This window comes from Cyprinodon tularosa, unplaced genomic scaffold (genome assembly GCF_016077235.1).
Source record: "Cyprinodon tularosa strain WSP-4 unplaced genomic scaffold, ASM1607723v1 ctg194, whole genome shotgun sequence".
NCBI classification, from domain to species: Eukaryota; Metazoa; Chordata; class Actinopteri; order Cyprinodontiformes; family Cyprinodontidae; genus Cyprinodon; species Cyprinodon tularosa.
Genome location: NW_024038699.1, coordinates 83,447 through 144,950, shown reverse-complemented (window position 1 = coordinate 144,950; position 61,504 = coordinate 83,447). Strand labels below are relative to the sequence as shown.

Sequence of the window (61,504 nt, the reverse complement as noted above, 5' to 3'; positions counted from 1 at the left end):
TGGGGCTCATTTTGGACGACTTTTAAGTCAGAAGTGATCGGCATTGTAGGCCATAAAATAAGATTTATTTGTTAGAATTTTTATCCTCATGGTTTTAAGTGTTATATTTAATTTTTGCAGAACTTGGACAATCAGTTTTCTTTTTTCTTTTATGGATATTTCATCCTTCTGCTTCATTCTATCTCTATTCTCCCACTCTGCAGAATCTGTTAGTTCAATCTCTAACGTAATGCTCTCTCTGCTTTTTCTCATAGTAGCTTTGCCTCGTATGTTCCTGTTTGGCTGTGACTCCATCCTGGAGAGAAATGTCAGCTGTGCTGCTGCCATCAGCCCCTTTGTTTATAGATGTTGGAGATAGGCCTGTTTTTCAGTGTAGTCCTGTTTCTCTGACCGTGACTAACTGGATGTGCTCTCTTAATGACATGTGAGCTGGCTCGGAGCTCGTCTGCCTGACTGTGTGTTTCCTGGGCTGCCTTTTACAGTTGCTTTTTGTATGTCTGCTTCTGTCTCCTTGAACCCCAGCCGTCCTCGGCAGATGGCCGCTCACACTGAGCCTGGTTCTGCTGGAGGTTTCTTCCTGTTATAAGGCAGTTTTTCCTCTCTTCTGTCGCTACAAGCATGCTTAGTTTGAGGGATTGCATTTAAGTCAACGAGTCAATGCAATCCACTGGTTTTCCTTAGATAAAAATCTTTGAATCAATCTGACTGGATGATCTAGTGAACTGTAAAGTTCATTGAGATCACGTGTTGTGAATTGGCGCTATAGAAATAAACTGAATTGAATTCTCTATAAAGCATTATCATAATTAACACAAATAAACCTGATAATGAACTATATACAGTAGTGTTGTGGTCCCTAGAGAAGTGGGTATTCTATGCTTTAAATCTACATTAGAAAATCCAACCAATTTCATTCCCGCCGCTTCATGCTATGTGAGCTGCTGTAGAGTAAACGGAGCCACACGTCTGCTCTTCTTCAACCCCCTCCCAGAGCGCCGCAGTAATTCCAGCTAATGCGGATAAAGCTCAGGACTCGTTGCGCACGGTGCGCGCGGTGCGCACTGCCTGCGTCGCGCAGACCTTCTTGGATTTGGACGCAGCCCGCGTCCCTCCGTCTGCAGAGACCGCACGGGCTGTCAGATTATCTGGTCAGAGTCGGCGGTAATCTGCGGATAGGACATGTACTTTGATATTTTTTGGATAGTATAAAAGTTGTTCCCCGCTTCCTCTCCAAGCCATGGTTTATTCCAGATTTCTAATCATCAGGTGAGATAGATTTGATTTTCTGGATGAATCAGGGGAAGGGAGCAGATGATGAGAGTCAGGAGTGTGTTTAAGGTAAGAACCTTTGAAGAATACAAGTTCTGATATAAAGTAAAGCTTTATTTCTTTACTCTGAATCCACCCAAGTGCTCAACTCTACATACTATAGGTTCTCATTAGAGCATAAGGGGACAAACTTAATCAGCTTTACTATCAAATAATAACAGTTGAAATGTATTTAGCTATAACTACATTACATATCAAAGCTCAGATTTGTCTGTTAAAGTATTTTTTATGTCATATATCAGAATCCAAGATCTTGCATTGAATTTTCAGATGTTGAATACAGAAAACTTAACAGATAAAATAAATCTGTGACATTTTGGATTTTATATCATGTTCTTTAGCAAACTTTCATCTTGGCTGACCTGTTCCATATCATCCAGAGTCAGATCAGCATCTTAAAAGAAACTCAGACCTCTGGTTATCATCGGGATATCTTAAGTTGTTACCTCTTTTGTGTTTAATCAGCTTACTGTCCATAAAATGTTCAGCAGGAAGTGTTTATCTCTTTGCCCCATATGATCTGTCTCCTATCAGGGCCTGTCCTGATATAGGATTCTTTGTTTCCCTTTTCCTAGCCGCCCCGTTAGGTATGTGCTCCCAAAGACTGTTATATATTTAGAATATATTTCCATACTCTCCTCTGTGTGTGTTTGTTTTATCACATCTTCTGCTTAAGAGCAGGACAGACTAGATGTAGGTGATGTTTGTCTGTTCTCATTTTTACAATTTTATAATTAAAGTAACTCTATGACTGTCATCACCAATCTCCTTTGTTAACTGAATTTACCCGGGTGCATTATTTAATTCTTTAACTTACAAGACAGCAGTTTTCGAACATGATTGTTTAATTCAGCAAAGGCTGAATGTTTACAAAGTCCAAAATTGTTCATGAACACAAATTATTGATGACGATTATTGAAGAGATTATAGCTGTCATAATCTGAGGCTTTTTAACCCCACCCTCTGGGAGGAGGCCAACTCCACCTTGGGCGACTTCCACCTTTCAAATAACTAATGTTAGTTTTCCATCTACTTAAAAAAAAAAGCCTGTCAAATCATTAATCCACTCATTACCTATTTCCAGAGAGCATTAACCTAAGCCAAATAAGAAAAAATATAGTTTTTTGTTTTCAAATTAGTACTTTAACATTTAAAGTTGCCTTTAGTAGAGAAATAAGTCAAATCAAACTGTTTCGCTTAGTTTATTCTTTGTCTTTTCTGTTGAGTAAATGAGCTCAGAATCCTCCAAATCCTTTCATCCTGTTTCCGTTCTGTGATGCTTTCATTATAGAGGTCAGTTCCTGAGGTCCTCCCTGTAACCTTACATAACACATCTGCCACCTGGTATTCTCCCCTTTCTTCTACAAAATACAGAAACTCAGCATAATAAATCTGTCATTATTAACAAAGGGATCTATAAATGTCCCCAAATTAGTTTACATGCAAACATATTAGCTTTAAATAACAATTAAGTATTACTTCATGCTAAAATACAAATAGTCACCTAAAGGGTTAGAATGTCTTTTAAAGCTAAATTATTTGCACCATTTAAAAAATTCTTAGTCAAACAACTTATGAAATGCTTTTGCCTTTGTCGCCTACTTTTACTGCAAACATTTCTGCAAGTGTTTACTGTTGTGTCAGGGCTCTCAGGCTGGAAATTGAGGTTCTCAAGTAGCTAAAAGCATCGACTGAAAATCTAATTAGACAGAGGTTAATCCTTCTCTTGCAGGCAGCCTTTACCTTCGCGTCACAACCAACACTAGATTAACAACCGAGCAAACTGGCCACCGCCATCCACATTTGGAGATTCAGTTTGCTGTAGAATGATTTTTGACATTTTTTCTTTCATATTTGCTATTTGTTTTTAACTATGGTGGTCAGCATTTTGGCTTTAAGTCTTAGTTTTCTGTTTGTTTAAGGTTTAAGACCTAGTATTCATAAGCGCTTTGGAAACTTGTAGTCACAGGATGCTTTTCCACCTTTTCTCAGTTAATCAAATTTCAACTCAAATGCTCCAAGTACTCACAGAGATGAACAGATGATTAAGTATGGCTGAAGGAAATGACACATACATCTCTAAATCAATTAGCAATTAAAATATCAGAACTGTGTATTTCTATTCAGCTACCTACTCTCTAATTTTATTCTAGTATCCCTGAATTCAAGGCAGTTCCCAGGTAGTAGAATCAAAGTTATTCACAACAACAAGGTCTCACTTCCTCAATTAAAGTAAGAGTTCATGATTTAGCAGTGAAAAAGAGGCAAAGCGAATAGTTAACAATGGCAATGGAAAAGCTCCAAAATTAAAACCCCCGAAAGAAAAAATAAATCTCCATCCAAGCTTTACTTAAAGAAACACAAAATATTTTTGGAAACATTTTTCATTCATCAAACAGCCTTTATGGAAATCTGACATCTACAGTCAAACATTGTGGTATTGGTTTAACGGTCTGATGCCGTTCTGCTACTTCAGGAAGTGCATTATTTCCAGTCACCAGTGAAACCATTAATTTTGATGTCTTTGAGAAAATCTTGAAGCAGAATGTCCATCTATCTCTTTTTGACCCTAATATCAAGAACTGGATATTGCAGCTGAATATGGATAAACCTAACCCACACATCACCAGGAAGTCTGGTCTGTATGGATCAATAATGGATAGTACTGCACAGTGGAGAGACATCAGAGCTAGTTATAAACAGAGATAAAACTGTATTCAGGGCTATTTGGACGGCTCATAGGAACTGTTTGGATGTGGGATATAGTTAGTAATGCATAATACATAATACTTCAAACAGAGGACTTTAAAATGCTATTATCTTGGCAGATCATCAGCGTGCGGCGATCTGCCCCAGCTATAGCCCTATTTGACTGGATTATATTGAGTCTTCTGTCTCTGGCGTAGAAAGATGTAATGTTTAAAAGTCACACCGGACATGATAAAGTTCTGAATAAACTCAATCTGTGAAGTTGTTAGCATCCCTGCTCCATCACTTGTGGCTGGTTCACAGCATCCAAACAAAGGTAATAGGAAAGACTTGATATTAAAATCTGATTCCTGAAAAAAATTGCATAGTGTGAAAATGGCCAATGTGGCTCAAACGTGAAGTGAAGAAGTCAGATACAGGCTAAATCTCTCCGTCCCCACGTTAAACAGCCAGGAATTGATTAATTGAACCTCAATATATTCAGATTTTTACCGGCAGCAGATTCTCTGCTTTGATTTTCCCCAGCTGTGCTGCATACTGCTGATATTATTCACTTGGTTTACATATATATATATATATATATATATATATATATATATATATATATATATATATATATATATATATATATATATATATATATATATATATATATATATATATATATATATATATATATATATATATATATATATTTATTTAAAGACACCTTCGTCTCCATCTTTGCTTTTTTCAGAGTAACTTGGCTTCTTCAATAGGCTCTCCTTGCCTGGTGTTTTAGTTTAGCTAGAAGAAAATGTCTTGGTAGGTTTACAGTTGGATTTTCAGATGTATTGAATGGTACTTGGTGTGATATTCAAATATGTATTGTTTAAAAAACCAAGGCTTCTTTAAATCTTTCTTTATTTCTTATCCTGAAATTTTATATTAATATAGAATTATACTCAGGTGACTTTCTTTTAGATGACCTATAGATAAAAAAAATAATTCAGCACTTTCACTTTTTCTGACTGCAGGAGGCTTTCAGTAGATCAAGGAGGTTATTTCCAAACAAACAGCGAATCAAAACATTTAGAGGGATCTGAGGACAGACATGGACTCCAACGGATCGTCTCTCATTCGCAGCCAGTCGCTGGCGAGCGGTTTGGAGAAAACGTTGCCGTCGTGGAACAAGCCTGCTCTCTCTCAGAGCAGCAGCACTCTGTCATCTCGTCACTCCAGACAGGTCAGTTAAAGGTCGGACTAATCCACATGCTGTTGATCAAAAAAAGGCGATTTCTCCTTTTATTAAATAAGATGAAATATCCTCTTAGAGATCTTAATATATATATAACAAAAAATCCTGCTTTTTCCTTTTGCTCTCAACAGATTATCAAAGACTGGGAAGTAATAGATGATCTTCAAGTAGAAATGCAAGCAGGAAGTGAGAGTCCTCAGGATAGGTCCGCTCCAGGAATATGTGAGGGGTATCTTCTCAAGAGGAGAAAGTGGCCTCTGAAAGGCTGGCACAAGGTGAGGGAGGCTAAATAACCAGCCTCATTAAACAGCCACAATATTTTCCTGGATGCTCACTTTGAGTTTTTCTTATTTTACAGCGATACTTCATTTTGGAAGCAGGAATCTTACGCTACTCCAAAAGCCAACAAGATGTAAGTATGTTATTGTTATTTTATTTCTGATTTTCCACACAAAGTGTTTTAAGGTTGTCAACTGGAAAGAAAATTCCTTTTGTTCAGCTTTAAAAAAATCTTTTTGATTATATGTGATTAAGTTTTGAGACCCTTTTGGACAAAAAAAGTCTGTTCCCTGTAGTCTTCAATTAAAACTTAAAGAACTTAAAGGTTGCTGCTAACATCAAAAGGCCAAATATCACAGCTTCATTGAATTTGTAACTAGTGCCTCTGTAGTAGGGATGCAGCCCATTAAAATAATACTTTCTATAGAAAAATACAGAAATAAAATTAGATGACATCACGGCCTTTCTGCAACCTGAACTGAGTTTGACCTTAGTTTCAGTCCCAGTGAACAGCTGTTGTGGAAGCTGTCAGAAGAATAAATTTGATGCCACTCAGAATTAAATCAGTTTCAATGTTTATCACTGTTAAAGCACTGTTAAAAGAAGGAGGTTCTCTCCGGATAATTGTTATGGAAATACTGCATTGCTGCTCTTGGATTAGGAAATCTGTTTTTTTAATAAGGAGGGAAACAAAGTTCCTTAAGTCCATGAGAAATAACACAAAGTCCTGCAGAGCTTCAGTGTGAGCAGACAATCAAAGAAAATATTCTGGTTCTTGTGACATTCATGCTGGGAGACTTTGTTCATTCTTAATATCCTCCTGAAAAGCAGACATGCTCATATTTAGGCAGGAGGGGAACTGTGTGATGATTTCCACCTTAGATGAGAGTCTAAGGTAAAAGAGGAACAGTTCTTTCTCACATTTTGTTGAAGTCCTCTGAAGCAAAACATGTTAAATTTCAGTAAAACATAATTATTTTGAAATATTAGTGTAATTTTCATTAGAATGACTTTATGTGTAATAGTTTTTAAGATTACATCACGCTTACATCTTTCTAAATAGGCTCACACATTTGACAGGAATGTGATGTGGAGGTTTCTGTATGGACGACCTTTAAGATATGAAAGATAATTATTATTTTGCAGATCCAAGAAGTCCTGAGAGAAGCAGTGCTAACCAAGCTACTAAGATCATTTTATTTAAACTTTTACTCTAATAAATTCATCTTTATCAGACTCAAAACTCGGACTGGGAACTTTTGGTTCATAAGATTTTTTTTCTGGCATCTGATGAATACTTCAAATACTTTCCAAGGTCTTTCCTATGAGATTGCTCTGCTTCAACTTTTTCTCTTTATATTTTACAAAAATAAATTTTTTTTTTTAAAAGATTCTTATCAAGTTAAGGATATTTTTGCAGTAATCTGATAGAAAAAAAGACATGTTTCCTCATTTTGGGAGCAAAAGGGGGACAAACAAACTTTTAGACCAGTGGTCTTAATGTTGTGCCTAATTGCATTTCTCTGACTGTGATCTATATTGGGTTAAGCTTAATATTTAAACAGCAAATACAAAAAGGACAAACTCTTAATTAAAGTTAATTAAAATGTTTTATTATATTTTTGATTTGCTTTTCATGTAGGTCTATCTAACATTTCTTTTCAGAAATATATCTGGCTTTTTTCAAATATTTCTTTCATAACTTTTAGGCTGGAAAATGTGAAAGTTAAGATTTTATGCCACATGATTTGGAATGATCTAAACATTCTTGTTTTGAAAAGGTCTCCAAGGGTCGAGTCCAAGGTTCTTTAGATGTTAGTCATGCTGTCATGTCCATAAACAAAAAATCTAATCGGATCGACTTGGATGCTGGTGACATCCTCTATCATATTAAGGTAAATATAGTTTTTGAATATTGCTGTTTGCTTTTAAACAAATAACTGGTTTGTCTGATTTAAAAGACCAAATATTCCTTTCAATCCCAAAGGCAAAGAGCCACGATCTCTTCTACATTTGGGTGACAAAGCTGCAAGCGCACCGCCTGTTCAAAAAGAAGGAGCCAACTCACACTCACAGCGGCTTCCTGCAAGCACTGTGCAACACAACTCCGACTAGACAAGCCCACAGAAATGGAGATATGGTGACTGTATGGTTGCTAAAGTCAAACTTAACACCGTCTTTGCCGGAAATTTAAAAAAGAGTCCTAAATTAGCTTCTTTCGCTTTTTGTATCTGTCTTTATAGTGTCAGAGTTTTGCAGGGGCAGATAATTGTGCAGGAGGATCCGGGGTCTTACCATCAGCTAACACTGCCGTAAACACCAAGGTGTCTGCCTGGCTGAAGCAAAGCCACAATCCAGATATGTGTGTTCAAGGTATTCGACTCAAAGCCACCTGCAAAAAAAACAAAAAAACAATTGCAAACACCAGAGTTCAGCAAGACTGTCTAAACCAAGATCCACAGCTGAAAAAAAAAAAAAATGGTCAGAAACCAGTAAAAATATATATTGTTTTCAGGTTTTTTTACTCCTTTTTATTTCTTTATGGTGAGAGTAAAGAGTCTTGATTTAATTCTAATTTTTATCTTGTAGAATTAAGTGACATCTTCCAACTTTCACATAGATTCAGTTAATCTCTTTATGGATTGTAAAGGCATCCTTTCCAAAATGAGGGAAAATACGGGTCACAAGTAAAAAAAAGCATATAAAATAATTATATGTTAAAAGCAAGCCTGGTATTTCAAGGTTTATTGATCTATTTATTAGCTTCTCATCGATAAATTTTAAATGATATTCGAAAATTCAATGATTAATACTGTAATTCAAATGAGTGAATAATGCACTATTTGTTATTAAAGTTGATTAAAGAATAATTAATTAGACTGATTCTATTATTTGCTAACCACATTTATTTCATTAATCCCTTTTTTCACTTGTTTCAATTCAATTAAAATAAATAATTAAACTAAAATAAATTTTTTTATGTTTATAGATAAGTTAGTTCTTCACTATTTATTTATTTCTATAGTCCAAATATTTTAAATCAAAATTCGAAACTTAAACATTTTTTTTCTGCACTGCATAGTATAGTAGGTCATCACAAATACAGACAATATGAATGTTAACTATTAAAATAATACTTTACAATTTTCTCATTTAAATCTTTATTCTAAAAATTGTATTTATTAGTAGATTTATTAAATGTGTATATTTTGTATTTCAACAAATATACTAAGATAAATATGAACAAAAAACAACAACAAATCAATGGTGAAATTATTACATTTTCTTCTAAAAAAACCCCCCACATTTACAAATTAAGTAATGATTGTGTATCATAAATGATTTTTCATGTACTTTTTTAAAAATAGTTCAAACAGCTGCCTGGATTATAACTTATTTAACACATTAGTTGTTTAAAAATTAAAATCTTCCTGTATTTAATAAGTTACTCTGCATTTTACACACGTTGATAATAGTTTGATATTATTAATTTTTTTATTGCTCTCATATTCAATACTTTTGACCTAATATGGAAATTATTTTGATAACTTAAAAGACCTAAAATCATGTGTTTGACATGAAGATGAAGGAAATACGGTGTAATATAAATGTTGATGCAGCTTGTGCCAGTCAAAGTGTCAAAGTTCAAGTACAGACAATGGGATGACATTAAGATTTGAAATAACAGGATTAGTTCTTTTAGGTTAATTTAATGTAAATGAAACCTGACTAACTTGATGCTTTCGTACAGAGTTGAACCAATGCGATATGGACCTGTCAGAGCTCAGCCGTTTGATTCAGAGGCTTCAGGCAATGGAGGTGAGCCAAACTTTCACCAATGGAGACCTGCAACGCATCATCAGCATACAGGTATTCATAGACTGACTGCCCTTTAAAAAAAATAAAAATAAATTAACAGTTGTTATATAAAAAATATATAACGTGTAAATAACAATTTAATAACCTGACCTTTAAACAGAACCTGTCTCTTGAGAAGCCAAAGAAGACAAAGTCAGGAAAAATGTGGGGCCACTCCCGCACACTATCCAGAGTAGAGGCCCTGGGAATGGTAAGAATGGTCTGTAAACCATTGTATATATATGCAATGATTTCATATATATATACTGTTGAATGCTTTGACTTTCATTGAATCCACTCAAATCATTATTTTTATTTTATTTTTTTAATCCACAGCCTATTCGTGGGATTTCCAAGTCGGTGAGTTGCCAATAAAGCAAAGCATCAAATAATATGAAGTTCTCTAAAAAAATGCGACGCACAAGGAACGCTTTAATACTGACATCAATCAATCAATCAATCAATCAATCAATCAATCAATCAATCAATCAATCAATCAATCAATCAATCAATCAATCAATCAATCAATCAATCAATCAATCAATCAATCAATCAATCAATCAATCAATCAATCAATCAATCAATTTCTTTATTGTCAACTACAATTTTCATTGTAATCTGGATTTCAGTTTCAGTTCAAACCATTCATCACATATGGGGATTACAGGGGAACAATTTGACTGAGGCCATGCGCACCAAAGAATACTGCCGTTAGGTGCATTGATTCAGCTGCCAGGGTCACCTCGGTATGCGGTTTCCTTAGGGAGCTCAATTTAATCTCTGTGGAAAGATAGGAGCCACATTGGGGAGGGAGAGGAAAAAAAAAAGCATATTTCACACTTAATCTTTGACAGGATAAAGTCTGAGATATCAAAAAACCTCAGCACAAGAAAAGTACATATAACATGAGACAAACATTTCAGCAGAGGGTTACCTAGGATGCTGAGAGTCACACATGAGTCTATCTGTGTGTGTGTGTATAAGGCAAGGCAAGGCAAATTTATTTGTATAGCACAATTCAGTACAACGACAATGCAAAGTGCTTTACATGATTAAAATACAGGAAGATAAAACAGAATCAAAGCAAGTAGGAAAATAAAATAAAATAAAATAAAAAATGCAGAAACAAAAAAGAATATTACAGTTGGACTAAAGAAAATATGTTTTAGTTTAACTAACTGTTTAACTAGAACAGTCGTAGGCAATCCTAAACAAATGTGTTTTTAGTATAAGTTTTTAGTATAAGTGAGTGCGTTAAATTTTTCAGTGATTATAATAATAATAATTACTGTTCAGATATATGACTTCTGATCCGTAATTTTTTTTTTAATATCTAACAAAAACTTAAAATAAAAACAGAGATTCAGTTAATCTTTAAGTATGTGTCTCCATCTTTGCATTTTCACGTCTTTCTCTGCGGCTTTTAGCAACATCTAGCCTTTGCCATAAAAGTTAGTATTACTTTTAGTTTAAATGTATCTTTTGCATTATATATATATGGGAAGAATGTAGGACAATGCATCAAACAGTGACAGTAGACACAAACTGACAGATGACAAGGGAACTGTTAAATCAACCATTAATAAAACCATCTTCTCTTTTCTTCTGTTCACCTCACAGCTGTCCTCCAGTCACCTGAGCAGCTCATCCCACCTCGGCGTGTCAGTGCCCTCCATCCCAGACTACGTCTACTCCCAGCTGTCCCCTCCCACGATTGTATCACCAGAGGGCAAGAAGATCCAGCAGGACATCCGCGCCATGTCAGCACGGGGTCAGGCATTAACACATCACAAAATAAAAAAAAGCTATCTTCAGTTTTTAATGGTATTAACAAGCTAGAATTTAGAGGTAGATCTGTTTAAAGCTCAATGTGTTTCTCTAATCTTTGATTTATTCTCCTTTGCACCTTTCACCACCAGTGCTTTCTTCTCTAAAGTTGGTGCATGAAACTCTGTCCCTGGAGAGGCAAAAGTTGCTAGAAGCTTGGGAAGCCAACAACCTCCATCAGTCTAACACATTAGCTGTGGTATAAATTCATTGCCTACTGTTATTTTCACACTTCAGTTGTTTCTGAGAGCCATTCTTAGTGTTTCTTCTCCTTTATCTCCATCTTTCATCAGCCTGCGCCAACAAATCGGCCTCCTTCGGTAACAGATTCAGTTGCAGAATATTTTGATGCCAGCGACGACGTCCTCGGTGGTAGTTCCTCTGAAGTGTCTTATGAATCCGGACTTAGTGATGGAAGCACCAGTAATTCAGAACCAGAGGAGGGACATGGTCAGTAATGCATCTTACTAAGGTTTCATTCATAATTAACTTTAACCTTTAAACCACAAAACAGTGGTGATTTAGTAAATCAGAGGCAAACAGACTTTTCGCGCAGTTTTTCTGAAAACATTTTGACTCTTTTTCAGTCTTTGTCAATTCTGCCGTCTTCTGAGATTGATCTCCATTATAAAAAATATTTAATGCAATAAGCCCCGCCTAATAAAATCTTATTGGCTAGAAATTCTGCTTCCATTTATTTTGTTGTTTCTAATTTTTTGCACAAGTAACAAAAATTTTAATCAATTTTATGTAAAAGATTGGACAGAATGATTTTACAAGGATAATGTATAGTAGAAAGATGGATGAAGGAATAAAAATGTGGAAAATCATCTTATCTGCTCAGGATGTCTTAGGTCTGGGCACCGGTGTCAGTGGTTTTAAAGAACAAATCAAAACCCAAAAAATAACACATCATCATCAGTAGGCAATGCGGGTGAAGTGTCTTGCTGAAGGACACAGTGACACTGAAAGCCAAAACAGGGACTTGAACCATCCGACGACACTGTCGCCTCCCAAAAAGGACCAGTTCAAACTTTTACTCTAATACAGAAATGCTTTTCTGCTTGTATCAGTTAAAAATAAGCTGTATTATAGTTGAAAAGGGACAGCAAAATAAGTAAGATTTAGAAATACCCATAATTACATATTTATAGCATTTATAGCATATCTTATATTAAACTATAAAAGAAATATAGTATGCGCAGGTAAACACTTTAATTAATAGCAGGCCCACTTTTACCCTCTGACAAGTTCAATATGACTTTGCAAGAGTTTATGAAATTTAGCTGCATCAAGTAGCCAATTTTATTGAGAGGTAACTTACATAAAGTTTTGTTTCCATTGTTTGCATTGATAGATTGGTCATTTTTGTAAAAAAAAAAAAAATCAATGGCAATGGCAATCCCTGGATTAAACAAAAATAATAATAAAACCACAAGTGTTTATTAAGTGCCATAAATGCCTGTCTAGTTTTGTAAATTAATTTAAATAGCAAAATTCTACATTTCGAGAAACTTAATTAAGTAACTGAACTGAATTTCTGAAAATCCTCCATTAATGCACTTAACCCCTATAAAACGATGCTAAAAGCTAATTTGTTATTATACTAAACAACCTAACATTCTGATGGAATTCTGCTAATTATAGGTTAGGTCCATTAAGCATCTGCATTAGATCTGTTTGTCAAAATAAAGGATATTATTTCAATCATCTACATCTCTATTTAAAATTGGAGGTGAAAAATTTATTTTTGTGCAGTTTTGTCCTTTAGCAATCCATATTCAATAATAAACATTAAAAATTCTGCATCTATGGATTGTTTAATTAAAGCAATTAAAATGAAAACAATGTTTTGTATGATTGTTTTTTTTTTGTTTTTTTTTTTTTTTTTTTGAAATTGCAAGTATTCAAGGTGACAAGAATTGCTGCAGAATATGATTTCATCATCTCCAAATTATTTCTGTGCTCAATCACAACTATTATTAATAATAATTTCTCTTACTTGCAGCATTGACAACCCGAAAGTACCGTGCAAGCATTTCCAGGACTCCAAACAACGTAATTCCCAAGAGTTCTGGACGTCGAACAACCCTACCAGCTTATTGTCCTGACAACAGCCACGTCGGCCTCATGGCTATTCTCTACAACAACATAGGCAAGACTTGCATATCGATTTATTGAAGGAAAATAAATCCAGAAATCATATCTTATAGTCTTGAACCTTTTTTTCCGCAGGCAAAGACTTGGCTCGTGTGTCCATGCCGGCCGCTCTCAATGAGCCGATTAACCTGCTGCAGAGACTGTGTGAAGAGCTGGAGTACAGCGAGCTGCTTGACACGGCTAGCAACACACCAGACCCATACCAGAGGATGGTAAGACTGCTAATATGAAGGATATTTGTATGCAAGAACAAGTAAACCGGTGGCTGCTGCATTTGGAATGCAGATAACTTGTTTCTAATGAGAGTCCAGGATAATTCAAAGCATTCTTATTCAAACAAATTTTTCTTTGGATCTTTTTTAAATATATATTTATAACAAACAATATTTTCTCAAGATAATGGCAGAAAACTCAGTGATTTAAGAAAGAAATTATGCTAAAAGGACAGTGAGGCATAACTTGTAGAAGTAACGCTTTTGTTTATTTTAGATCCTTTTAGCCTAAACATCTGACAACATTAAGGTCCTTTTCTAGGTTTAGAACAAATAAAATAATCTTTGTCTGAAGAACTGCAGCCTCGGATTCCATTTTATTGATATTATCATGAGAATAAACTGTGGGTGCAAGAACAGAAGCTTGAGGTATTTTCTAACCATGATGACATCATGAAGTTACTCCAAGAAAATAAATTAAAAATGTCTTCAGCTTAAAGTTGCATCCAGCTTATTATACCTCAAGATAATGACGTAATGTAACTTCTATCATGTCAATATTAGCTCAGGAGCCTATATAGAGAAAATAACTGTCACGATTTGGTTTTAAGGTTTTTGTTAGGACCCAAAAGCAGAAGCTGAGAGGCAGGGGTGAGATCTTGGAAGGTTTAATGAAAAATCAGGCAGCAAAAACAGGAATCCAAAAATCCAACTTAAAAATGTAAATCAAAACAGAAATCCAAAAAAACCAACATAAGAATTGAACACTAACCAGGACCATGGAAAAATCAGGGGGGAAAGTCATGAGGAGCCAGGGTAGGATGAAATAAGATGAGGGACCAGCAAAGAGGGACTGCAGGGGGAGTGTATTTATGGCTGACTGAACAAAGGTAGAGCTAATGAGCTGATAGGGAGCAGGTGTGACTAGAGCTGATGAGGAAGCCAAGAGAAAAGAACACAAGGGGGCAACAGAGGACAGACAGAAAAACCTAAGCAACTTAAACGAATCCAGACAGACCAATAAAGCTAGAAAACAAGGAAAAACCTGGCTAAACTTGAAACTGAAAACTTAAAGAAAAACAACAGAACCAAGATGGTTACAATAACATGATTAAAATGTTAAGAAAAAAAATGCTTGATATAAACTAATCAATTTAATTCTTACTATAATTGAAAATGAGATTAAAAAAAAGCTGTTATCACAAATGAAACAAACACGGGAAAGGTTATCTTGAATAAATCTGATGATAAAACTATTTTGACAGGAAAAATCCAAGTGTTTGCCCAAGATAAAAGGATTTAAAAAAACATATGTTAATCAGACAAATGAACTTTATTTTTAAAACAAAACGTGATACAATTAAAAGATGCTAACACATCTCCCAGCTGATCAAATGTATTTCGTGATTCAAGTGATAAAACAGCATTTATGGCCCAGTTTTGAAGCTTTTAATGATTTAAGTAAAGTTTAAATTAATCGTTTTAATTTTCATATCTGTCTCTTGTGTTTCTGGTCATCTAGGTTTACATTGCTGCCTTTGCTATTTCCGGTTATTCCACTGCAACGTTCAGAAATCGCTATAAGCCCTTCAACCCAGTTCTGGGGGAAACCTTTGAGTGTATCAGAGAGGATCGAGGTTTCCGTTTCATCAGTGAGCAGGTACCTGATTTTATTATCTTCTATATCCATGTAATCCCTATAACTGGCTTATGCCGTAGATTGTAGGACTATCTTTAAGAGGCTAAGAATACCACCAATATTGTAGAAGCTGAAGCGATATCTAGAGAATATAATTCATTTAGCTCTATTCACTGCAGGAATCAGCTGTAAGCTATATGCTAATCACTCCAGGAGCTGAACTTTAGTTTAAGAGGCAACATTAAAGTATGGCGTCATCTGCATAAAGGCGGACACTAGCCATAGACATATTGTCCTAAAAAAAATAGAAAGTGCCCTATGATTTAGCTTTAAAGTTTTCCTTTTTAAATATTTCCAAAGCTTACATGCATCTTTTTATTTATTTATTGGTGGAATCATATCTGTGTTATTTGCACTTAAAGTTAAACTTTCGTCTTTCTTTTTACCAAGAAGCATAATTTCACACAAAATTACAACACTAAAAATAATACTGCAGAGATAAAAAAAAAGGATATTTACTGATGGGTGTTCTTCATGTTGCAAAAGGTCTGCCATCATCCACCCATCTCAGCCTGCCACGCCGAGTCAGAAAACTTCACATTTTGGCAAGGTCATACAGCTACGTGCACATAAATATCTATATCTTTATATATACCTTCAGTATATTACGTACATGAAGTTTCACAATATCATTAGCATTTAGTAATATCTCTTTACAGACCAGCGATGGAAAAATAAATTCTGGGGGAAATCATTGGAGATTGTGCCAACAGGAATGGTCAATGTAACTTTGCCAAGGTAAACTATCATCTTATATGTTGTAAGTTCACAGCTGCTTTGTCAGAAAACATTAAAATGAGAATATTGATTATTGAATACCCACCACAACAGAAAATTCATTCAGACGCACTTTGTGTTTTGTAATGAGTTGTTTGGTTTGGACTCCTGACTTCAAGTCTTTAAACATCTTTAAAAATTTTCCAACATGGAGAAGATGAGCTTATTTAAACATTAAAGCTGAGGATGTAATTTGTTTTTATGTTATCTGAGGTATCATTAGTTTAAAGTTGTGGTCCAACTGTTTTATTTCTTTTTACTATCTGCTTTTATCTTTATTTGCTTTCATTCTGGTTTTATTGTTCTTCTGTCTTATTGCTTAATTAATGTAAGGCACTTTAATTTATCCTTGAATTGAATTGTGCTATACAAATAAACTGGCTTTACCTTACAGAAACAGAAAATAGTTCCCTCCTTCAATGTTGAGCCTATGCAAAAGCCCTTTTGGAGTTCAAGTTTTACCGATCAGGCCTCAAATACAGCCTTTGTATGAAATTGCTTTATGCTTCAGGCTACCAGATACGGTGGGGTGTGCAAATATTAAAAATGTTTGAATAAGTACTTCTTCAAGTCCCTGGATTTGCATTATTTCCTGAAAGTGATGCATACTGTATGTGTGAATCAGCATTTCTTGTTTAGACCAGTGTAACACCTATGCATCAGCATTAAGCGCTAAATATAACCTCAGAAGTGATGCAGCCCAGGTAAAGAAGTGCGGAGTAAGTGAGAATTAGGTGTGCTAAAGGTGTTAGGAGATGAATCGTTCTTGGAAGAGATGAGTGTTAAACAGATATTAGGAGCTAGAGCAGGACCTCATCGCTCTGAATTCAGTCCTGTAAATCAGTGGTTCCCAAAGTAGAGGTCATGACCTCTACTGAAGATCATATAATCTCCTGAAACAAAGTTACTTAAACACTAATTGTTGAAAGCATATTTTCTTCACAGTTCTGACAAAGAAAAAAAAAAGTTAAACTAGCTTTAGATAATTTCTCTTTCAGAGCTGTTTTTTTATTTAACAGGATATGATGGATATGAACATGGATATGAAAAATAGAAATGTTTACATTCTTTGATTCACAATTTCTGCCAAAAATACATTTCGTTTGGAACCTAAACTCTGAAAGTAGCATAACATATTACTTGGTGGTTAAAATTGGTATTGCAAAATGAAACAGGATAGATAAATCTAGTCTAGAAAAGTTATCAAAAAGACCACTTTGAAATATCAATGGAGAAGTCCTGCTGCTCTGAAGCAAACTATGAAGTGTTACAGAAATAAAAAAAAATTGTATTAATTCTTTTATTTTTTTTAATGACTTTTTGCTTACAACAAACAAAAAACAGAAAAGATATATATAATTTGCATATCGCTATAAAACTGTAATATTTTACCGTGTTTAGTGGTGATATTAAATCAATATCATTCTAGCATCACCTTTCTATACATGTTTGACATAATAGTATACACAACCTCATTTATGCTTTTATCTTTATTCGCATTGATTACTGCAACAGTATCTTCACAGGTCTGCCAAAAAAATCCATCAGGCAGCAAAATGCTGTTCTGACTAAGACTAGAAACATAGAGCACATCAGTCGGGTTTTAAAGTCCTTAAACTGGCAACCTGTAGGTCAGAGAACAGACTTTAAAATACTTGTATTAGCTTTTAAACCACTGAATTGCTCAGCAGCAACTTTCAGACCTTCCAGAACATCCAGGCCTTCTGGTTCCAATCTACTTTGTATCTCCAGAGCCAAACATGATGAAGCAGTTTTCAGATTTTTGTACCTTTTAATCTGGAACAAACTCCCAGAAAACTGCAAAAAAATTTTCCTGCACATTTCATTTGATGCTTTTATGGTGCAAAGCACTTTGAATTGCCTCGCTGCTGAAAATGTGCTATAGAACAATTACAATGTGAGCTGAAAAGCCATGTTACTGCGTTTTTTTTCGTGATATTGAAAAAGGTCTGAATGTGAGCCTTGCAAATATAACATGCTGCAGAAATGTTTGTGTTTTACACCCTTCATCTGCACTACACCTAAACAAAGTGTATAGATGGGAGTCTATCTTTCAGCTTAATTTCTTAATGTTTAGACCCACAGACGACCATTCTTAAATATACCAACATAGGTGGTGAGATAAGCAGGGGTGGAACAGTAGTTCCAGAATAAGGACCAAATTACTGAAATGAGAATCTACAACCATGGATTATTTGCTGCATTGATTGATCCCTCAGATTTGTTTCAACTATGCTGTACTATGGATGTTTTTATAGGTATGGTGATCACTATGAGTGGAACAAAGTGGTGACGTGCATCCACAATGTCCTTAGCCAGCAGAGGTATCTGGAGCATTATGGGGAGGTGACCATCCAAAACCTGACCAACAACACCTGCACCTGCAAGATCACCTTTGTCAAGGTGAATGAAGCAGCTTTACCTTTACTAATGAAATGTTAATTTTAAGTCATAAAAATAAAACCTGTGCTTTGTTTGTCTGATTGTTTAGTCACGTTACTGGGGTTCAGACTCAAACAAGAACGAAGTTCAGGGAACAGTGACTGACCAAAGTGGTAATGTGATTCACCGGTTTGGAGGTCTTTGGCATGAAGGAATCTTCTGTGATACTCTACCAACACCAAAATGCATCTGGAAGCCTCGTAAGTCCAATTTAACTCAGCAATAATAAAACGCAGTGCAATAAGGTGCTTGTATCACATGTTGATGTTAATCTGGACAAAGTGAGTTTGCTTTCTATGTTAACGGTCTAAGAGGAATTGAACAGATTAGAAGTTTCTAATTGCAAACTCCACTAATCAGCATAAATCCAAGTGTCACGTTTGTGCTTGTCCATCTGAAAAGCTTCTGTCTTGCACAGATCCTCAGCCAAAGGATTACCTGCTGTATTACGGCTTTTCTTCTTTTGCCATGGAGCTGAATGAACTGACGCCAAACCTGAAGCCTCTCCTTCCTTCTACTGACACCCGCCTGCGCCCAGACCAAAGGTCAGAAATAATTTCACATGCTTTATTTAGAGAAAGAAAAGAGAAAGTAAAAAAAAAAAAAAATCTGAAAATTATGTAAAGAGGCCCGTTTCACAAAGCAGGTTTAACAAACTGAGAGTGAAATAATAAATTCTAAATTGATCTAGCCTTAGGTTGGAAACTCAGTTTTCAGTTTCACAACAGCTGCTGTGAGTTAGTTTAATTAACTCTGAGTAGGTTCACTCAAAGTTGAACATGTGCGTAACAAGTATGAAAAGCCATTATCAGTGGAGCTCCAATTCGACACATATGGCTGCTTACATATGGAGCCATACTCACTGAAAAGACTTTATATTCAATCATGTTAGAATTTAAATAACAGTACATTTTATAGTTTTTTAACGAAAAAAAAAATAAAATAAAATAATTATACCTGCTTTTCAATTTCTTAGAACCACGGGACCCTTTCTCCACCTGGATCCCCGCTCTTGATGATGCAAAGTTATATTTAAGACCGTTATTCATAAAACTAAGAAAATGAAGAATGAGGAAGTTATCAAGTATCGAGTTATAGAAAAATTTTCCTTTAATAGGGTAGTGCAGTAAAGCTTCTGTCCTTAACATTTTTTCCTGTTTACTTTTGCTTTTATACTTTAAGTAGTTTTAAAAATGGTACTTCTACACTTTTACTTGTGCAGAAAGGTTAACTTCTAGAATAGTGTTTTTATACAGTAGGATTTATACTTCTACTTGAGTAATAAACATATCAGTGTAATGACAATAAAAGCTGGAAAAAGAAAATACATAACATTTCACTAACATTTTCAAAGCAAAGGTTTATGGTGCCAGGTTATAACCGTAGGCCATTTCAACATGTCATTACAGTATATATATATATATATATATATATATATATATATATATATATATATATATATATATATATATATATATATATATATATATATATATATATTCAGGACACGATGTATATATATATATATATATATATATATATATATATATATCTATATAATAAATCATGTTATAGACATCAAACACATGCAAATGTACCGCCAACCAACTAAGGAGGCCCCCATCGTGTCCTGGATTGTTGATTACCTGACGGGCAGACCACAGTATGTACGCCTACAGAACTGTGTCTGACAGTGTGGTCAGCAACACTGGGGCCCCTCAGGGGACTGTCCTCTCCCCCTTCCTCTTCACCCTTTTCACCTCGGACTTCAACTATTGCTCTGAGTCCTGCCACCTTCAGAAATTTTCTGATGACTCAGCAATTGTTGGCTGCATTGAAAAGGGTGAGGAAAGTGAATACAGGACCCTGGTGGGCAACTTTGTCACTTGGAGTGAGCTGAACCACCTACAGCTCAATGTGACAAAGACTAAGGAGCTAATAGTGAATCTGAGGAGGACAAAAACAACTTTGACCACTGTTTCCATCCAGGGGGTTCCTGTTGACACTGTGGAAGAGAATAGGTACCTGGGAGTGTACTTTAACAATAAGTTTGACTGGACTAGAAACACCGAGGCGGTCTACAAAAGGGCCAAACTGACTATTCTTCCTGAGGAGACTGAAGTCCTTTAACGCCCCTGTGGGACGATGCTGAGGATGTTTTATGAGTCAGTTGTTGCTAGCACGCTCTTCTTTGCTGTCACATGCTGGGGCAGTGGGCTGAGGGTCACTGATAACAATAGACTGAACAAACTGATCAGGAGGGCCTGGCGATGTTGTGCGGGAGCAACTGGACACTCTGACGAGCGTGGCAGAGAGGAGGATGCTGTCCAGGTTTCAGTCCATCTTAGACAATGACTCACATCCTCTCCATGACACACTGGTCCAGCAGACGAGCTCCTTCAGCAGAAGACTCCTCCTACCCAGATGCACCACAGGAAATCCTTCCTACCTATGGTCATCAATCTCTATAACGCCTCCCTCAAGTGATTCAGACATCTCCCCTCTGTAATTGACATTTATGCACTATTTTAGCACGCCACCTATCACTTTACTTGGATTTAGTTTTACATATGCATATATACATACATATATATAGATATACAGAAGAGCTATATGTGTATATATTTTTAAGTTCTTTATTTTTATTTTTATCTTTGTTATCTTGTGTAGTTGGATGTGTGTATATATATATATATATATATATATATATATATATATATACACTATATTGCCAAAAGTATTTGCTCACCCATCCAAATTATTGGAATCAGGTGTTCCAATCACTTCCATGGCCACAGGTGTATAAATTCAAGCACCTAGGCATGCAGACTGTTTTTACAAACATTTGTGAAAGAATGGGTCGCTCTCAGGAGCTCAGTGAATTCCAGCGTGGAACTGTGATAGGATGCCACCTGTGCAACAAATCCAGTCGTGAAATTTCCTCGCTCCTAAATATTCCACAGTCAACTGTCAGCTGTATTATAAGAAAATGGAAGTGTTTGGGAACGACAGCAACTCAGCCACGAAGTGGTAGGCCACGTAAACTGACGGAGCGGGGTCAGCGGATGCTGACGCGCATAGTGCGAAGAGGTCGCCAACTTTCTGCAGAGTCAATCACTACAGACCTCCAAACTTCATGTGGCCTTCAGATTAGCTCAAGAACAGTGCGCAGAGAGCTTCATGGAATGGGTTTCCATGGTCGAGCAGCTGCATCCAAGCCATACATCACCAAGTGCAATGCAAAGCGTCGGATGCGGTGGTGTAAAGCACGCCGCCACTGGACTCTAGAGCAGTGGAGACGCGTTCTCTGGAGTGACGAATCGCGCTTCTCCATCTGGCAATCTGATGGACGGGTCTGGGTTTGGCGGTTGCCAGGAGAACGGTACTTGTCTGACTGCATTGTGCCAAGTGTAAAGTTTGGTGGAGGGGGGATTATGGTGTGAGGTTGTTTTTCAGGAGCTGGGCTTGGCCCCTTAGTTCCAAGGAAAGGAACTCTGAATGCTTCAGCATACCAAGACATTTTGGACAATTCCATGCTCCCAACTTTGTGGGAACAGTTTGGAGCTGGCCCCTTCCTCTTCCAACATGACTGTGCACCAGTGCACAAAGCAAGGTCCATAAAGACATGGATGACAGAGTCTGGTGTGGATGAACTTGACTGGCCTGCACAGAGTCCTGACCTCAACCCGATAGAACACCTTTGGGATGAATTAGAGCGGAGACTGAGAGCCAGGCCTTCTCGTCCAACATCAGTGTGCGACCTCACAAATGCGCTTCTGGAAGAATGGTCAAAAATTCCCATAAACACACTCCTAAACCTTGTGGACAGCCTTCCCAGAAGAGTTGAAGCTGTTCTAGCTGCAAAGGGTGGACCGACGTCATATTGAACCCTATGGATTAGGAACGGGATGTCACTTAAGCTCATATGTGAGTCAAGGCAGGTGAGCAAATACTTTTGGCAATATAGTGTATATATATATATATATATATATATATATATATATATACTGTAACTGGAGCGTGTAACAAAAGTAATTTCCCTCTGGGATTATTAAAGTATTTCTGATTCTGATTCTGGGGAACCCTGCCCCCTAAAAAACAATAAAATGGCACAAGGCACATCACTAATGGGTGCAAATTTGCCTAGATGTCACATTTTAAGAATGTTAAACTCACCTCTAGAGCTGCAGTTAAAATAGCAATACCCTATGATTGTAAAGAGCATGCAGATGTGGGTATTGACTTCCCTTTCCAAAGGATGTGGTTAATCACAGCTGATTCAGGGGTTTAAGAAGTGGGAGGAGCACTTTTTCCATACAGGACCTTTTTTGTTTAGATACCTTTTTTATGATGAATAAAGCAATTCATCGTTTGAAATGGGTGCTGCTGTATTTTGTGAAATATAAAAGCATCCAATAATAAAATGTGCAGTTTAATGGTTTTATGGTAATTTTCTCTCATTGGTTTTGCAGACTATTGGAGGAGGGGAAAGTTGCTGAGGCAGATAAGAAGAAAGACGATGTTGAGGAAATTCAAAGAGAGCGAAGAAAACAGCTCATGAAGAGGGGTGAAGAGCACGTTCCACGTTTTTTCAGGTGAGTTTAGGCCAAATATGCACAAAATTTGTTTGGTTAAACCTCTGGAAAATATCTAGAATGAACTCCGGGGTTTTTATTTTTATGAAAACAAGTGATAAAAAAACTTACAGTTAAAACTATTTTAATCATTACTCATATACAAAAAGCAACAGGTTTTATTCTTAAATAATAATATTAAGAGTTATGTTCTATTTACCTTGGAATTGGGAATTTGGAGAGACGTAATCTCCTGAGGCATAGTGGTCCAGGTTTACCTGTGTTGGTTTTCATATTCTTCTTACACATCACAGCCCCTGTTAAAAACATCAATGACAACAACTCTGTGCTATGTGGAAACTGTTTAGTTTCCACCCTCCTACTCTGAAGCCAGGCGTAGGTACATAACTTAATTTTGATCAAGACTGTCTGGCTTTACTTTATCTAATTTAGTTTCCAAATAACTGTTACGTTTATTTATGTGGGTTTTAGGCAGTGGCGGCCGGCCCATAGGGGGCGCTGGGGCACCGCCCTCCCTGATAAGAAGAGAGAAACGTAAAATATATTTTTAGAAATTAACTCATAAATGTCAGTTTTACTCTCTAGACTGTGTACCTATAAGCAAAACAAATTATATAAACTACATTTCCCTATCTACTGTCATTAATTTGTGGATTTCCACAGACAGACTCCTACCGTCTCTGTTCTGGGGGCGTTGATCAGACTGACCCACATTTGCAGAGAATCTGTCAATCATGTACTATTGCTAGGTGAATTTAATGGCCAATCAGCGTCTCGGAACTTTATGGTATTGGGGCGCTGAAAATACTGCGCTTTAACAGGCTTCTGAACCCAAGCGCAGGTGCAGACAGTTAGAGGGAAGATGGCGAATGTAACGACCGAGATGCAGCTTCCACCAAATTCGGTGAGATCCTTATTTATCTACCCGTTTGCCAGAAGAATATCCCTGTTGTAGGATATGAACATTTCATGTCATGGTTATTGTGACTGTGACGAATCCACCTCGTCGCTTAAAACAACCTCTCTAACTTTGCGCACCACACACACACATTCCTGTTATACTGTGTTTGTGAGGACCAATACACTCGCGCTGAGACCAGTAGCTCCATGAACTTAAAACACACAAGCTGTTCCTGGTTACCTGCTGGCATATTGAGGGTGCACACTTAATATTTCAGTGGGGTTAGCCGTGTGTGTGTGTGTGTGTGTGTGTGTTGGTGTGTGTGTGTGTGTGTGTGTGTGTGGGGGGGGGGGGGGGGGTGTACGTGTTTATGCTATGGGGACTTGTCATCTTCAGTCTGGCTGCGTCTTTGCTGGGTTCAAACCCCGTTTGGTGTAATTGAATAAGTCAATGAATCTGTGTAAAAGAATTAAGTTGTAAAAATTATTTGTTTTGTTTTACATCAATTGTTTGTGGAGGTAATATATGGACAAAACTGATTAATGAGAAGAAATCACAAATAAGAGAGCCTGATGTGAGGGGCTTAAACTATTTAATGAGGGCTGTGGGAAGAAAAGCGGCAATTTTTGTTTTCTGTTTCTTTGTTACATTGCTGGTAACTGGAGGGAGGCTGAGGCCCAGAGTATCTTGTATGTTTAGTTTCTTTTGCACCCTGTTTTGAGTTTTTGAGCTCAATAAATCACCAACACCGGTAACCCGACTGAGACTGGATTCTTGGAGGCCAAAGAACCCCGTCACAGTGACCCAAATCATCACTGTTACTGTTATTATATAGTAAATTAAATCATTACTGTTAAATTGTATGTATTGTCCAATTGTTTATTTGAATTCTTATTCCGGATTAGTTGGAGACATACACTAGGCTATATCAGCCCCACCAAAAATATTTTTCACCAGCCGCCACTGGTTTTAGGCACCTCAAGATTAAACCATGTGAAACCTGCTTCATGTTATCAAAGATAATAAAATTGATATAAACAGATTTAAATAACCTGCATACACTTATTAAAATCTGTCCATTCTCTGTCATGCTGCAAGAGGTGCTGGTACCAGCCGTCAATGGGCAAGAGGGTACACACTGGACAGGTCACCAGTTTATTGCAGGGCAACAGAGAGATAAACAGGACAAACAACCATACGCGCTTACAACTAAGGAGAATTTAAAGAAGCCAATTAACCTAATAGTCATGTTTTTTGACTGTGGGAGGAAGCCCGAGTACCCGGAGAGAACCCATGCATGCACAGGGAGAACATGCAAACTCCATGCAGAAAGAACCTGGAATGGAAATTTAACCTGGAACCTTCTTGCTGCAAGGCAGCAGTGCTACCTACTGCACACCGAGCAGCCTCTCATTAAAATCAATATTAAAATTAAAAACATGATGCATATCAGTTTAAATTCACTTTCAAAGCATAAATGAATACATGCTTGGGCTGTGAATTTAGCTTTAGTCTTAGATATTTTAGACGATGTACTAAGAACATAGTTTGTTTCAGTTTTCACTGTCTGATCTGCATTTATTACATAATACATTTTAATGTGTTTAATCTTGGCCTTTAAAAACAATCAAAACAGCTTAAAACAGCTTCAAACACTTAGGGTGTTTGAATAAATAAAGATTTTGCTCTTTTCAATGCCTAAATTGACTGAATTCAGTTTTCTTCAATCTCACTACACATAAAATCTACCTACTACTAGTAAGGGAACTGTACTGTAGACAAATTCTCAATTAAAACCTTTTGACCGCCTTAGCCCCCAAAGAGATCCTACCTAGATAACAGAAGAGCATATTAGAGGTGTAAAGTGGTTAAACCATGGTTAAAAAATACAAATATCTTTTTGCAGTTGTTACCACAAACAACTGTCTGCAAGCAAATGATTAATCCCCTCCTTTTTCTATCTCCAGGAGAGCCAAAGACTCCAGTGGAAGGGATGTGTGGCTGTCCAATGGCACTTACTGGGAGCTCAGGGAGGATCCAGGTTTTTCTAATCTTGAAAACATAACTCTGTGGTGATGGAAGGCGACCTCAGCAACATGCACAAGACGACGTGCTAAGGAGAAAGCCTGGAAATCCCCAGTTTTTGATAGTTTGAACAGCATAAATGACTCGCTGTGATGAAGCGGAGACAGTGCTGCTTCAGTTCTCATATGACTGGTTTAACAGGGAATCTTCATCAACACAAAACAATATATTACTTTCACTTTTGTGAATTCATTTTTATCATAATCTGTAGAATGCTTCATCTGTATGGATGCATAATTCTATGATTTTTGAAAGATTTCTTTAAGATTAGTCAATGCATAAATCTTGTTAATATTGTATCCAAATCTTATCCGATTTACTAACTGAAATCCTCTTGATTTTGGTCTAATGGCTGGACTGCTCTTTTTTTTTCTTTCTACAAGTATTTTTAAATCGCTTAGATCACCCTGAAAAACTGGAATTGTGACAGTTCCCAATTTGCCAGAGGAGCGTCCTTCATGTTCTTCAGATACTGATTAATGTTTAACAGGTAACAAACCACAATGGTGATGTGTTTTCTCTGGTCTGTTAGGCCTGTGCTCCTTCTGCCAGTGACTAAAAAGAAACATATTCATACTCATCATCTTCCACTTCATTCAGGGCCGGGTCATGGGGCAGAAGTCTCAGAAGAGACTTCCAGACTTCCCTCATCCCAGACACCTCCTCCAGCTCCTTTAGGAGAAGCCTGAGGGGCTCCTAGGTCAGCCAAGAGATAGAGTTCCTCGTCCCCTTAGCTTTGGGGCCTGCCTGGAACACCTCCTGTGGGAGGTGTCATGGGGACATCAGACAAAGATGTCAAGCCACCTCAACTGGCTCCTCTTGATGTGAAGGAGAAATGGATATACTCTGAGCCCCCACCAAATGACCCTATCAGGCTGTCTCTAAAGGAGTGCCCAGAAGCCCTGCAGAGAAAGCTCATTTCAGCCATTTGTATCCTGAATCTTGGGACGGATTTAGGTATATCACAGAAGTTCTTTTAAAGGAATAGTACACCCAAAACATGATTAGCCTTCATTTTCTACTCACCCCCATGCTGAACAACACTCTGGAGTACTTTTTTGATATCTCAAATGCATCTGGAGATCTGGGAGGCTTCTTGCTGTCTGCTGAAATTCAAATAATGGAGGTCTATGGTGCCCGAGACAGAAAGGTCCATAAAAGTCCACAAAAACGTGTCAATATTCCTCCATACTGCTCGTCCAATGTATTCCAAGTGTCCTGAGTGGGTAGCATCCAGAATTTACTCGAAACAAAGTCATTTAGAATGTTTTTAGAGCATAAACAGTAGTGTATAGGATTTCCTGAAAGCGCGCGCCTGCGCGTTCACGACGCTACGGAAGCCGGCAGACCAAACCAGATGAAAGTGCGCATTCAGCGTCTGCTCTGCCGATAATGCAAGCGTAGAAGAAGAAATGTGCTGTTTACCTGTGCAAAGAAAGAAACAACGAAAGAAAAATGTCTGAGGACTTCAGTGTTGAGGAAGAGCATGAGTTCTTTGCCGAGCTGAATTCGCACTTTTATCTGGTTTGGTCTGCCGCGGTTTCCGTAGCGTCGTGAACTCGCAGGCGCGCGCTTTCAGGAAATCCTATACACTACTGTTTATGCTCTAAAAACATTCTAAATGACTTAGTTTCGAGTAAATTCTGGATGCTACCCACTCAGGACACTTGGAATACATTGGACGAGCAGTATGGAGGAATATTGACATGTTTTTTTTTTACTTTTATGGACCTTTCTGTCTCGGACACCATAGACCTCCATTATTTGAATGTCAGCAGACAGCAAGAAGCTTCCCAGATCTCCAGATGCATTTGAGATATCAAAAAAGTACTCCAGAGTGTTGTTCAGCATGGGGGTGAGTAGAAAATGAAGGCTAATCATGTTTTGGGTGTACTATTCCTTTAAGACAAGGTGGACTTACTTCTTGCTGGCGTCCAAGAAGAGCCAGGGGTCTGAGCCACTGCTCCTGGCTGCTGTGAAAGAGAGCAAAAATGCTCACTCTGTTCACCCTGGAGACTGTGTTGTCCGTATTTGTTAGTGGGCCTCAATCCTTCCTGCAACCTTTTCTACAGTCTCAAGTACTTCTTGGTGGTTTTGAGCAATATGCATTGCTTGTTACCATAAGAAGAAGAAGGGAATAATCATCCTTGATGATGAGCTTGACTCATTAATGGAGCCACCCTAATCACCCACCAATTATATGGGGTTAAGGCTCCTGCAAGCATCCTGGGCCTCCTCAGTATCAATAAGTTTCTTTTTAAGTATTACATTCTCCTCTAAAATGGTACTACAATTGTTTGAGCACTCACCCTGCTTACCGTTCTGAGCAGTTTGGCCAAAACTGTGGTTAGCTTCACCCTCATCCTCCAGGCTTAGGGGACGAGGCAAACAGTGGCTTTGTTTTCCAGAAGTTATGCAGCAGGGAAATCTTTTTTGCACAAGACATCAGTGCTTTTCTTTATTTTCTATCAAAACAGCAAACAAAACACACTTTGAGACGTGAAAGCTTTATTTTCATGAATAAAAAACAAATATACACATATGCCATGTTAAATAAATAAGTTTGTTTTTTTTCCTCCTTGACAAATCTCCACTGTTATTTAAATGCTGGTTGTAATCTGTCAACTTTTCATGAGTAAAGGGACAATAACTTCTTCCTAAACAGCACAAACCAATCACACACAAAGATGAACATTTGTTGTTTTTACCTGTGCAGCTTCCCTTCCTCATTCTCTATCTTTTTTGTCGTTTTTGTTTAAATTATACATCAAAATCTCCAGAAATGCAGATCTATTTTTTTAGGAGGGAAATGTGCCACAGGAGAAAACAATGGGAACATTAAAGAGACAAGCAGGTTAACACTGGAGATTTTGGTTCACTGGGTAAAATTTAACAAGGTCCTTCCTGAGGTATCTCACAGCATTTTTCATGCAGCTGTTTAATGTGGGATTTGAAATGTCATCTGTATACCACAGAGACTATAGGAAAACAAAAAATAAAGTGATATATCTGCAGGCCAGCGATCCTTTGACACTTTTCTCCCTTTAATTCTGCAAAAGCACCCTTACCTTCAACTCGTTTAAAACTTTTAATTGCTCTTAAAACATGAAAAAATACATCAATATTACCCAAGAGTCATTCAACAAGCATGAATATATCAAATAAAAAAAAACAACACCTTTTAGAAATGTAAAACAGGAAAAAAATACATTTTTATTTTAAATCTGCTCTGTTTTCAGCACCTTTTTACTGTTAAATAGATTATCATGCCTTTGTGTCTGTATGGATTCCTTTAAAATTCAGAACAACAAAGCCTGGATTTCAGAATCAAACTTTCCTTTCAGGAGTTGGATGCATTGCTTTTCTTTGAGTACAATAAAACCAAATACCAACTGTTGATTCCATAAACTGGAAGCTGTAACTGCATGAAAAAATGGCTCTAGTAAAAGCAGCTGTAATCATATGCATGTAATACTTTTTAGATTTTTATTAACAAAAATAATAAAAACAGTATATCATGTTGCCTACCCTGTATAAAATCCTATTGAAAAGCTTCACAGTCTGTGCTTGCAAAGTTAAAAATAGTAACAGTAACTTTTTGTCCCTATAAGTGACTTCAGTTTTATTAGGATAACTCTTAACGGTGTTTCTCATAAATTATGTTTGTATCTTGTCTGTTCCATGCGATGTTAAAAGAAAATGGCTTTATTTGTAACAAGTTGCGGTGTCATAGCATTCACATAATTAGAAACAGCTACAGCAACAAATAAATAATGCAAAAGCTAATGCTAGTTAGCTTAGACTAATTCCACACCAAGAGGGAGTTGTAGCTTTTTTTTTAGTAAAAGCAACTTTAATTGTGCTATTTTGATCAAACTGGACACTAAAACAGTTGCTTAATAACTAAATGGGTTAAACTTGTTTAGATAATGTTTATTTACTTATGTAGGGTATGTAGGCTGTATTGAAGTAACCTCCTTTGCTCTTATCGACATTGTATTAGAAATGGGTTCGAATATTTATTGTGAAACTTATATTAAGGGAAAACGTAAACATGGTATTGTAACATTAAAATTTAACTAACATACAGGTATGTTATACATCTGTAAATAATTTGAGCGTGCTCAGTAAACCCTGACGTTTCCTGATAGGTGGCACTAGCTGCCTTCCTGTCGCCTCCGGTGTTGTCTGAGGCGGTTAGCACACCTGGTGAGGAGTGAGGAGCAGATCTCTGATTAGCCCCGACTTTAGCCTCACTCTTTATTTCTGTCACCACGCTGCGAGCCGGGTCTCTGTCAACCAGCGTCACCACATGATGGGTCCTGAGACCAGGGGGGAAATATAGAGTGTCGGTCTGGTCACTTTGTGCTTCCTGTTTATTGTGGTCTGAGGCTGACAGAGCCTCGTCAGTTTAATACAGTTGTACGGGGGTGTCCTCCACAGCCCGCTATCTACTGATCTGCAGAAGTTTTACCTTCTCTCTGTGCTTTTAAAGATTGTCTGCTTCCCTTGATGGTACTGCTTTGTAGTTACAGGGCATCATATTGACTGGGGTTTTATTTGTTTGATGGCAGGAGCTTTTTCATACCTACTAGCTGTTAAGGTCAGAATATTTGGATTGTGCACGAGAAACCCTGTGTGTGTTCTTCTTTTTGGATGCGTTTTTAAAGAACTAAAATACATCTGAATTACTTTTTAGCCAACAACTTTGATCTTTTACTCTGATGCAGCAAAAGAAGCATAAAGGAACACAGCGGACAGGTCTGGGATAAATAAATTAAGAAGTTTAAGTCATTAAGTTTAAAGCAATACCTTAATTTTTGGTGTCTTAAAGAGCAATTCTTACTCTGTCATCTAAAAAACAGTGAGGAACAAGTGTAAGCCTACCAAGACAGGCTGTGCAAGAGGAGCATTAATCAGAAAAGTAGCAAGGAAGAAATTGATTGCTGTGAATGACTTGCAGTAGAGCTATCAGTTGAACAATCAGCAAACCTGGCGTCAATGTGGTAAGAAGAACAGCACAATTGAAGATCCACTGATCTAAAGAAGATCTGCTGGTCTAGAGAAGGTCCACTGGTTGGACACAATCATATAAAATTTCACTTTGCATGAAATTTCACTTCATGCAAAACAGTCGGTGAAGCTGCAAACTTGGCATCCTGAACACACCACCACCTCTGTGAAAAACTATTGTGGCGGCATCATGCTGCAAAAGACTTTAGACGCGTGGCAGGGGTTCACCTTTTCAGTGAAGAATGGCTAAGAATTAAATCTAATGAAGAGATTTTAGACAAGACTTGAAAATTAAGATGCTTTTGCACAGAATAATGGGCAAGGATTTCACTCCCTTGATGCACATCCTGAACACAGACATAATTTCAGTTGGCTCTAAAGTAAAAAAAAATGCATGCATCTTTTGCATCTACTTATGCATATTTAGTTACAACTAAATATGCTCAAGAAGATGCAAAAGATGCATGAATTCTTTTTTTCACTCTGCAAGTTTTTGAGGAAAAAAGCATGCCACACCATTCAGATTTTTCGTAAAATTAAAAACAATTATTGTAAAATAGTTTTTAAACTAAAATACAACTCACTATTTTGTGCTGCTCTTAACAGAATCCCTTAGTGGCCCCAAAAGGACAATTAGAAAACTTTGCTGAAGAAATTTGCAAGGTGCTGATCCTGCCTTTGTTTCAAACTCAGGTGTGTGAATAAACATTGTGCATGAATGGTCACTGACATACGTTAGATAACTTCCAGATGTCTGCTTATCTTATTCTGCCTTTACCAACCACATTAAGGACACAGAAACTGGTCTGATCTGTGCACCGACTGCTTGCAATGCTCCTCTAGCACCACAAGTAGGAACTGAATCTTTTAATGTGAGTCTGAATTTTTAGATGACAGAGGTTTTTTTTAACTAACCAGTTTCTGCACAGAACCTTACTGGAAAATGAACATGAACACACAGGGAGGAAAGGTCTGAATGGTTGTGGGTGCGAAGAAAGACGCAGACGAAAGATGGCAAAGCAGCCAGACAGTGTTTGATGCACAAAGAACAGACAATCCCTGCAGGCATCTGTCAGCAGGCAGATATGCAGATGTTTATTTCTTTTTCTAGAATCTCCAGATGTTCCAAAGACTGAAGTCACACCTCTGTACATCTGTTTGGTGTTTATGTGACTTTAGGCCAGAGTTCCAGTCACATCCACCTTTATTCGCTTTGTCACTGTACTTCGGAGTTTCTCCTGTGATCATTTGACACTTGTGAGATGAAACTTTGTGGTGTGGAAGTCTTCACTGTGAGGGTTTACGTCATGTTGTTCTGGTTGGACTGTTTTAGCTCTTCATCATGCCCTAACAGCCTCTGCATACTCAGGGCGCTGTGAGAGGGCGTTTGGAAATGTTTGCAACAGAATGTCATGCCCTCAGTGGGTGTAATAACCATAGTAGTCTGGATCGCTGCTGTTGTCTTTTTCACAGACCTCCCCGGCACATGGAGGTGGGGAGTTTTCAGTGCTGGACGTGTAGCGAGACACCCTCCTCTTCTTGTTCCCCTCATACAGGCCCGAATCGGCCGAGTCTGCTGATTTGGTGGAGGGTGGCTCGAGCCAGGGGTCCTCCGCTGCAGCTCCTGCAGAGTCTTTTGGCTTTTCCTGCAGCAGAGGTGGCTGCAGGGGTTCCAGGAGGGAGTGGGGGTGCAGCCTGGTGCCAGGGGGTGTGGAAGATGATGAGGAGGAAGAGGATGATGAAATGGGTCTTAACCAGCTCAGACTGGGGGTGGGTTTGCTGGGATACTGTGGGGTGGGCCTGCTTGTGCTCCATCCAGCTGAACCGGCTGATACGGACACGCTGCTTGATGCAAAAGGATGCTCTGGGTAGTAGCTGAACGCATGGTGAGCAGACGTCTGAAGGGGAAATGGCTTGTAGAAACCATTTCCAGAAAAGTCTCCCTCGTAGGAGGAAGTGAAGTCAAGCCGGTTTGGAGGCACACTCTGCTGTGGGGGGAGATACCAGCGACTGTGAGGTCCAGGGCTAGAGGATGGATCCTTGTGCTGCTGGCCCATGGAGATGGGTTCACGACCATAGAAGCGGCTCTGTTGCAGGGGGCTAATGTACTGTTCAGAGAGGTAACCCTGAGTGTAGCAGGTCCCTGGTAGCAACTGCTGGCCTTCTGTAGGGGAAGGAGTGAGGCGATCAGAGTCGGGAGGAGCGTAGAGCCTAGGCAGGAGGGAGGAGGAGGGGAAGAGAAGAGAGTGTGAGAGGAAGAGGAAAAAGAAGAAGGTGTTATTTCCTGCCCAAACCTCAAACAACTATCAAACATCTCACAGCCCCTCACACCCTTTCACTGCAGCATGCTCAGCAGCAGAGCAGTAATTGCATCTATTCTAATATTAAAAAAGCGACATGAGCACTCAGGGCATTTCAGCAGAAGCACTGATCCAGTTGAATTATTTAGGACGAGTTCACACTATGTTCTTAATCCAGAGCAAAAAAAAAAAAAAAAAAGGATTCTGGTTTCCCTTTACAAACACAAGCATTTTGTGAATTACTTACGTGTCGTAATTGTCTCGGAAACCTTTAGCGAAGGGGTTATGGTCTATTTTCAGCTGAGTGATCTGTGTAGGGAACAGGAGGAGGGCAGCCGAGAGAATGTGGGCATAGGAAAAAGAGAAGGAGTGAGCAACTAACACGAAGAAACAAGAGAGCAGTTAGAGAGGAGGTCACTGACTAATAATTAATAATGTCAACATGCTGGAAAAAGTTGAACCACAAAGTGGGAAATTACACCTACAGAACCGATGCCGTGTCTATACTAGGCATAGAAAAGTTTTAGACAATATAGCTGTTAATAAAACCAAAGTCAGTGAGTCTAAGCTTTACATGTGTTGCACCAGTTGCAAAATATACATGTGCAGTACAGAGAAAATGTATTTACCCCATTGCAGATTTCTTCTGCCAGTAAATAATGATTGCATTATTCATTATTGAGTGAAAAATGCAACCTTAATTAACCCTTTCCTGGGGAAAAAAATAAGAAGTCCACATTTTTTATTTGCTAAAAGTAATTAATACGATTAGTCTATTACTATATAACTTAAGGATTAAATAAAGGCTCTAGATAGAGCCTGCATTAATTTCCCCACTTTCCCCTACAATTCCTTTTTAAACATCAATATTATAAGACCAAAAGAGAAGCGTCATCTCCTGGTCAGACCTTATAATTCAATGAAAGTGTGGAGTCAGATTAAAAAAAAAATGCAAGAGGGGGGTCACTCCAGTGGCTGGAAGTTGGAGGGGATTTTGCTATGAGTTGGAGGGAAGTGGGCTTCCATTCGGCTGGGGTTTGACTGGGAGGGACCATTTAATGGCTACTACTGTAAGTGTTGTTATCCACAAATGTAGAAAACATGAAACACAGGAGAATGTGGTGAGTAATGGCTATCCCAACAAAATTACTCAAAAATTGCAGATAAGATTAGATTTTTGCTACATAATATAAGGATTAAATAAAGAGCCTGCATTAAAAGTGCAGGAAGAACCCAGCCTGGTGAGCATTAACCACAACAACCAGCATCTAAATGAGACCAGCCAGAAATGGTTCCCCCAGAAAGCTTCAATGCACTTCAAGTTTTTCATGCCAAAAAACAAATATAGCTAATAATTATTAGAATTAAAATATAGTGGTAGAAAAGTGATGGTCTGTGACTGTTTCACTGCTTAAGGACACAACTTATATTGAATGAAACCATGATTTCGACAATTTGTAACCTTAAAAAGTGTTGCATCTGAGACTGATCAAAAAGCACACTAGCAAGTCGACCACTGAAAAGCTAAAAATAATGGTTTTGGAATTACCTAGCTAAAGTTTTTACTTTAATCATGACTTTAATCAGCTCGTTTTTGCTCAGCAACCCTCCAGTGTGGCTCATTTCTGCAAAAACACCACAACATTTCCTCCACAGCACAGAAAAAGCAGTCTAATGTTCAGGGGACATTTACTTTTTAACATTGGGTCAGGTAAGAATTGATACCTCATTCTATGAATAAATTAAATATTTGTTTGATGTTGAAAATTTGAGTGTGAGAAAAAAAAATCTGAATGGGTGCAAATACTTTTTCACAGTACTGCATGAATGTATGCAGGAATCAGAACCATGCATGGACTTTAACAAAAACTAAAATAAGCAATTAATGAAACCAAAATGAGCAGTAAGTATAAAAATCTTACGTCTGCATTCTGATACGCAGTGACAGCGATGAACTGCGTCTCTGAAAAGACAAACGTCTGAGCTTTTGAGGACAGGAAGGGATCCTCTGAGCCATCCTCCTTCACCTCCACAATGTGAAGACGCGGTTGGTACTTGTGTAACGACTGAAGCACAATCATCTAAAGGCAAAAACAGAATAAACACACATAACCTTGATAGAAAATTCCGGTGTTAATTGAGCACTTTTACAAAATAACTTTGGGATTTTAACTACATGTGATGGCTAGATAATATTCATGCATAGCAAAAAGCTCAAATTAATAAATAAAAAGTATTGCAATTAACTCTTGGATTTATGAGATGGAATTTAGGAAAAAAAGAAGGCAGGGATACCTGTGCCACATTGTTGTTGCTGCCTTTGTTGTTGGTGAGCTTGAGTTTGCTGAACGACACTTCTTGTCTCATCCAATGAGCCCCTGAGTTAGGAGAGTCGGGATGCATGTACATCCTGTTCCCTGCAATCACAAAAGTAGGTAATCAGGGACAGCGTCTTATAAAAGTATTCATATCAATTGAACCTTTTCCCGTTTGTTTATCTTTGTATGGAGGTATGGAGGCAAACAAATACTAAACCTACAATTAGTTGTCATGTAATGTTTTATTAGGTCAAAATTGGCTGTATCAGATTAATTAATAGTTTTTCACTTAAAAGGAATTCCTTTTAATGTTATAATGTTCCAATAGAGGGTGCCACTATTAGTTCTTTAGCAGAGCTATTAAATTAGCTATTTGCAGATTTGCTATTAAAGTTATTCATTTGCTAAAGTAATTAAAGAGTACAGCAGAATCATCAATCGATCCAGTTTCGGTCTGTAATCATTTACGTTGATTAATGGTGTCAAGGATGTAGAATGGACTTCATGCTGTTCTGTTTGCAAATATAAACACTAGTAAACTCCTGAATAGCGATCATGTAGCCATGCTGCACGATGGAGCAGCATAACTTTCCTGCTGTGTTTGGAAGGTGAGGACATGATATAAGAAAAGTGGAGCTTATGATGCAAAATATAAGTAATATGGGAGAAAAAGACATCTTAGCAGTTAGCATAGTAGGTGGGCAAGGCTTTTGTGTGTAAATGTACTGCATAGAACCGTTTTAACGTACCTCCGAGAGCAACCAGAAACCCCGAGAACTATATCACTTTTCATGTCCACTTTATTGAAACTAAATAGACAGAGCACCATACACTGTCTTTTAATTCTAGTTTTCAATTTATTTTCAGTGGAACTGTTTACTACATATTTTATTCTTAATTTTTTAATTCAGTAACCTGATAGGCTCCTGTTTTGTATACCTTATACAAGCTTAACAATTTTTTTTTATTTTTTTTTTTACTTTTTTGTACATTCTTTGTAAAAGCATCGTTAGTTGCTATTACACCTGGAGCTTTTTTATGTTGTGTCTACATCCGCTTTGCACATCTTGACCAACAAAGGTCCAGCTTCCCTGACCCTGTCAAATAAAAGCTTGCATGATACTGCCACTACCATGTTTATTAGTTTAGTTTGTTAGGAAAAGCAGTGTTGATTTTCCTGTACATATACTATTTAGGATTTGGACCAATATACTTTATATTCATTTCTTTTAAAATCTTTCTTTGATCAAACTTTGATTTAAATTTCTTATAGATTTGTTTAGCAATTGATATCTTCCTTAAAATATCCATAAAGGCCAGATCTGAAGACTGCAGGACTAATCCTACTGCTATCAAGAGATTCTTAAACTGAAGTTATATTCTCTCCAATATAATTCCCTGTGGGCCTCCTGTCAGCTTCTCTGAGTGGAGGTCCTTTTGTCTGGGATATAATTCAGGTCTTCTTGGTAGGTCCTGCTTGTTGCATGTCTAGGTCAAAAAATACAATTGCAATACAGTAAGAATTGTTGTACTGAGACAAACTATGAACAATTTTAAGGAGTAGGAATATTTGTATAAGACACTTTAGTTAAATAGCTTAAAAGGTTCAAAACAGACAGCTTGTTTTTGCATTTTTAACGGATGTAATAACAAATACATAGATGATAAAATGTAATTTATAGTTACTTTTCATTCAGCCATCTGTACTGTTTTATCAATGCAGAAAAGGCCATTCTTAGATGATAAAAATATAAAAAAAGGAAATAACCTCCATTATGAAGGTTGCAGCCTGTAGCTGCTGCATTTTTTAATACCTTTGATATTTCATACAAACTGCAGTGCGTGAATTTTCACAGCATCACCACAATGACCTTCTAACCTGATTTTGCACCACATGAAGTGCACTATTAAATCTAATTGAGAGAAGCTGCTTTACCACAGTTTCCACAACTTTAGCACATCAGCATGAACCTTATCCCTAGCTGGCAGATGTGTGACAACACCTTAAAGTTCCTCTCATTTAGATAATTGTGGTTTGGTCTATCAACAATCATAGAGCAAAAACAAAAAACAATTCTTGGTTAAACTCACTTTTATGTTTAAGTGTTTTACACAGGTGTGAAATGAAAAACGTGAATCGCTGGAGGATAGATCGAGATGTGTGAGATATAAATGCAGCAACGATATTCAATTAAATCAAGTATCAATAGTTTTACTCATATCCTACATTTTGCATCTGACCAAAAACCTTTTAAAAAGGTGAGTTACCAGAGATCATTTCAGATGTCAGGACAAAACCTTTTTTTCCGTGTTTAATGTTTTTTTCAGCAGATTTCAAATATTTCATGAGGCACCAAAACTGCTGCAGATAAGTCAAAACATAGACTTGTTTTTTCTTTACGTAAAACCCTATATTACCTGGATGAGTGACACTTTTCTTCACTCGTAACATACCATCCACTTGGTGAAACACGGGGGTGGCAGCGTCATTCTGTGTTTCATTAATAACCAGGGTTACCTCAGAGAGGGGCTTGTTTGACATAACTGTTTACTGTAAAGGATGATCCTGGTGACAGCATGATGCTGTGGGGATGCTGTTTTTTTTTAGCATGGACGGAGAAAATAGGCTTAGAACATGGGTTCTAAATTCCGGCCCTCAAGAGCTACCAAATTGTAACTTTAGATGTATCTCTTCTCTAACACAACTGAATTTAAGGGCTCAAAATCCCTCAATTAGCTCAGCAGAGGCACGGTAATGAGCCACTCATTTGATTTGGAGTTGGAGGATAGTAGCTCTGGACTGGACTTTAGCATGCCTGGCCAAGATGATGGGAAGATGGAGCTTAAATCAGGAAAATCCTGAACGAAAATCTGTTAGAGGCAGCAAAAGACTTAAGTTGATCTGCATTCAGGCAGAGCGAGCAGAACTGTAATGGTTTGGATCAGGGGTCCCAAACTTCTGCACAAAAGAGCCATGATCCTGCAACTTTAGATGCATTTCTGCACCAACAAGCATGAACCAGATGGTTAAATATCATTCACAGCATGTGATTGAGTTCTAAAATCATTTATTTTAGACCTTTAAAAGACAGATTGTTCTAAAAGTTGCAGGATAGTTGCATGGAAAATCTTGGTTTAAAAAAATTATCATGTTTTAGAATGGTCTAGTTAAAGTTCAGACCTATATCTGGTTTGGAATATCTTGCTACAGTTAAAAATGTAAATGTTTTGAGATGATCTTTTTCCAAATCAACTGAGCTTCAGATATTCTGCACAGAAAATTGCACCTTCTTGGCATCCAAGGAGGTTGATATATATCCCAAAAGACCTACAACTGTAAGACTTGTGGGCAAAGCCATGAAACACTTTCTGTTGGTGACATAAAACTAATGAATACATTGAACTGTGTAACATGGCAAACTGTGAAAAAAGTTAAGTAGGTGGGAATACGTTTTATATATCTTCATCTGATTTGATTTAGCCCATCATTTCCCCTGTTGAACATTACCCTCCCCAGATCATGATGCTGCCACCACCATGTGCCACAGTGGAGATGGTGCTTTCATGATGTGCAGAAACGTAAAAAAATATGAACACTTTAGCTAGGCAGTGTATGTACAAAAGTATATAATGACTGCTTAATTGTATAATTAATCAATTGTCCAGGTTACAGTGATGTCTATGGGCTAGAGTGGAAAACTTAATGTGACTTATTTTCCCAGATATATATATAACATATATATATATAACAGTTAGGTAATTGTCCTTTTAAAAAAACACACCTAACCCATTTTCTGCTTCTTTAAAATGAAAGAGAAATAAATCAGGATCATGCTAAATTGCAGTAAAATGGTTAAATCCACAAAGCCCAAAACAAACAAACAAACAAAAAGTGTGCAAAGGACTTAAAGCAACACCAGAACATCCACAAGAAATAACCTATGCATCACGATGCAAGTTCTTGTCGCCTCTGTTGCTTGAGGATGTGCTGCTACCCAAACCACTTCCTTGAGATCCTCCATGTTGCACACACGAAAACTTCTCAGCTCTCCAAAGAGTCACACAAGGGTTTTATTCCAGCTCATGTTATCTAACCTACAATTTAACATCTGGGCTCAGGAAAATTACTCTGAGTTTTTTTCATATCAGTTTTGGCTGCAAGGGCGGGTAAGTATCTTATTAACAGGTGCTGATGCAGTTATTTGTATAAAGTTATATTAATATGGTTTCTCATGAGATTCTTTGATTAAATTGAGAAAAAAATATTTGCAAAATGTATATATATATATATATATATATATATATATATATATATATATATATATATATATATATATATATATATATATATATATATATATATATATATATATATTTATACATACTTTATCCTAAAAAAAAGTGGAAAATATTCAGATTTGCAAGAAACACTGTCTCAGAATAAATAATATCATATCCCTGGATTAAAGTGGTAGTGAAATAATTTATGCATGACTTTAATGCTGCTCTTGGTGAAAGTGGGATTAAATGCATTAATTTTGCTGAGAAGTTCAGGGAAACTGCTAGAAAAGATTATATATTTTTTACTAGATAACGATGCTTGTCCTGAAGCTTTCAGATAAATACAAAATCCAGTAATATCTAGTTTTATAAAATTGACAGGTTACTGTTTTCATATATGGCTCAAGTTTATATAATCTTTGAAACCTACCTGGCATGTTACCCTCTGCTTTCCCACATTGGACCCATTTTCCTCCCTGGTACCTCCAGTGGTGCTGATCGGCCAGAACCACGTCAACATAGACATTATAGTGGGCCGATGGATCCAGAACACTGATGTTGAAGCTCAGGAAGGGGAACATCCTCCTTGATAAACACACATGGATATTAATCAGATTTTTTTTTATTGCATACATCATGTGGGGTCAAATAAAGCATTTAAGCTGCGCATATGTGATACTCTCAAATACTAATCTGCAAACATCAGATCTCCTTTTTCTACACTGGATAGCATCCTACTCCTCTGTCATAGCCTGAAATCAAGTATTAACTGGTTCTGGTTAAATTGTCAAGGTGGAGTGTTAATCTGGTAAAATTATAACCCTCAGAAAACTGAGAAATTTGGAAGTGTTTATAGATGTGGTTGTAATAAATATTTGTGTCGAACTGTTCAGTTTGTGTGCAGATCGGCTATACTTTGTTTTGCTTCCTCTTAAAAGATCTCTTTTTGTAACCCAGACTGACAGAGATCAATGAGGGTGTCCCATCAAAGGGGCGACAGCAGCACTGCTGTCATCTGTATCCAGATGTTTGTGGTTGAGAAGGAACTTTCATTTCCTATCTCCACTTTCCAATCCTGATTTCACTTTAAATTCTTGCTGAATTTTTATTTATTTTCTAAGTAAATATTTATATGCAGGTGAGAAACGTTTTCAATCCGACGTCTTCAACAGGGGGGTCTGTGACCCCTAGGGGGTCCACGGAGGTACTGCATGGGGGTGTTGTGAAAGTTTTGCTTGAATAGACTTTTTTTTAATATTCCCCCCTGCAATTGCTTCCATTAATTGAAAAGTCTTTAAATCCACATTAAAATAAATTCAGCACTGTAGTAAACAGATAAATGAAGGCAGAAGATGTCTTTCAGTCTCTGGGCACCGTTTCATTCACAACACCTGTCCCATCAATGAGGAATCAGAAATACTTGAATAATCCAAGGGTGAAATTACGTTCGTTAAATTACTTCATATGTAATAGAGTGACTATAGGACCAGTTTGATATAACACAATTTCAGACAATATATATATTTAGGGGTCCCCCCTCCATCTCGCCATCAGTTTGGGGGTCCTTGGCCTGGAAAACGTTGAAGATCCCTCGTTTAAATAATTGGTGAGTATGGGATGGAATTGCTTCCAGGTTAAATATTGGCCCCAAACTGACCTTGTAAGTTTGCTGCAAGATAGCTCTGGGCAGAAAGAGGAACCCATTTGGTTAAGGATATGAAACCATTTTTTCAATACCAACCAGTGAGTTATCTAGACCTACATAGGGTACAACGGACAATTATTGTGTTATTATGTAAAAAAGTATGTTTACTAACTATTTTACTTAACTGTCTATTTTTATTTAAATATTTCCATGAGAGCAGGAATACATATCACAATTATTAAAAATATGATGTAAATCGAGAAAATAACCCTGCCTAATTTAACTGGTGTACGTACAGATATATATATAAAAGAGCTATATGTGTATATATATTTTATCTCTTTTTATTCTTATTTTTTATCTTTATTATATTGTATAGTTGGATGTGTGTATATATCATGTAAAACTGTAACTAGAGCGTGTAACAAAAGTAATTTCCCTCTGGGATTATTAAAGTATTTCTGATTCTGGTGTCCTGAGGTACCAGCCTAACTATGTAATAATGAGTAAACTGTGTTGTTTGTTCTGTTAGAAGCAGTGGTGTTAAGTCATAGCAATATAATATATATTATAAAAAAATGCAATTGTTTAAACACTTTTTATCATCCCTATAATAGTTACAACATAAAATATTGTTATCAGCTTTTAAGTCCCCACTTCCCATCCATACATAGGCTACCCAGCTGACTTTGCCAATACTTTTAGGGCCGGATTTATCAAGATCCAATTTTGCGTGCAGTAATTTGCGCTCGCAAACTGGAATTTTGCGCGAGGGGCTGAACTATGGTTTGCGGGTGATTTAACAAGAGCGATTGCGTAACTGGTGGCAGGTGCAAAACTGTTGGAGACACCCTATTTAAATGATGGTTTTGCGCAAAGTAGTTTGTAGTTTGTGCAAACTAGTGCATCAAGAAATTTTAATCTTACAGTAACACCCCCACCCCCTCCAAAACCTTTATTCCCTAAGGTGGTATGTGGCTGAATTTCTACTTCACTGCAGTAAAAAAAAAAAAAAAAAAAAAAAAAAAAAAGTGGGAAGTCGGGGTTCTCCGATATGGCGTCAGGGGGGGCATTTAGAACGTCGGACAGCACTTCTGAAAAACGAGATTGGGAGATCCCAGATGCAAAAAAGTGCAATGTTTCAAGGAGTTTTGTGATATCTGGTATTGCGTGGGTCCTCCTTGTGGCTGGCTCCAAATCCATTCGGAGTTCCCCCAACAGCTCCAAAATGGCAATGCTGGATAAACGATATGTTTTGATGATCGTTTCCTCATTCATTCCAAAAACATTCACACGGAGTGAAAAAAATGCGTTCTCTGCGTCTCCTTGCTTCATTTCGATGTCTCCTTCTTGCGACAATGGGCCGGATTTATCAAAGGTTTGCGTGTATTAAAACGTGAGCTATTTCACTGCGCACGCTAAAAAATGTACAAACTGATCTATCAACAGCGTGCTAAAAGGATTTGGTCTTTAAAACGTGCTAAATAGCGTCTCTTATCCATTTAGTACTTTTTCTGCAATGAATATTCAATATAGGGCGTTTACACGCAAAAGTGCGTCTTGTGGGAGGAGAACATGTAAATATATTAATTTAGCACTCGCAAAGTGATTTATCAAACCTGAAAGCAATTTTGCTAACGGTATCTGACTCTATATTTAACACGTTTCAAAAGAAGGTGCAAATGGTCTGTATGCGTAATTGCGCACACATGGCAGCGGTTATTGCCGCAAGAAGGAGACATTGAAATGAAGCAAGGAGACGCAGAGAACGCATTTTTTCACTCCGTGTGAATATTTTTGGAATGAACGAGGAAACGATCATCAAAACATATCGTTTATCCAGCATTGCCATTTTGGAGCTGTTGGGGGAACTCCGAATGGATTTGGAGCCAGCCACAAGGAGTACCCACGCAATACCAGATATCACGAAACTCCTTGCAACGTTGCACTTTTTTGCATCTGGGTCATTCCAGCGTACGGTTGCAGCGAGAGCTGGGATCTCCCAATCTGTCCGACGTTCTAAATGCCATGTCGCCCTGACGCCCTACCGGAGAACCCCAACACCCTGCGCCTGTGGAGCAACATGCCAATGCAGTCATCTTATCCACAGTCACTTCTTGTGAGCCATTTGTTATGTGCATTTTTCTACAGGCCGATACAAAACACCTGTTTTTTTTTTTTGTTTGTTTGTTTTTTTCTTACTGCGGTGAAGTAGAAATTCAGCCACATACCACCTTAGGGAATAAAGGTTGCCAAAGTTTATATATATATATATATATATATATATATATATATATATATATATATATATATATATATATTTCTTTTTTTTTGGAGGGGGTGGTGTCACTGTAAGATTAAAATTTCTTAATGCACTAGTTTGCACAAACTACAAACTACTTTGCCGCAAACCACAAAACGCGCAAAACCATCATTTAAATAGGGCGTCTCCAACAGTTTTGCACCTGCCACCAGTTACGCAATCGCTCTTGTTAAATCACCCGCAAACCATGGTTCAGCCCCTCGCGCAAAATTCCACTTTGCGAGCGCAAATTACTGCACGCAAAATTGGATCTTGATAAATCCGGCCCAATAACCGCTGCCATGTGTGCGCAATTACGTATATAGACCATTTGCACCTTCTTTTGAAACGTGTTAAATATAGTCAGATACCGTTAGCAAAATTGCTTTCAGGTTTGATAAATCACTTTGCGAGTGCTAAATTAATATATTTACATGTTCTCCTCCCACAAGACGCACTTTTGCGTGTAAACGCCCCATATTGCATATTCATTGCAGAAAAAGTACTAAATGGATAAGAGGCGCTATTTAGCACGTTTAAAAGATCAAATCCTTTTAGCACGCTGTTGATAGATCAGTTTGTAAATTTTTTAGCGTGCGCAGTGAAATAGCTCACGTTTTTATACACGCAAACCTTTGATAGATCCGGCCCTTAGTGTATTCTACCAGTCAAAGAAACTAACTCTATTATGAACCGATCCAGTTTGTACCCATTCAGTCTGATCACCATTTACATGAAGCTTAAATTCATACATTGCCTGGGTTCTTCCACCAGTGGTTCTGATTCCAGTTGGAAGTTATAGGTCAGGATAGATTTTAACCCTTGATTAAACCAATTAATCCCTCTGGGTGGATTGAATTCCTTAAAAAGTAATAACAGCATCATAACTTTCTAAAAGTATTGGAGAACTTCAAATCATTAAATGACTAGCATGCCCTTTATATAGTAACATCAAACTATAGATTAATTAACTGTCATAAAAGCTAATTTATTATAAATACTAAATCCTTATCCTGAGTTTGTTTTCTCAACAAAAAAAGAAAAATAAAAACATATATTTTTAACTTCATTTTAAAAGTGTAAATTAAATTAAACAGTTAAATACAAATTAGTTTTTCACAAAAGGCTAATTAAGTTCATTTTTTCTCACTATGATGCCTTTTAACATTAGTCCGTTTTGTACTGATTTAGTAGATAATTTATTTAAATCTTAAATCTTAAATAACATTGTTGTAAAAAAAAAAATTAGGGTTATTTTCTTTGAAACAAGATTTTTTTTATATATATAAAAATATGATTTGATCAACAGTATTAAATTTCTCCTTTGGTTAAACATAAAACTAACCAAAATTATTTGCATAACCGAGGAGGAAGTTTAATGCCTATCAGAAAATAGTCTCTATATTACGAGGGATTATTTTTTTTACTATGTCCTGATTGGACATTGGTTTACCCCGAGTCGTTCTGTTTTCTCAGAATCAGAGTGTCAGTGAGTAGGAAGGGGTGGGGGGGGTTAAAAGAGGCTGAGACTGTGGGTAAATATTTCATGTTAGTGTTAATAAAAGATGCCCCAGAAGATCCTCTTGATTGCCAGGGCTTTACACGTTGAACTTATTTTGACCACCACTGATTTCACTGAGACAAGGTAACTGGGAGGTCAGGGCGTCCCCGGGTTCACTGTCAGGGAAAAGCTGCGTTACTCCAAATCAGGATGACACACAGCTGTGACTACTAACACCCTGTTGCAGATGGGGCCTGCTGAGCACCTGAAATGCATGCCGTGTTAACACAGAAGCTATAATGGTAGCTTTCCTCTGTAGCAGATATGAAATATTATAAAGCACAGCCAACGATAAAGACAACCACATGACTCAATCTGTTCTGATTACCATCTTTATCAAGTTGCTGTGACCGTTTTTGACCTACAGATATCTATTATCTTCCACTAACTCAACATGCCAGTTGATTCAGATGGAACACTTCATTTGAAAGAGGTGGTGCTTTGTTTTAAAGTATGATAATGATCATAAGTAGGGGTATAAATCACACAGATTCGATGTGGTATCAATTTCTTGATCCAACGATTCGATTATTTTCGATACTCCAGAATCCACCATGTCTGTCTTGCCTACTGTTTACGCGAGTGTTTTTGTGCAATTGGAAAGAGGGTAGTGGCTAAAAGAAGCGAGGCAGGGGGCCAAAATAGGTTTAGCGCCACCGCAGCACGGGAGTCAGAATTACATCCAGGAGCAAATGGATAAAAATAGACCGGAGGAATAACAAAACATAAATCAATACTCTTGCAGACGTGTCAATGCATCGGATCGTCGGCTGTTGGATCGATGCATCGATACAAAACGATTATTACTTTAAACCCTAATCATAAGCTACAAAATAGCTAAAGCAGTTTTAAAAATAGGAAAGATATTTGGTCTTTTTTTTAGCCCCTTCAGACGTACATTTACATTTCTGATTTTATAATGTTCTTATATTATTTGAACCACAAAAAAATAACATTTCACTTAGTAAAAGGTTTTAAAACCATTTTTTTCTCAGTATATAACCACTGCTAGCAATTATGCAAGATTATCAGCTAATAAACACTTTATCTTGTCTGCTATATTTAGTAGTATTAGACAGAAGTTTAAATATCCATAAAATCACCTTTTTTTAAAAGAAAATATGAGTTCAGAGGTATTACCCTCAATGTTGTGTACTATATGGGTAAAACTTCTGTATTTTCTTGTTAATTCCCATTTATAGACAAAGATAATTCAAGCACACATACATAGAGAAAAACACACATGGATTAGAGGTATTTGAGGACACTACATTAATGGTAACATAGAAATTCAGTATGTCCAGTTTAAGAATAGGGTAAAGGGTTAAGATAATGAAGGACTGAATATTAGCAAAAATAATGAGGACGCAATTAGATAAAGCAAGTATCCAATTAATATACAGCAATAGCAGCTTTAATATGTAAAATATGTTCTAAAAAAAGAAGGAGATAAAAAAAACAATGTTTTCTCTCACCAAATTAGTCTCAATTTATAAACTGGGTCTAATGTTTGACATTTGAGCTTATTGTTTCACTCTCCATTACATATTTTAGGGCTTTATAGATTTGCAGGGAGTCAGAGAAAATTCCCTCTGCATTTAATTCCCCCTGATATGGCGGGGAAGTCTTCTACCTTCTTGGCTTTCTGACATTTCACTTATCTATACAAATATAGAAGGTAGGTGTGTTTTGGGGATTGAACTGCTTAGTCATTGTAGAACGGCAACCAGTGTAGATAGACACATAAAACATCACTCTTGTATCTTGTCTAAAAATACTTTGTTGTGGTTGGAAAAAACTACTGTAGATAAGATCTATTGTGAACATGATTATTTACAGTAAAACACATTGCTCTTATGATAACAACTATGGTTCAGCACAGATAATCTATGAAAATAATTTCCTTTCGACAAGTGATGGAGATTTATCTCATAATCTTAATTTTGTGGTGGTAAAGTACAGAGGTTGTAAAACGATATGGAAAATCAAAATTTCCTGTCCCTGATAGAGAGTTTTTAAAAATATAATGGATATATCCTCACAGAGGAAAAAATTTGTGAACCGCATAAGTCATACTGATAAAACTGACCATTTAGTTTAAATTCAAATTTTTAAACACAGATAAAATGTTGCATAATTGTTTGATTTTGCTTTTTTTTTTAAATGGGATAACTTTTCATTTTAAACCTTAAACTCTTCATTTCTATTCATTCAGTTTTCATTAATCCATTTAATGCATACAAAATTAGAATACCAAAAGCAATCTTTGTGTTTTTATTAACATAAATGGACATATACACATTGGATTTTTTATTTTGTTCAGAAATTAAGGCAATACAAATACTGAGTGAGTTTTCTCTGGGTGCTCCGGCTTCCTCCCACAGTACAAAAACATGACTGTTAGGTTAATTGGCTTCTGTAAATTCTCCCTAGGTGTGAGTGTGTGTGTGAATAGTTGTTTCTCCTGTTTGTCTCTGTGTTGCCCTGCGATGGACTAGCGCCCTGTTCATGGTGTACTCCACCTCTCGTCCGTAGACAGTTGGAGATAGGCACCAGCACCTCTCGCAACCCCAGCAGGGATAAAGCATGTCAGAAAATGGATGGATGGATCTTTTGCACCCTTTAAATTGTTCACATAACAGACAAGCAAACAACCTGAGTGCACAATTTAACATTTGGAAGGTTTACTCTGCAGTCAGACACTTTATTTGATATGGAAAAGACTTTTAAAAGGGTGTAAATGTTATGTTAAGATCAAAAAAGACTCTAGCAGCTTATGTGTCTAAAAGGGGGTTTAAAAGGTTTCAAAAGACTTTGTTACCAGTTATATTAAAAATAAAAAAGCTCACACATCGAAAACAGCTGCAAACATGTCTAGATCTGGCTGTGCAGACCTGTTTAGTGTAGATGGCAATTACCAATTCAACTACAGCTGACTGCTAGTATTTTACTGTGTTTTCCTGTATAATCACAAAGAGACCGACAAGTTCAACTTCAATGGGAGGTGTGCAGGGAGAAACCCTTTAGCTTTCTATGAATAGCATAAGGGCACAGAAATAAAGGCCAGGACTTTTGGAATAATGATCTGTGAACAGACGAGTCTAAACAAAATACTGCTTTCTGTTTCACAGCCGTAATGTGTAAAGATGGAAAAGTCAAGGTTAAAAACCTAAAGCTGTGCAGAACTATCATATTTTCCACCATGAATACTTATTTAGTGCTGCAGATGTGACCCATGTGAGACCATCTTTTAAGGGAAACACATACCTGAAGCATATCTTAATACCGCAACATACTGTAGTGTGACCTCAAATAGACCAGAAATTTTGCTAAAACCTGGCCAAGAATCTAAAAACGAAAATTTATTTGTTGAGTCAAAACCCAGCTCTTGATCTAATGCAGTGGAGCGACATGTAGAGCCGCCACAAAACATCGGGCAAACTAGGCAACTGGTTAGGGCTACAGAGGGAACCAGTGGACTGTAAGGTTATTTAATAAGAATTATGATAGTGGGTATGATACCGCTTACATTGGATTTCAATGAAAAGGCCTTTCCTAAAGGGGTTCCCCCATATCCCTTCGGAAGTAGCTAATGCAACAACCAGCATCTGAAACACTAAAGGCAATGCAAAATAACATGAGATGAAAAACAAAATCGAGAGAATGGTTAGTCAACTTTTCTCAGCTGTTAGTCTAAACGTCCCGTGACTTTATAAAACCTTAATGAATTTTGAGCTCATACACTCATCGTGCTAAAAGCATCAAAAAAACCTTTTAACCAATGTCAGAAGATGCATGCTAGCACTGCCCTTTTTTTACTGATATTTTACGCTAGTTATTTCACACACTTTTTGTCTTGTTCACAGAACTTTTGGCACAAAATAAATATTGAACAATTTATTTGTAAAATTGAGCTAAGCAATCTGAGGTTTTTTATTTATTTGTATATATTAATTGGCACTGTTTTAGATGTACCGGTACCAGAATTAACTACCATATCCATCCATTTTCTGGCACGGTTCATCCCTGCTGGGGCACCAGGGTTGCTAGTGGCAGGATACACCCTGAACAGGTTGCCAGTCTATTGCAGGGAAACACAGAGACAAACAGCACAAACAACCATTCACACACACCTAAGGAGAATTTAGAGAAGCCAATTAAGGTCACAGTCACATTTTTGGACAGCAGGAGGAAGCCGGAGTACCCCAAGAGATACCATGCATGCAGAGGGAGAAAATGCAAACTCCATGCAGAAAGACCCTGGGCCAGGAATTGAACTGGGAACCTTCTTGCTAACAATATAAACAAATTTCCCTCAGTTATTGCTGGACTTTATTTGGATATTGTTTATATATAGAGACCATATTTTAATGTGAACTTCTAAAATGCAAAATTAACAAAATATAGATGATAAAAATATTCCTATTTCTATACTTTCAACAGGATCCGTGGTTGCTGCTTCAAATTTAGAGCTGTAAATGATGCATAATATTAACTAATGAATGTTGTTTCCAAAATGGCTCTGGCTTCGGTTTAACGTGTGCATAATTCAGTGTGGGACTAATATTATTGATCCTATAACTCAGGGTTCCTATAGTGTCAAGAAAAGTCTTTGACTGTGAACCCAATAAACCACTCAAACATCTGACAGCTCTAATAACAGTTGGGTGAAGGTTCCTCAAACCGATGATAGAAACTGGTAGGTGGCTTTTTTTTTCATTATCATGGCTTATAAAAAGGGGTATTTTCACATAACCGCACACAGAAAACCATATTTCCGTGTGGTAAAGTGTCTCCAAAAAAGTCCCATTTTTGTTTTTTTGTTAAAAAACAAAGCTTCTGCAAGTAAAAAAAAAAAATTCAGTTCAACATTTGAGGCTTAACGAGACAATATGAATTGGAGCGTTAATTGTATCTAAACAGTTTAATTATCGGTTAAAATGTAGATGCAAAACAGAAGGAGAAGAGATGATAGATTTGATCTTTTACAGTTTTTCTAATGTGGATCGGCAAACAAAGAAACTGAGCTTTTCTTCTTTAAAATAACTGGGTGAAGAAGCTCTGCTGTTTAATATTTCCAACTGGTGCAGCTTTGCATCTGAGCAACCACAGCTGACAGAGAACAAACTTGCTGTGGCCACAATCAGCAGAGGTGTGCTGTGTCACATATTACAGCTCAACCTTTCTACATGATTGAGTGGAAATGAAAACATTACCACATGGAAACACAAATTTAATACAGAAAAAAATTCCCCTTGTGACCACTAGAGGGCTAGCCCATCAGTAATACTGTAAGAATATATGTCATTTCTAAAAAGCTGTTATGAGTTTTCTCATTTATTTATCACAGTGATGTATAGAACAATCAGACTGATCTCATTATAGAAGACAGTCAAGCTTGATGGGAGGGAGGACAGGTCTAGATGAAAAGCAAAATTCACCATCTAAAACAACTGGAGCTGAAAACTTTTCAAGATCAACGAGAAGGTAGCATTTCATCAATATTTTATGCCTCATTAGTTTTACATGGAAAAGCTGTTTACTTGATAACTAAACATGTGACGACAAGATGATACACAACACTGGCTTCTTAGCAAAACAATTTTAGAAATGTTTTAGGGACAATAAAATGTCTCCTTGTCTTTTTTTAGAAATAGAGAAAACAAATTTTTTTAAATATTTTACCAGTCCTTTTTATTATTTTATTTTGACTCTTTTGTGATCGAGTTTTAAAGGCCAAAAAGTATGACTCTGCACAACCGACCAGCAGCTCAAATCTGAAGCAAAAACATTAAGCATCACAAAAAGTTCTTACAAGATCTGATAAAAGCTTAATTTATGACTGCTTTTCAAGTAAAAATATTTCACTGCTGATAATGTTTGCATTGAAGTAAAGCTTGTAATGATGATGATGGGGAATTTCTGAATCGTCCATTTTTTGAGCAGCTGTTCGCTGGACTCCTTCTTTTTCCGAATCTAGATCATCCTGACCTTTTAAAAATACTTATTTAATTTCACAAGTGATTTTCTAAAATAAATGTCTATACGAATATTCCACTTCTGTTTGTGTTTTTTATGGTTGTAACATGGAGTCAATATAGACACTGAATACTCTTTCAGTATTTGCAGTCGTGCAAATTTATTTTTGCTTGGCCTTGTCATTTCTAAATGTTTACATTTTCCTCAAATAAATTTAATTATCAGAGCAAATAAAAAGTGTTGCTTTGAGATGATATATTGCATATATAAAGCAGTAGCCTGAGAAATAGACTCATATAATTATCTATTAAGTTAAATAGACAATATGAAGTAGACTAAAACAGCCACAAAAGCCTAAACATGAACAAAACCATGTAAAAAAAGATGGATGATGCAGTTGACTTTACTCTTAATCTCTTTAGTAATTTCACTGTATAAACATTACGCAACCACTTTTGGCATTTACTTAATCATATTTAGTTACTTTAACACAATTGTTTTATGTCCTACCCTGCTAACAGGAAACATTTGTGTTAAAGTAACTCAGTATGATTAAGGTATGGTTGCATTCTTTTTTTCAGTGTTCCTTTAGCGTACTTCGTGTTGTTAGATGGGTCCTATCTATGTGATTATTTAATTCTACCGGACAGACTATAACCAGGCTTAGATGCCGATGGTGTCGCAGAGCTCAGGGGTTGCTTTAGTTAATTTGTGGTTTAACAAAATGTTTAGAATACAAAATGTAAGAATACTAATGATTAAGCTAGCTTGGCAGCTTAATCATTTTTGAAAAATTATTTTTTTTTAATCTGCTGAGGTTATATTTCTCTGATGCAGAAATCTGCTTGACATGCCGAAATACTCAACTGTGACCAGGAAAGCAAAAAAAAAAACTCCCAGAAGAAATCCATAAGGAGATATACACTTTACAGGACTGCAAATCTGCTTTGCTGTCGTTTACTGGTAAAACAAAACCGTACCCTGACTGGTCCCAGTTGGGTTTTTCCAACAACATAACAAATCCAGTTTAACGATGTTCAATCATATGAAACATAATCATTCCAACAGCTCTTTTCTGGCTTGCAGAGAACAGGTGAAGCAGCTCTTCTTCCACTGCAGCATTTAATACAAGTGAAAACAGAAACCTATATGAATGGCTCATCCAACCTACACAGTGTGAAAGTAATCTAGAAAGTGTATGAACAGTTATCGTTCTTGCTCCACTGAAATTGTCAATTTACTTATACTGAGCCTTTTATAGGAAATCAGAACTTGCGACAGGGGGAAACCGTAGAAAACACAACACAGAGGGGTTTTTGCATACGCAGGTGGCACTTTGGGTTTATGTACAGGGTACTTTAGGCAAGCTAGAAAGAATAGTGCTAGCAGGAGCTATTTTCAGAGATGTGGTAAAAGAACTGTTATTGGTCTGGTTTCTGATGGTGTCATTAGTTGGAAGGAAAACTATTTTTTCCTTATGTAGTAAGCATGTAGCTCACCCTGCCTCAGCAGAAGCGTGTACCTACAGTATGCAGTTAATAAATACTCAACATTACCACAAAATGTTTGGTATCTCTGCAGAAAGACTCATAACTGTAGAATGTATCCAGACAAAATACAGCAGAGACAGAAAAGTGTAGTGAACCAGCCAGTAATACAGAGACACTGACATTTAAGAAATCAAAATAAACTGAGTGGATGCTGGAGAAAGAGGAAGGGGAGGACGTCTGACAGAAAGGAGGGGAAACCGCAGGGGGAAGTGGAGGTTAGAGAGTGAGAGAGGGAGGGAAAAGGAAAGAGTAGATGGAGGGCTATATCCTGAGGATGGGAGAGAGAAGCTTTAGAGGAGAAGAGGAACCGGCTATTCACCGGGGAGAGGACTTTTCCACATGAGCGCATCTGCTGATGCATCCGGACAGGAGCTCAGGTCCGGTTTTTGTCACTGTGCGTGCGCTTGATCATCTGTGACGAAAACATGCCAGTCTACAGCTGCTGCCGGACACAATCACTCTTTTTACATGTAGACAACCTTCTGCTTCTGTATTGACTGATTCTGGACGAGAGGTGAAGCAAGTCCAGTTGCCTTCATTTAACACCTGGATAAACTGTGACCACAATGACCGAGGATGAGTCCCCGCAGTATCGAAGTGCAAAAACACCAGTTTTAACCACTAATTGACACCTATGAATCATCATGATCAGGAATATTTCCCTCATATTTATTATGCAAATCCTTCATTTCCTTCCACTTGTGCTGACCGATGGCATTGGTGTCTTTGAACGCAAACTCAAACTGCTTAATGAACGGGCAAAAATATCTGACAAAGAATGTAAGGGAAGAGTGGTGCTGAAATACGGTAAGGCGTGTTTGTTTAAGTGATCCAGACTTGACTTTTCTTTGCCCCAGCTTCAGCTTAGAGAGGATGGGTTGAGTTTTTTGGGCACAATTTTTACTTTGGTACATTGCTTCACAAAAGTTTTCATACCCCTCAAACTTTTCACGATATATTTCTTTCACAAACTCAAACTTTGGAGTATTTCATTTGGACTTCTTGTTTAAAACCAATGCGAAGTGATGCATACTTGTGAAAAAAAAAGAGATGATGTAGCCCTATTTACATTATTTAATTAAATACTTATTAATTAAGTATTTAACTAAACATATTTTACCACAGTTGCAGCTATAAGTCTTTTGTTGTTCATCTCTAATAGATTTTTGGATCTAAAAATTCAAATATTGATTATTTCTCTTTGCATAATAGTCAGACTGAATGGAGATTATCTGTGAACATATTTTTTTTTAAGTTTTGTCAAAAAAAATGGTTGTTACACTGACATATTCCCTTTGTTGCATAATTCAATTACTAAAGACGTAAACAGCATCTGGAATTAAGGAGGCCAGGCAGACAAAAATACAAAACAGAAAACAATCGCACACTAAAAAAACCCAAAAACAAAACAAAAAAACAAAACATTAAAACTTTAAAAAAAGGATAAACTGTACTAAATACAAAATATACTAAATTCGGCATTAATATTCACCTATTTAAAGCCATTGTTTGGTAGTAAAGACCTTGCAACCATTAGCTCTCATGCCTGTCTAAAGGCGCTATTTTCACACAAAAAACAACAACAAATAAACAAACAAACAAACAAACAAACAAAAAACAATAAATATTACTTATTTTAAAGAGCAAATTCCAAATTGGCTAAAAGAAACACTGATTGGTAAAATATCCAGTTACCTGCTGCACTGTATTCGATAGAAGAAACTAAAATATTTCTGTTTTTGGGTCAAAATCTGATAGTTTACATTAAATGCTGCAAATTGCAACATGTTGTAACATTGTTTTTTCAAGCTAATGAAAAATGGAGTAGATTTGACTTTGTTAGAGACAAATTTAGGCATTTGTGGATGGCAGAGAGACAGCTACTGCTCAACTCAACTTTTACCACAACTGATGACTTAAAAGCAGTGGAGCTTTAGGTGCACTCATGAAACCTTTTACCTCTCAAAGGTGAGATCTAACATTTAATTTAAAACAGGCTTTAGATAACGCAATTTTTAGTAAACCTTTGCAATTTTATTGACCTTACTGACACCAAATATAGAACCTCTCCCTGCTGTGTTAAAGAGCGGTGCTGAGGATAGTATTAATAGGACTGCGGCTCATGCTGTGGTGTACTTGAACGCCCATCTAATAGAGGAGTTTATTTGCACGAAAGGAGGAAGTGCTCAGCTCGCCTGTGTGAAAATATTGGCACTAGATGTTTCTGCGAAAAGGCTGCAAAGGCACCCATAGACAGCTGAACAGGAAATGACTGGTCATACTGTCAAAACCTTGAAATAGTCCTGCTTCTGCTTTTTAAACAGCGAGTGAGAAGATGAATAAAAATTACTTCCAAACATTTCGCTTAATCAGGAGGCCTGCTTTACATAAAATCCATGTGATGCTATTTGAGAAGAAATGTCAAACGGCTGCAGATTGGCATCTCAACGGTTAAACTTTTCAACATCTTATGAACCAACATGTATTTGAGATGGACAAATAACTAGAAACTGAACCAATTATCAAGTATAGCGTGTTTCTTCTGGTAACAACACAACCTTGTGTTAATGTCCATTAGCCTCAGCTACTCACTTTAATACCTGCTGTTAAAGTATCCTTGGAAGCGCACCATATCAAAGGATTATTTCCTTTTGAAAAGCTACCAGACATCAAACCGATGCGTGTCAGAGTTTGGACTCAGCGGAGCAGAGAGAGCAGATGAGCATGATTCCTCCAAGTGTGAAAATCTACCTTATTTCCCTAAAAGATGTTTGCAAGGTGACATCTTAGTCAGTCTATTCTCTTTCCTGGAGCACGTTCAGATATTAGTGATCATTTCTTATTTAAAAGGCTAACAAAGAAAATAGTAGCCAGATAATTCAAACACAAAACAATATTTATTCTGTTTGTATCACAATCAAGTCTTTCAACTTCAGTCTCATTTATTCATTATAACTAGAATTTTTTAAGGACCCTTTTTTCTTTATACTGAAGGTTTTATAAGTGCTGGCATCTCACCTGTTTGAAGAATAATAATAGTTAACTCTTAAATGTTCCTTTAAGGACCTTTGTTAGACAATATAAGCATATTGGAGAAGTTTGAAAAGTAAAACAAAAAGAAATGCTGCAGTTTTAATAAAAAGTCCCCTTAAAATCATGCATGTGCTTTTTGGAACCCACTGCAAGGAAAACTTTTCTTTTTTGACTCATATCTGAATAAAAAAAAAACACCCCAGGTGTGGGATCATCAAACTGGCCCAAGCAAAGATCGATGGAGAGGAAAATTCACTTTCTTGTTTCAGTTTTAGTTGCATAATATCTTTCAAAACCAAACCAGAGTAAAATCCCATTCTCTAGAACAAAATCAAGCTGTTTGACTTTGAACGTTGAATGGCGCTGCCTCGACAGCCACCCAGCCTGCCTGAACTTTGCCACAGACACGGGAGCAGAAATGGCAGCCTCTCGTGCGGTGATCTGAATTTGGCTGGTGAGAAGCGCCAATGAACTCGCCCTCACTTTGCCACCAGGTCATGAAAACGCATCTATATTTCAAAGGCCAGGTGTGCTACATGAGTAAAGACTTCTGAGAGATCTTTGCACCCTGCATGTATCTGGCGAAGAAAGCAGGAAAAAAGAAAGAGAGAGAAGAAGAATCTCGTCTTTTACTTCCTGAACTTCAAAGGGGCCTCAGCTCCTCGGTGTGGCCATCTGAAGCTTCGCTGGTGTTTGACCGATCCCTTCACATTTCTCTCACCATTCCTCCTGCAGATGTTTTGATTAACATTGCAGACCCTCAGACTGCTCTCTGAAATCACAGCAAATGTACTTCTGGGGCCTGAACCCATGATAAAAATTTTACGAGAATTTTGCCTCTGATATTGAAGAAAAAAAAGAGGTTCTGTTTTTATTGCTGCTCTGCTCAACTTCCCTTCAATCGTTTTTGTTGCTTAAAAACTTATTTCTTGTTTGTTTGTGCGCATCAAGGAAGATGGGAAAAAAAAGGGATCAACCGAACAGTCATTATTAGGAATTGAAATTGTCGTAATGTGAGTTCTGTGGTTTTTTTGCACAACGTGAAATTGGCTTTTTTCTCATATGTGGATTGAAAACTCGCCCCACAAATAAAGTTTGTTAGAAATCCTTGAAGGGGTTAATATAAAACTATTTTTACCTCAAAAAAAAAAAAAAAAAACACTTTAATTACATGACCTGCTGGACTAAAAGCTACTGACCACAGTGAGTGTATCTGGAGAGGAAGCTGTCAAGGAGAATTAAAGTCAAAAGAAACACACACACATACACACACCTGAGTATAAATAACAATAAACAGGAAAGGAAAGCCACATCTTCACCTGAATGTTTTGCATGCATGCACAAAGGCACAACATATGCAGCCATGCAATAAAACCAGTCACCTCATTTATACAGAAATTAATTTACTTCTTTCCAAGAGTTACCTAAATCTCCACAGCCACGTGTTAAAGGTAGTGACAAAAATATGGCACTCAGTTATGGGGTAGTATTATCAAAAATATCTAAATGTTGTAATATCTAAAATCTAGATAAACAGACATCTATCCTGCAGCTAATTTGTAAAGCGGGAGAATAAAATACAACAGGTAGCCAAATCAAAGACATATTTGCTTTTAAATTCCTTAATCTGGTTAATGCACTTCCATTTCACCATTGAAACTATATTATGACTGTAATTAGACAAAAATATTCACTTTGGTGCAGCCTGACTGCAAATACTATAAAATATGTCAAAATATGATATATTGTGACATGTTTACCAGTGATCCAAATACATCAAACTATACCTTCTAGTGGTTTTTGAATCTTAATTATTGTGGAAATATGTTTTAATTCTAAGCATGCTATGCAATTTTCTGTGCTTTTCAACCCCCTTAACAGCTAAAACCTGTTCACTCCTTAAGCCTGGTGGACTCAATAACAGGTACAATTATTGCTTATTTCCAATTCCCTCTCTGATCCTCTTTCTTAGCCTTTAACCTTCCATTTATAAGTGGTAGGTCATCTCAATCAGTCTTTTGGAGTTGTGGGTCTGCAAAGGGAAAAGCCTTTGACCTCTTAGATAACCTGGGATAAGGAGCAAATATGCTCTCACAACACATTTTCAATGTTATTACAACCAATGAATAGTTATAAAAATAACATAAAAATACTTTTTATTGAATCTGTTTCGTATTCATGTGAACTTCAATTGTTAAAACGCTTTAAGAAGAGAATGTGGATCCAAAGTAAACTTTTCCAGCAAAAGGCAAAAATACATTAGAAATATATATATATATATATATATATATATATATATATATATATATATATATATATATATATATATATATATATATATATATATATATATATATATATATATATATATATATATATGTGTGTGTGTGTATATTGACTATGATAGCCTTGCTGTTGTATTCTTACTATTCACTGCAGATTATATAATGGATGAGTTTTTTTCTTTTTTTCTCCCATTTCTTAGTGGGATATTTTAACCACTACCTGTATTAAGTCCTAATGGGTAAAACAGGAGTAAGGCGAAGTTATTCCATGTTCAGTTTCGGTGTGAAGTACTGGAACACTAGAAACTAAGCAGCATTACTTCTGCAAGAGTTTCTAACTCCTCGTTTCTAAGCGCAACCACTGAAAAAACTCTGTTTTTATAGATATGCATCCCTTAGCTGGATTCTAAGCAGAAAGGACTGGAACGCCCTACATCTCATGTAAAGTTTGGGGGTCAAACAATGGTTTCAGCTCATGTTTTGATTTCTTTTTTTGTTGCAAATTGACTCTCATACCTTTAAATAAGCTTCTGTTGACTTCAAAGAAGAGTCTGAACTGTGCTCCACTTCTTCAGCTCTATATAGTCAACCAGAGAGCACAGGCACGAGCAAAGAAGGTCAAAGTGGAGTTTTCTACAAGAAGAGCTGCAGCACCTTAAATCTTTCTGTTGACAAAAAATCTTATTTTGGCTTGATTACATTTATTTATAATAAACAATGCTTGTGCAGAGGAGCTGAGGATACCACTGCATTAATTGGTGATATGGATTTATTCTTTTTTTTTCTGCACAGATGTGAACCATGAGAAACAGTTGGCCTCATACCGTCTGTCAAACACAAGTGTCGCGCATTAGAGAATTAATCCCCATCGACGTGGCTGCATCTTAATGCTCGGTGACCTGCAGAGAAGCCCGCCAGCGTCTTTCTTTCTCACTCTGCGCTTTTCCCCCTACACACTGGCTGCTCCTGCAATATTTATACATTTTTTTCGTGTGTTTATTTTCATTTGACATCAATATTTACATTTGCACTGACTCACCACTGTAAGAGCAGTTTTATTATTTTTAAACTTTGCATTTTTCTCTGCATGCAATCTGATTTTAAAAGATGGTTAAACTTGAGAGGAAAAAGTAACATCAGTCTTTGCAAAACCAATATAGCTCAGTTCAGAGATTGTGCCCATTTTGAAAATGTAGGTGTTGCATTAATGTTAATTTAATTCATTATAATTAAAAACGTAAATACAATATAATAATAAAATATTATGCAATAAAGTTTATTTTAGCAATGCAAGACTGGTAATTGTAAGCGATCATAATCAGAAAACCAAAATTGGAAAAAGAAAAATAAGTTTTCAAAGGTCCTGATGCCTGAGTTGTGATAATATAAAAGTTTGCACAGATCCAAACTCTCAGAAATCGTCTGATTTCTTTGCATAAACTTTTATTTGTCGTCCTACCTGCCCTGTTTGGTGATTATCATCTCGGTCTGGAACTTGTGAAACTTGGCCCACAGCGGGTAGTTATTGAGCAGGACCTGGGTCTTCCCGCACACCTGCAGCCCAGGTAAAGGGTAGAGAGGCCGCTGGTAGCCGTGCTGGAAGCTCGCTGGGTAGTTTTCTGCAGAGGAGGGGTACACTGGCTCTTTACCTCCAGCGGGGAACCCCTCTCCCGCCGCGGGGACGTATCCCTGCACGGTGCCGCTCCTCGGCGGAGAGCGCATGCCGCCGTAGGGACATCCGCTCAAGGTCTGCGCGTAAAACCTGCCGGGCTGAGTCCCGTACCCCCCCACAGTCTGCTCCGGGTGGTAGGGCAGGGTCAGAGGGTCCTGGCCGCTCTGAACAGAGTCCGAATAGTAGAATCGGGCGTCCTGGATGCCCATCTTCAAATCGGCTAGATCCTTGCCGCCGCGGTGGAGGTGGGTGCTGATGTCGAGGCTTTTTCCGAGAGTTTGCGCTTCAGTCCCATTCAACATGCTGAGGTAGAGGCTGCCACCTATGCCGCCCATTTGCAGCGTCGCTCGCGGACTGTGTCAAAAGTCATAAGCTTAACCCAGACTTCCAGTTTTAAAAAAAAAAAGGAAAAGAAAAGTAAGCAGAAAAACAGAGGAGTCTGAGCTATTTTATCCTGACTTAGGAGAGAAAGCGCTTTGACATGCGGCACATTTAAACTCAGAGGTGACAAAACATCTCCAACACGCTCCGTTCACACCCAACTTTGCCTTTTTTTTACTACTACACAAGTGGGTGAATGTCTTTTATTTGACTCTAACAGTGACTCAAACACACGCTCCACTTTTTAACCTGTGACATATATTAAGTGGTCATATTTTGGAGGAGTGTCAGGAGCGCGCAGAGAGGACGCGATAGGCTCCAGATATGAAAGAGCCACCCCCCCTCTTCATAACACGCACACTCTGCTGGACTCCAACATCTCACAGGAAACTCTATTTAATTAATATAAATACTGCAGCAGGGATTGAAAAGCTCCAGCAGAATCAGTCAAATTAACGAATTATATATATATATTTTTTTTGTTCAGAAACTTATTAACAAGTGAATCCATCTGTTGCGCTTAAAAAAAAAATATTTTCTAATAGCTTCGTCTTTATTTTAGCAGAATGTTGTCTCCTGTCAATTCGTTTAAAACTGGTATTTATTGTAATCTGACTGAATGTCTGAATTAGACAAAACAGCAATCGCCCACTCTCTTTCAGTTGCTTTTTTCTTCATTTTTGTGGCCGTGTTTCCCTCCTTTTTAACTCACCCTCGCCATAAAACACTTTCAAAGCACCAGAAAAATAATTACCATTTTTTAAAACTATTTCTTCTAATCATATTTTTACTTGCAATTTAAAAAAAATGATTACAGATTTGTGATGACATTTCTTATTCTATGTAATGGACAAAATAATCAATTTTCAACAAAATATGAAAGAAAATAATTGCTATTCAAATTATCACAAATTTTTGCTTTATTTTACAGATCATTAATTTTTTTTTTAAACATTAAACTAATCAATAAAATGTTACTAAATACTACTCTGATGTATGTAAAAAAAAAAAAAAAAAAAAAAAAAAAAAAAAAAAAAAAACAAGACAAAGCTC

At 37.1% G+C, this 61,504-nt stretch overlaps 2 protein-coding genes across 2 annotated transcripts; one reads left to right on the top strand and one right to left on the bottom strand.

The window, feature by feature from the left end:
- Nucleotides 1-5,058: 5,058 nt before the first annotated feature.
- Nucleotides 5,059-26,454, top strand: osbpl7 (oxysterol binding protein-like 7). The gene is made up of 22 exons (XM_038283441.1): nucleotides 5,059-5,263; nucleotides 5,407-5,550; nucleotides 5,634-5,687; nucleotides 7,336-7,449; nucleotides 7,542-7,700; nucleotides 7,798-7,927; nucleotides 9,306-9,424; nucleotides 9,534-9,632; nucleotides 9,749-9,772; nucleotides 11,033-11,183; nucleotides 11,332-11,438; nucleotides 11,533-11,689; nucleotides 13,248-13,394; nucleotides 13,475-13,611; nucleotides 15,134-15,271; nucleotides 15,797-15,860; nucleotides 15,970-16,048; nucleotides 18,367-18,511; nucleotides 18,600-18,750; nucleotides 18,969-19,095; nucleotides 23,023-23,145; nucleotides 26,014-26,454. The coding sequence occupies exons 1-22, from the start codon at nucleotides 5,132-5,134 to the stop codon at nucleotides 26,120-26,122; spliced, it is 2,610 nt and encodes an 869-aa protein (XP_038139369.1). The 5' UTR covers nucleotides 5,059-5,131; the 3' UTR covers nucleotides 26,123-26,454.
- Nucleotides 26,455-32,293: 5,839 nt separating this feature from the next.
- Nucleotides 32,294-60,695, bottom strand: tbx21 (T-box transcription factor 21). Its single transcript, XM_038283424.1, has 6 exons — nucleotides 59,858-60,695; nucleotides 40,474-40,628; nucleotides 35,740-35,861; nucleotides 35,367-35,525; nucleotides 33,692-33,753; nucleotides 32,294-33,355 (listed from the first exon to the last, which is right to left on the bottom strand). The coding sequence occupies exons 1-6, from the start codon at nucleotides 60,403-60,405 to the stop codon at nucleotides 32,563-32,565; spliced, it is 1,839 nt and encodes a 612-aa protein (XP_038139352.1). The 5' UTR covers nucleotides 60,406-60,695; the 3' UTR covers nucleotides 32,294-32,562.
- Between the last annotated feature and the right edge of the window lie 809 nt (nucleotides 60,696-61,504).

What these genes read in the sequence shown, in the direction of transcription:
- osbpl7 (XM_038283441.1), top strand. Translation starts at nt 5,132, where the DNA reads ATGGACTCCAACGGATCGTCTCTCATTCGCAGCCAGTCGCTGGCGAGC. An exon ending in GTCAATGTAACTTTGCCAAG is followed by an intron (nt 16,049 to 18,366) that starts GTAAACTATCAT and finishes ATGTTTTTATAG; the next exon opens with GTATGGTGATCACTATGAGT. An exon ending in CGCCTGCGCCCAGACCAAAG is followed by an intron (nt 19,096 to 23,022) that starts GTCAGAAATAAT and finishes TTGGTTTTGCAG; the next exon opens with ACTATTGGAGGAGGGGAAAG.
- tbx21 (XM_038283424.1), bottom strand. Translation starts at nt 60,405, where the DNA reads ATGGGCGGCATAGGTGGCAGCCTCTACCTCAGCATGTTGAATGGGACT. An exon ending in AGCAGAGGGTAACATGCCAG is followed by an intron (nt 35,862 to 40,473) that starts GTAGGTTTCAAA and finishes TTGTGATTGCAG; the next exon opens with GGAACAGGATGTACATGCAT. An exon ending in CTGCGTATCAGAATGCAGAC is followed by an intron (nt 33,754 to 35,366) that starts GTAAGATTTTTA and finishes TTCCCTACACAG; the next exon opens with ATCACTCAGCTGAAAATAGA.